We start from the raw sequence: 72,089 nt of genomic DNA on the forward strand, positions 1-72,089 counted from the left end.
TTACCCTGGATGTATGTGTATCCTTTCATGTACAATTTCAATTTTAAGTTTAGAAAATTTTCTTTTAGTATACATCTAAATACTTTTTTGTTTCTTTTGTTGTCCATTATTTACACATTACATCTCCTTTTCCTAATATAGTTATAAAGTTTTCAATCCTTTTAAACTCACAATGTAAATAAATTAAAAACTAATAACAAATATGGAAAACAAAATCATAGTTATCTGAGAATTTTTCAAATCTCCTTAAAATAACTCTTGGGATTAAAAAAGGTCAAAATGTAAAATATTTTGAAGGTATCAATAGCAATAACACTACATAGCAGAACCTTAAATATGTATTAAAAACAAGTCATATTGAAAATAAAAGGAATAAAAACTTAAGTGAAAAAATGAGAAAAGAGAAAAAAATAACTCAAGCAATTATTAAAAACTATATTATTAAAAACAAAATATTAATTAATGAATAAAAACAGAATAGTAGTAAGCTTAAGTTCTACAAATTAATAAGTAAAATCAAGGCTTAGTTCTATTAGAAAAGCAATGATATTATACATACTATTCAATGCCCAACCTAATCAAAAAATTAGAAAAAATTATGGGAAAATAATCAAAGATGCAGTGTAAAGTAAATGAATTATGAGATACTATTTTACAGAATTTTATGAAAAAAATCAAAAATATTAATGAAGTTGAGGATCAAATGAAATATTAATAATCATATTGAAAGTCTAACTGTCTCAACTTGCCAAGGAAAGCATGATGACTTCTATCAAATTTTCATCTGTAAACAATGTTGTCCATTTTATTTGCATTATTCCAGAATATGAAATGGACATAAGTCTTCAAAATTCTTTTTACAAAGGCAGTGTACCATCTATTACAAACAAAAAACAAAAAAACATTGTGAAAGATAACAAGGAAAAAAAAAAACACCTTAAATTATGTTTTATCTGTTAAGGTTCCATCAGGAGAGAAAAACCAGTATGAATCGAAGAGTAAAGAAGTCATAAAGACTTTACTCCATATTGGGAAAGCTGGTGGAAGCAAAGTGAAAGTTGAAAAAGAGAGTTGAAAGATCAGAGGAGTCATCAACCAGTCAAGATGGGTAATCCAGCACATCTAGCTGCTGAAAGGGGGCCATGGATTAGCCCATAGGGAGCTAAGCCCCCAGTGAGCCTGCAGCCACATGTCTGGGGATGGACAGCAGTGAGGAACAAGACCTTGTTGTGGAGCAGAAGAGAGTGAAGAAAAGATGAACCTACCAGGTAGCCCCATGCCTCTCTTTCACCTCATCTAATCATGATGACCTTTAAAAAGTGATGGCCATTGCTTTACTTCTGCCTACCAGTTATCAAAAAAGTTCTTCATCTGAAAAGCTCTCACTAAGAACAGTACAAGAAAGAAAAAGAATTGGTCAACACACACACACACAAACACACATATTCAGAACAAAGTAAGAAATACTCATCTACTACAGTCCTCATTGAAACTGTCCAAATAGTCATAACTGACCTTGACGTCCACTTTCTCCTATCCATACGAAATAACAACAGTAGCCATCATATATCATATATGAGTTTTTTATATGTTTTGGATATTAGCCCCTTATCAGAGGCATTGTTTGCAAATGTCTTTTCTCACTTGGTTGGTTGCCTTTTTGTTCTATTGATGGTTCCTTTTGCAGTGCAGAAGCCTTTTAGTTTGATATAGTTCCACTAATTTAGTTTTGCTTTTAATTCCTTTGCATTTGAGGTCAAAGTCATAAAATCCTTTCTGAACCAAAGGTCCATAAGTTTAGTACCTATGCTTTCTTCTATGTAATTTATTGTTTCAGGTCTTATGTTTAGGTCTTTGATCCACTGTGAGTTAATTTTGGTACATGGTGACAGATAGCAGTCTAGTATCATTCTTTTGCATGTGGCTTTCCAATTTTCCCAGCACCATTTATTGAAGAGGCTTTCTTTTCTCCATTGTATGTTTTTAGCTCCTTTGCTGAAAATTACCTGCCCATATATATGTGGATGTGTTTATGGGTTTCCGAGTCTATTCCGTTGGTCTGTGTTTTAATAATTGATATTGAACTTCTGGACTCCAGATATGTGAGAAAATAAATTTCTGTTGTTTAAGCAACCCAGTATTTTTGTTATGGCAGCCTGAGCAGACTAATAAAATAATCCATTAAAATCAATAAGTACACAGAGTATATATAAAGAGACAAAATAGAAAAGTATTTTTAAAGATGAAGAACAATGTAGGGGGATTTGCCCTACTAGATATGACGACTTATTATAAAGCTAGGTTATAAAATCAGTAGTTATTTATATACACCACTCCTATGAAGTGAAGGCCTCCAAAGAGCAATGATAATCAGAAGAGAATGATAGGAGCATAAAGAATTTTCCAAAAACTATCTTCCTAGGTCTTTAGTATAAATCTCAAAATGGGTTATAAACACCAAAAAAACAAAAACAAAAACAAAGCAGACCTTTGAATCAAGCACTATTTGATACACTTTAGATTTTAGTATTACAAAATTAGAAAAATGTTTTCAGAATTTATATTCATCTCTCTGTGCTTCTGCCTAAATTCCCTTTCATTGAATGGAATCACCTTCTACTGACAGTACATAAACCCTTTGAAGACTTCTGAAACTTATCTTCCCCCCAAAAGTCTTTAGCCAAGGATTTTGTGTTTTATTTCTTCCCTCTCACTATATCAACCAATCCCTTGACACTCTTAATTGTATTTGCTGTTCATTTTTAAATTCCTTCCAGTTTCTCTGAGTTCTGTAACATAGGAAAAGAGGAATAAGAACATGGTCTCAAAGTGACTCTACTTCAGGTATACTTTTATATTTGGTAACATTAAATGGTCACCAAGATGATTTTCAGTTTTTTTCCTGAATTGACACAGTATTTCATTCTCATCTAATTTATTGTTTAGTATCCTCTCCTCTCTTTTCTGTTTGGTTTGAGTGCTTTCCAATTGTCTTCCTTCCACTGAATATCTGGTTCTGATTATTTTTCAATAGACACACTCCCTCACATTAGTGCAAGTTGAATCTCATTTTCTTAATTTTTTTCTACAGATTTCAAACTTATCTATGCTTTGTTTTTCTCATTTTCCATCTCTATGAATGCTCAGCACATCTTTTCACTGAGAAATCGCTGCATATTTTATTAATGCTTCACCATTTCCAGATATCTTATGAAAATATTTAAATAAGATTGAGCATGAAATAGATTACCACATGCACAGTCATCCACAGTCATCATCTTCTCTCATGATCTGTTGTTTGCCAGCAGTTGATCACTCCACAATTTCAAGTCATTCTGAAATAACCTCGTAAAAAAATGAGACTATCAAATTCTCATCCCCCTTCTGTTTAATTTTTAATGTATTCACTTGCCCCCAGTATTTTTTTCTATCTGTGAATCTTGAAGTTTATCCAAATAAACTTTGGTCCAGAATGGTTTGTTTAATAAATATCACTAAGCTACTGATTACATTTCTGAATATTAAGCTTTGTTCCACTGGAGCCTGGGTACATTTAGACCACACTGAAACAAAAAACAAAAAACATTCCATAGATAGTCAAGGTGATCAATGGGAGATGACAAAGCTTTGATACCAGTATTTCTACATCATCTGCCCAACTCTCATCTTGGAAATTAATCTGAGGGTTCTGAGATATTTTTCCCATAGAAATCTGAAAACTATTATTTTTTTTTAATAGAAAACAATGAGTTAGATATATAAAGATTAAGTGAATATATAGACTGTATCACTGGTCTGGACAGAATTTTAAATGATACGTAATCCAGGTCACTGTCTTGAGATAGAACCTTACTTTTTGATTCAAGCATGTGGATATTTTTATACAACTTACCATTGCTAGGCACAGTTTTTCTGGAGAGTTAAAAGCATGAAACAAAACAGAAAACAAGACAAAAGATGCTGTTTTCTAGGAACTCACAGTCCACCCTGAGCAACCACAATATCTCATAGTCCATAGGAAACATAATAAATGAGCACCAAATGTTGCCTGGTTTAGAGATATGGAGGGCAAAACTAAAGAGAAGAGAACAATAAGCTGAGTGCTCATGTGTTCAGTTGTTTGTCACAAAACACTTTTCCGAGTTGAATATGTAAAATGAAAAATGTTCTGCTTTCACAGTGCATGAGGATGTTTTTAATGCTACAATATGGGAAAGGGTAATGCAGTTCAATTCAGTCACTCTTGCTTTTTTTAGCACATTATTAACTCTTACAAGTCTGATGAAATATATAGCTTCTTTCATCAGAAAAATGACCATAACAAATGTACATAATATTGCACACAATTTTAGGAAACCCTTGGTGTAGTTGTCTTCTATCCCTGCCACAAATTACAAGTTTAGTGGCTTATAACCACACTAATTATTATTTTACAGTCCTGGGGACAAGGTGTGGGAAGGGCTATGATCCTGTCTATTCTCCCTCTATGTGGGAGAATCCATTTCTTTGCTCAGTAGGGTATTGGCAGAATTCAGTTCCATGAGATTGCAGGATGGACATCTCTGGTTGGTTGCTGGCTGTCACCCAGGGTACACCCCCATCACCTCTAGTCCTCTTCCTGGTCCTTGCATGCAGCTCCTTTCATTTCAGAACCAGCAAGAGGCCAGCAAATCCTTCTCATGCCCCCATCTCTCTGACCCACTTACTTGCCTTCCTCTTTCACATTTAAGAGCTCATGTGATTGAGTGGACCCACTTGAAAAATCCAAGATAATCTCACCATTGTAAGGTCCCTACCCTTAATCACATCTGCAAAATCCCTTTGCAATGAAATATATTCACAGGTTCCTGGGATTGGGGCATGGACATCTTTTGGGGAAGAAACTAATATTTTTCTTACACTGCCTTGTGATCTAGAACCCAGCTATAAGCATCCAAGGTGTACGAAGAAATCTAGCTTAAAGTCCTTGAATTACTTGATTATATTCTCTCTATCTCCTCCACTTTTTGTTCATATGATATTTCTTTCCAGGGGGATAGCAGATTTCTTAAAAGAAAATTTCTACATTTCACTCATTGATTATAAACTACATAATCAGTTCAATCATGACATTAAAACTACATAAGTCCCTGTTTAAATAAAGATTTTTGTTTGTTTTAATATATGTTACACAACATTTTGATACCACCATACTGGTGCTGGGGACAGTTTGTCCTAGACAACAAATAAACTATATTTTCAGTATTCAAAATTATGTAATGACAGTTGTACAATAATATCTTTGTACAATCCTGGACCGGTACCCTATCTCAAGCTGTTTTGCTCCTTAAGTTTCTCACTGCTTCTTGTTGTGAAGTAACGGAGGCAAGAGATAATACTGTTTCAGTATTAGATCCCACTCCCCAAACTTGGCCCAGACTTCACAGTCTCCCTATTACTGCCCCTGGCTCCATTCCAGAGAAGCATTCTTCCTGACCCATTGTCAAAGGGTCTGTGCCTTAGTAAAATGTAAAAGCACTTAAAATACCAAGCAATATTCACATTCTTTATGTCTTTTCAAAATAGACTTAAGAAATGCAAATAATTTAAATCAGCTTGAAGAGTGACAAACATGCATTGTTATAAACATCTTCTGTTTAGATAAGAGAACAGTCATTTTCTGTGTCTGACAGAACTACTTAGTTCCAGTAGCTCTTCACTGTTTGCAGATGAAATCTGGAGTGAATTATCTAAACATTTAGAAATCCACTATTGGTGTCCACTGGGTAAACTCTGACAGAGAGTCAAAATTCAAATGTAAGTAAGGAAAAGCATGTTAAAGTCTAAAATAGCTGATGATTTAGTGAAAAGTTCAAAGATTCACTAAAAAAATGACATGAAAGTAAAACAATCGTTCAGTGAACAAGAAAAATATTTCACAATTTTTTGAGGGATTAAATTAGAAATAAATAGAGTCTAGCTCTTCTAATAGCATTAATAAGTGATATTTACTTATTTTTTAACAAAGTCTCTCATTAAGACAAAGAGTAGATTTGCAGTAAGTTTATTGATGCCAATTTTGTTCTAGTCAGTTGCAAGAACTACCAACTTGTCATAAATTTTTCAGCTCAACCATAGCAAAGAAAAGGGTGAGGAAGAAGTTTGGATACAGTGAGAGGAATGGAGGACTCAGGGATTTGATAAAGGTAAAGAAGGTTTCCTGTGATATTATTTGAAAATAAAAGGAAGTGTTTTGCGAGTTTATTTGACTCTTGATGTGGCTGATTGGCAATGGTTACATCAAAACAAAAGTGACTCAAAATGTTTTACTTTACTTTAAATCATGACATTTTTCCATCCATTTTTCACTTTTGGGGGTAGAACATGCGAAGTAAAATCCTCATTTGGACATACCCATGAAGGGTGGGCATGGCCTACTTTCTTTCAGCTTTAACTGCAATAGTGTGGTGGCTACTTGCCCTGAACAATACTTGAAGTCATTCATTAAAATTTGGTCTTAATACAGGCAACAAAAGTTACCTCTGAAAATGAAAGTGCTCACATTATGAAATAAACAACAAAATATACTTTACCAACTATGCACATGGCATATATATCTACTCTATATCTATGCCATGTGCACTAAAATTAATTAGATTACATTTTACTAGTCTCTGGGACAATCTTAGTAGTCAAATTACATCTTTATCTCATTTCAGTTTTTCTTTTCATCTTCTGTCCTGCAAACTCTACAACAAAGCACCAGGCTTTTCAGAACATATTCTGGTTATCAGAGTTAATAGATTAAATGCAAACACTTCATAACCTTAGTCTATAAACTATAATTAATATTACAATTCCCAATATTAGGGGCTTTTACATGTAGTTATTTTTAAAGTGTTTTGGCACACCTAGTTAATCATCCCTTACATGCTACTTTAACTTTTAAGTATCATTTTAATTTAAACAGTAAAAGAATATTAATGCATAAATTGTGAAAACTGAAAAATGAGAAGGAAAAAAGAGCTTCTTTTGCCACTACCGAAGTAAGATTTTTGTGTGTTTTTTTCTATGCACTTTCTATGCTTACCATGGCTAATAATGCAACAAAATGAGAGGCGATTTTAACATTACAATGATATATAATCAGTGAAAGTCCTTCAAACGTTTGAAATCTTGAATTTCTTTTTAAAATGTAGTGCCCCAACATATCTGAGTATCTATTCGTTACTAGCATACAATAACAATCTCTGACCTTCATAGGTGATTCATATAAATGTACTGGCATCTCTTATATATAAATCATTTATTTTCTCCCTTTTAGTGGCCACGATGGTTATTTCTGTTTTCTTCACGTTCAAGAAGGTTATTACTTCATATGAGCTTGAGATATAACGGTAACTTTCCAGTGTAATTTATATTACCAGTACTTCAGCTTAGTAAAATAGAATTCTCAAGGACATAACTCACCTTTAATTAAATCTTTCAACATATATCGAAAAACCAAATGGTCAAATAAGATTACACATTTTGGCACCTGTGTAGATGTTTGCAACTAAATATTGTTTAGATTTGGGGTAGGGGTAAAGCCATTTCTATCTTTAATAATTAAACACTAAATTTGAAACTGGAGGTTTGCCTCCTGTTCTTTTCTGCCACTAACTCACCAGATGGTAACTGGAATTCAGATTCTCTCTCTAAAGAATGTGAGGAACAGTGAAGGTCACTGATAATTTTGTGATGGCAAGTCTCCTCTTATTATCATCATGTGTCCCAAGTAACCTAGAAGGATCTGTGAAAATTGTCTTGCAAAGGATAAAAAAAAAAAAAAAAATTCTAATTTTTAAAAAATGAGTGATGATGTAACTCTATCCTACATCTTTTAGTAACTGAAATACTTATTGATTCCAACAGACTATGGATGCTCATTTAAAGATTACCTGTTTGTTATTTCCACTACACATGTGCTCATGTACGCGCGTGCGCACACGCACACACACACACACATACACACACTCTTGAATTTATGTTATTAGTATACAGGGCCTATGTAAATTGGTAGTCAGCCCAATGTATATAGTGATAAGGCTATTTCTAGAACTTTCGAAATTGTAATCTTATAATGGAGTTCTTCTTCCTGTTTTCTCAAGAGTTTTCTGATTTCCCTAGTGTGATAGAATGAATAATGACCTCTCAAAAGATGTCCATATTCTAATCCCTATGACCTGTGAATATGTTACCTTATATGTCAAAGAGAACTTAGAAGATGTGATTAAGAATCTTGAAATGAGAGCTTATCCTGGGTTATCCAGGTGGGCGCAATCTAATTACAAGGGTATTATTATTATAAGAGGCAGATAGGAGAGTTTGAGTCAGAAGTTATATGACGACAGAGGTAAAGGGACAGAAGGATATATGACAATGGAAGATGTTAAAGTGATACAGGGATATGAGTCAAGAAATATGACAGCCTTGAGAAGCTAGAAAGGCAAAAAAAAAAAAAAAAAAAAAAAGGAAAGAGAGAGTGAGAGAGAGTTTTTCCCTAGAGCATTCAGAAGTTGTCCTGTACACAATTTCATTTTAGCCCAATGAAACGCATTTCAGACTTCTGATATCCAGAACTATAATATATTTGCATTATTTTAAGCCATTAATTTTATAGTAATTTGTTACCACAGCAAAGGACACTAATACACACAGCATTTGTATTTTCTAGCTTAACTCTCCAATTTTATCATTTGATGACCCTTATGAGTCATTGTCTTCCTGAAATATATTACTCCATTGAGAATTTTAAACAGATGATCTACAAAGCCTTGTTTTGGAGGCCTTGCTTATTCCAGGAGACTCTACACATTCATTTGCCTTCATAGAGTACATGCAATAAATTAGGTTTCTGTTGGCTTCCAATGGACCAAATTGCCACTTTTTTTTTTAACCTTCACATTAAGTAAAACTGGTGAATACAATCTAAAAGATGGTGGCTTTTGCTAGGTGACATGTGTGTACCACAACAACATTAGGACACTTCAGCAAATAACAAAAAACCTTTGATCACTTTAGCAAATCACATTTTTAAAGACATATACATGCACATATATGTGTTTATAAGGCTTATACATTTTAATGCATATAATGCTTCTGCTTTTCTTTTCTATATTTTAATCTTGATCTTAGATCCATACAGTGTTCAAATTACCACAGAAAATATTTTAACTTGATAAATTACCTTATTAATCCATCTTTTTCTACATAGAAATTAGTGTACTGAACACAGCAGGAAAAACTATAGCAATTGTGGTCCCTGCCTCAAGTGAATAAACAGATGTTAGTAAGTTGAGAGAGCATAGTCTTGAACACCATGAATAAAAATGAGATACAATCATCGTGATGAAATTATTGAAAACTCTCTGGTGAATACAACATTACATTAGTATTACCTGCTCTTTGGTTTCCAGTATGCCAATGAGATGTGTATGCAAATTCACAAAAGGATAAAAATTGGAAAGACTAGTTAAAAAACAAACTTCATGTTTGAATCTTCATTGATTGGACTCAGTATGGATGGATATACTTAACAGAACAATTTTGGAATAACCACTTGCATTCTCCACCCTCTCAAATAGAACATTGAAGAGATTCTACAAGAAGATGCAACAAACTGTGATTCACTCTTTATATGTTACTACCTCTGTGAGGGCAGTGCTTCCAAAAAGACAGACAGCTACCTTTGATCTGAACAAGAAGAGTGTAAAATTGATTCCTCATCCTTGTCACAGAAAGAAAAAATATACATATGTAAACTTCTAAATCCATTTAGAGTTACGTCTCAGTACCTGGCATAAATGGAAATAGAAAGGGATAGGTAGAAACATGGCACCTTTGGATGTATAGTCGGCTACTGAGAAGTGTGATACAAAGCGACAGAACCAGTGAAGTTGTACAGAGAACTCTTTAGATATGATCTTCCAGTTATTTCACCATATAAAACACATAGAATGTCTTCATTAAAGGAGCTACACCTCTTAACTGATGCTCTGTCATTAGTCTAGAAACCTTTTGCAGGTGAATGAATGTTTCGTATCAAAAAAGCTGATCTATCAAAATATTTTGATCTAAAGTTAGAACATATCAGAAAACATTTGAGTGTTGTCCTTTAAAAAAGGTGCAAGGCTACATACATTCTGAAATATAAAAGCTGAGTAGCATGTTTAGATACCATCTTGTAAGGGAGGCAAAGATGTAAGGACAATGTCCAAATAAAAAAAACAATTATAAAAGAATAAAACACAACAACAATCAAAATCCACATTGGGGTGCACTAAAGAGTAAAATTGCCACTACAGTAAACTTAAAAAAACAGATTGTGTCAGGATAAACCACAGAAAAATCATCCAGCATAAAAAAAAATAAAAGGCCAAAAAGAATAAAACACTGAGAAAGATGATGAATTTTCTGGAGTAAAGAGATTGAACGTCAAATCAAAACATTATAGATGATTACAACAGGGGAGCCAGAGCATAAGCAGATGGAATGTTAACAACAAGACATATTTCTAAGGCCTACATTGTTTGTATACCTGCCCCCACTCAAGACCCATGGGAAGCTCTACCATGCATGTCTTTAGCTGTAAATAGAACAATTTTGCACTGGCACAGCCATTTCCTTAGTCAACAGAAAAATGAAATAAACACAATCCTTTTACTCTGAGTCACCATATTTTCTTTTCTCTTATTCTGGCAATTGGTCATATTTTTATGCCTACCACCCACCACATGTTGGAATTGCTTCGAAACTAAGTGTCACTTCCCTTTTCTCTGCCATGGTGTGTGCTGTTTTCTTATCATGTCAAATCTATCCCCCAAAAAGCACTATTTCTAAAGCTGTCAAGTTGTTTCATGACTCTTCAAACATGTGCTACATATTAAACTGAAATCTTCAAGCAGTTGCTTTCTAACCAGTATGTGGTAGGGATGACATTATTACTGGTAAGCTTATTTGTAAATCATTATTTTTCAAAGAAATTTTAAAAAAGGAAGGCAATTATGTGATTAAGGAACTTTTGTGTGTGTCTTAATTACATTTCATCATTGTTCTTATACTTGAGAATAATTGTATTTGAATTTGAATACCAGGAGACGATGATATTCTACTTTATTGTTTCCAGCATTTATATTAATGGACATACTTTTTAAAAAAGAGAGAGAAAAAAATAGCAAAGAGATGCTCTGTTTAAGGTCAATAGATACTACTTCTGTCATTTAGACAATAATATGTTTACACTGCTAAATTGCAGCTAACATTGTCATTACACATTAGTCTGAAGTATGTGTTTCTCCAGTTTCCTGTAGACAAATAAAGTATACTCTACTGCACTGATTAATTTCTTAAATTTCTGAAAATAATTTAACAAATTTCACATTTCACTCTCCCAAATACAAGGCTACCCCTGTCCTATCTTATGCTATTTCTTCTTACTTAAATCCTATGAAAATACATGAAATGATTGAATGAAAACTGAATTATGTATACCCCTTGTAAAATAATGACATTGTTTATCATGTTTCAAATAAGGTTGTTTTAAATATGATTTCTGAGCATAAGTCTCTATAGTTTTTTCATGAGATTCAGAAATAGATTTGATTTCTCTAATACCTAAAGTCAAAGTTTAATGCTTATGTTTCCTACCAGAGAAATAATTGGTTTATTCATTTAATACCCCCAAATTTAGATTAAAATGAACTGCAGCAATGAATAACTAGTTTGGATATTATGTAATCAGAGCTATAATATCTAGGCAAAATCTAGGAATCAAATCTTACACAATATTTTCTCCTTGGCCTTTCTGTTTAACCATATGATTTCCACATATATTCCAAGAATCACCTGAGTAAAGCAATAATGCAGTATTAGTCACTTTCCATCAATATTTCTTTAAAAATATTTCAGTTTTCTTATGACTTTCTGCTTTCTGGGATTCTCTAGTCTTCCTGCAGTAGTGTCAGCATACTTATGGTGAAAATAACAGGAAATTAGACTAGGGATGATAATACAAAGCCAGAGAGAGATACAGTAACCACGGGAAGAATAGTTGGAGTTAATGTGGGAAATGACATCACAGCTTCTTTTCTAGATTCTGACAAATATACAATTAGCTTTTGTCACTAAAGTCTTTCTCATCCCTGGTGGTTAACTGAACACTTCCCATGGCAGGCTGTCCTCTGGAGAGTGTTAAACACACCTCTGAAAGAAACAGCCCTAAATACCTATTTATACCATTGATGCCACTAAAGCCAAGAACAATGACCAGTCTTGACTTTACAACTTGACTAACAAGTGAAAGAACAACTCTAGTATTTCATGAGGTTTCTAGAGTTTCCCAATATGTTTTTCTTACAAGCCTTGCTCTTTTTAAACACAACTTTTGAACTACAGTTCCAAACATAAACTTAAAGCTATTTTGAAAAATGAAATGTGTAGAATCTTTCCTGGAAGCATGTAGCACCAAGTCTGCTTTTTGTATGAAAAAGTACAAACAATGCTTTCATATGGAAATGAAGGAACTGATACCCAGTGTTCAAAATGGCTTTAGCTAGATTCATTTCAGAGTGACTTAGAGCAAGTCTCCAAACTAGATGAGGTTACAGAAAGAGACTGACTTGTCTTTTTGCTTTCAGAGAGATAAACTTCATTCAAAGAGCAGCTCAATTGTTTCTATATTGACAGTCCCCTGTGTGGAGACATTGTCTTCCACCTTTAACTCCTATAGACATCAGCTGGAACTCAGTGAACAAAGTCAAGGACAGCTTCCTGCTCACATTGGCAAACAAAACGATCTGAGAGAAAAGTGCCTGGGTACACATTACAGTGACCCAAAGCATTCTTTTACTATTTCTTTTCTTATGTAAATAGAAGAGAGAAACATCCAGACTATGAATCTCAATTCAATTTGATGGATAACTTCTTTAGACCTCTAATTTCCTTTTTCAGAAGGTCTCATCTTACCTTTTAAAATCTGTATTAACCAAGTATTCTTGGAGTCCTCCTTTTGTGAATTGTCATTTAGATAAGCTTTTTCACTACTGAGTACTCTTTGCAATTTTTATACAATTGAGCATATGTGTTTGTGACTTGATCTCATAATATGATTTTCCTGGGCTTTAAAAATATACTTTTTAAACTATCTTATGCATCCATACTTCAACTATATTGAAGTAGATACAATTTTGTTTCCACGACCATTCATATCGCTCTTCAGAACTTAATACGTGAATGATGTGAATTAACACTGGCTCATGGAGATAATTTTGTTGAATCTTGGCAATGATTTTGTTCTGTACTTTCAAGTATTGGCCTTGCCTGGGCTCCCTTATTATTTCAGTCATTGTAAAAATGACTGAATATTAGCCACAAATAATTTTAAATGATATGCAAAACAAATATAAATTTTTAAGTTATATTAGCAAGGATAAGAGTTGCTAAATTTTTCATATGTCAACAAATCACTGCATTTGATTTTTAGTAAGACATTTCCATAATTTCAGTCTTTTTTTTTTTTTTTTTTTTTAAACATACTGAGAGGTCTCACTCCTATAGGATTGAGTCTAACAAAATCTACCAAAAGAAAATTCGGACAAATTTGTAGGCTATCATTGAAGACAGGTAACAGTATGACAAATCATACAATTAGGTGGGTTTTTTTTTCCCTAAGAAAGAGGTATCTTTGAAGTGCAATTGCTGTACAAACAATAACAATAACCATTATCTACAAATTTGCCTATAAAAATTGTAAGTTTGGCACATAGAAGAACTAATATTGGAGAAGGTGCAGAGCAGAAAAAAGACACAAATAAAATTTAAATTTATACATTTTTCTCAATATACATCAATAATCATTAAAAAACTGACCCAACTGGAAATATTATACATTTTACAATGTGCGGTGGTTACACAAGGATACACGTATGTAAAAATTCATTGAGCAATGCACTTAAAATTCATGTATTTTAGTATGTATGTAATACCTCAAGAGGAAAAAAGTCTTAAAAAAATTCACCCATCACCCAGCATTGCAACATTTAGGAATACATCCTCCGTAAACAACTAAAATTATGCAAACCACTTATGTAAAAAGGATGGTTCTATCAGTGACATGTGTAATGACAAAACAATTTGAAACATCTCAAATGTCTATTATGAAATTAATTAAGTTTTGTTTATCTACATAATGGAATTCTATGCAGCTATAAAATTACCTCATTTTAGAGAATAGATAATAATATTTAAATATTTTCAGTCTATTAATTATTTAAAAAATTACAAAACATGTACACAGTGTACTCCAACTTTTTAAACCAAATTTATAAGTATGTTAGAAAGAAGAAGACAAATTTCCTGGGAGGTATACCCAAACTTTTAATAATGCTAATAACATTGGTGAGATTATAGATGACTATTTTCTTCTTTGGGCTTTTGTATATTTTCCTAATACACTATAATACATAAATGATTCTGATAAAAATATATAAAATGAATGTCATTTAAAATATATGTTAGGAGATATCATTATTGCCCACTCCTCTGTCAGTGAAAGAAAACATTTTGGCCTTGTTCCTCCCATGCATGTGATCAGCTCCTTCCCAGCATATCCATCTGGTCCAACTGTGAATAAAATATGCAGTACTTTCTGGTGAGATACAGGTAACTAGTTTCCAAGTAAATGGGGCAGGGGGAGTGCTTTTTCATAGCAGTATTAAAATGTATTAACATGCTTAACAATGTATTACAAAAGTAATAACAAAAATAGTTCTATATCGTTATTAATGACCGTACTTATATCATTTTATCTATATATGCAAGGAAAAATTTACGCGCGCGCGCGCACGTGTGTGTGTATAACTGGTAGGGAAAAGGTAATACAACCTAAAACACCTGGAAGATTTCATCAAGAAACCCCGGGAGTGACTTACACTGATCTTTTTAAGGGATGTTTGAATGATGTAGCTGCTTTGACCTGGAGGAGGAGACAACTTGGTGTGTCTGGGAGAGGTTAGAATAAGAGAAAGAACTCTTGAAGCTGGGTTCCCCGTGTCTGTGGACAAGCACCCTCCTGCTCACCCCTGTAGTAACTTACACCTACACCACTGGCCCCGGAGTCTTTGGGAGTAAAATCACTGCAAGGCATGAGCGCTGTGCTTGAAAGGAACTGATAAATCAGGTGGGGACTAACTAATTTACATCAGGTTATCATATTCCCCCTCCAGGCCTTCCTTTCTCAGCTTATCACAGAGCAAGTGACTTATTGTCTGTAAGTGTCTCCTTCTAATGCTGCCTCTCCTTCAAAGGAGATCAGAACCCAAGGAGTTGTTTTGTGGAGTCGGGGTTATTGCCTACAGTATCTGGTGCCCGCAGCACAAAACTTGATGCTCCCTCAACAAATCATTTCCTGAGCTCACAAGTAATGACTGGTACAGGTATGGGATGGGTATTTGGTCTTTATCCACATTCCTCTTAGAGTAGCCAATACCTCCCAGAGGAAAGATGAGTTCATAGGCCAACATATCAATACATATGAGGACCACAACATTTTCAAAAGGGAAACATCCCAGTGTATTATAGATCCCATCTGAGCCAGAAATACTGTAAGAGAAGGACCAAGAAAGCAAAATTAGCCTAATAAACATATTAAGAGAGACAGGGGAAAGCATTAATGTGAAACAAGAATAGAAGAATATGGAAGAAAAATAAAGAGTGTAGATATGAAGTAAAAAATAATAATAATTTAAGTAAAGAGCACAATATAAATCGCAGACTGTTTATATACAGCAGAAGAATGAATTAAGGCATCAGCCAACCATTTAGGAAAACTCCCAGAGGAAAGAAGGAAAAGAAAATAAATAGAACATGTAATAGAAAAATTGGTATGTGGAATTATAGTGCAAGCTCTAATATCTAGATATGAGTCCCCAAAGAGAGAGAAATGAAATTTTAGAAAAAGGAATATATTTAAAAAATAATGGAGATAAATTTTCCAGAATTAAAAGGAAAAAAAAACCCAAACAATTCAGATTGGAAGGCTCCAGAGAGTGCCAAAGGGGAGAAGTAAGGAAAAATAAAGCAAAAACCAAACACCTAGTCAAATTATAGTACAATTTAAGAATATAAGATTAGATTAGAAACTAAAAGCATACACAGAGACTATTTATACAGACCAAATATTAGCTGAACAATTTTTCAACAACTCTAAATGCAATATAACTATGGATTAGTATTTTTAGCGTATTAAAGAAAAATGATTTAGAACCTAGAATTTCATATTCAGCTGATATCCATGATGTATCATTATTATTAAATAATTTCATGAAAATTTCTCGGAGGCATTCAAGACCTGAGAAGTTTTGCCACACAAAGTCCAACACTAAATACAGTTTGTATAAAGTAACCTAAATAAGGGTGAAGAAAAATCCAGGAGATGTTTTGATAAAGATTTAAGATGGCAGATTTAGGTCTAAATAAAGCATACTTACGATAAGACTGTATGGACTAAACTTCCTAGTTAAAAGAGATAGATTTTAAGTTTCAAATATAGGTTCTTGTTTAAAAGAAGACACCAAAAGTGTGACAGTAATAAAACATTGAATGTAAATAATGTAAAAAGACGTATCATGAAAATACTAACCAAAAGAAAGTTACCATAGAGTGTTAAAGCCAGATAAAATGAACAAACAACTGAAAGCATGAGAAGTGGGGAGGCTCATTACCTAATGATGATACTTTCTATTCACAAAGAAGATGTAGCAACTTTGAAGATTATGAATCTAAAAAAGCCTAAAAATATATGAAGCAAAAGTTGACAGAACTAAGAGAGGAAATTCCTAAAAGACCATAATTAATAATTTTTTTATTAATTATTACTGACAGGTAAACACACAAAAAATCTGATATCTAAAAAAATACAGTTAAGTGACACACTGGATATATAGAGTTGTGCATTCAATAATTTTTTTAAATATATGTTTTTACTCCTCCAGAACATTTACAAAAATTGATGCAAGGTCATAAAAAGTCTCAAATTTCAATGAATAGATCATTATACAATACGTGATTTTGTAAGTGAGAAGCCAATAATAAACAGAAAAATTGCTCTGTTCTTTCAGCTCTTCAGAACTGAAGGAAAATGTAATGCTGTAATAACCATAAGATTCAGCTGCCTTGTTTTTATTTTCTCTGTATGTTTTGTTGCTGCTTTACTATTATCACATTTTCTCCCAAATGATGAGAATTTTTGTCTATCCTTCTATCATTTGCATATTGCTTTCTTTGTTACTTTACAACCCATTAACCCTCCCAAAATTTCCCTCTTCTATCTCATATCGCTTTGCTTTTTAAGTGGTAGGGTAATTAGTTAGGAGTTTATATTATGAAAATGATCTAGGCTAGGTTTTGTGTTGCTAACCTCTGAGTTTGGCTTTCCTATGTTTCTAACATCAAAACAAAGCCAAACCAAAGAAAAATCAAACAATACAAAGCAAAATCTTGCTGAGTTAAAGCAGTTAAGAGAGCTAAGAAAGTTAAGTAGCAATATAAATAAAGCACCAATAGATATTTATAATTGAAATCAATAATGGGGAAATTGGAAAGTTTACAAAAATATAGATTTAAGATTAATAAAGATGTAATTTTAATCTCAGAATCTTCAGAGGGTGACAAATTAAAGCAAAAAATAATTGTGTGAGTATGATATATGATCTCTATGATAAATGCTAGCATAAATTCTATGACTTAGTCAAAATAGTTTTCTTTCCTTTTACAAGATAGAGTGTTTAAGTGGAACTGAAGAGCAGTGATTAACACTGCTATGCCATACTGGATTTACTCAAAATTACTCTTCTTATCCTTTGTTCCTAATAGTTTTTACTTGTTCATTGCCAGCTGGGAGGTAAATGAAAAGGTACAGAAACTACTCTTAGAAGTAAATGAGAATTCATTGAGGGACACTGAGCTTTTTTGGCTGGCAATTTGCTTGATTAGTTGCATATAGCATATGTGTTCATGTTATTCTTAGATTTCTCTTGTGCATACTTTCAGATCATGTGTCCTTTTTTCCATATGTTTCTTATCCTTATCCTTTCTTCCCCTTGGAAGGAGAAGGTTGCCTACAACAACTGAAGTTATATTTTTAGTTCATTTATATTATTTGTTCGAACACTCTTTTTTCTCCTCCAGAATGAGGTGGAATGTAATCAAAATATATTACTGTATCAGCCAAATGTCATCCTCACTTCTCTCCATTAAAAGTTGTGGTTCACTTTTTTAAAATGCCAGAGTCCAGAGAAAATTTAAGCTAGAGTATCAGTTAAGATAATCTATTTTTTCTCAATCCAAAATCTCAATGAAGATGTTACTTATGGATATATATATATACACACACATATATATACACATATATATGTACATATATATGTATGTACATAAATATGTATAAATATATATATATATCACTTCATACACACGCGCACACACACACACACACACACAGAGCACCTACTTTGGCTTTTCTTTTCCTTATTTCAGTTTTTCTTAATGAGAATAGATATCCACTTGAAATTTAGGGGACATAATTTCACATACATTTTGTTTTGTCCACATTTAATTATATGAATAGTATCCTCCATCAAAATGAAATCGTACGGAGTATTATACTATAACTTAGAAAACGTATATCACCCAGTGTCTCATTAGGTAACATATGTAAGATCTTTGCCTTGCTACTTTTAAGCTATTTTCTCTCAGTTTCAACCCCTGCCTTCTAGCCTCTGCTCTGGGATGCCAAGGTTGGCACTCTGCAAACCACATTGCCCCTTTGCCAGATGGTTCCAGCTGTGCCAGTAGGGTGGATAGAGAGAGAGTGGTAGGCTAGAGAAGAAGAGAAACATTCGTTCCTGTTTGCCTTCTGTCCTGTCAGCCACTCCCCAATGTCCTTTCCCCTGGCAGTGGCAAATTGGCTGTTTTCCAACACTTTGAGAATCAACCCCCACAAGGGACATCAGCAGCAGTTGGCTGGCTCCTCATCCTCTCTGGCCTCAATCCCAGCCCCACGTAGCATCTTCTCTATGCTCCGAAGACACCAGAACCAGCCCAGCAGTGCATCCACTTCAGAGATCTGAGTCTCAGCGCCTCCAGATTTCTAAGTTTCCAAACTCTTCCCTCTCTACTCCCATCCCAGTAATGGCTGCTGGAAATTGCTTTCTGAAGTGACTGCATCTGTGACATCCTAGTGTTCCCTTTTTGCCATTTCTCTTATTCAATGTCTGGTTAGTCATTCTCTAGATTAAACTGTCCCTAGCAAAATAAATGGTGTACTCTCTGTCCCTGACTGAACAATGGCATCATGCATTTTGTTCTCACGTGTGCTCAGAACCTCCACCGTTTATTGAGGAATAAATATTTAACACCTACATAGAAAACTACATATAACCTACAGGACACCTACATATGACATGTAATGGTCAGCAACCATTTTATATATTTTAAGGGAATGAGCTTTTTGACACAGGCTCCAAGACAAATGACTTGGATATTATTTATAGTACACCTCTTAAGAGTATTAGCTAACATTGAAAAGGGTATAGTAGATTTTACTAACCAACTCATCAATTGACTCTATTAGATATATGTGTCATCAGACATAAAAGGCACATGAAAATACACAATTGTAAAACTTACAAATTATTCTGTATATTTTGGTTATAAACGCTAAGAAACCTTAGTCACTTATATAACATGAGTTCTTTTTTTCTATCAGCAACCAAAGCGTATATATAAGTATTTATTAACTTACAATGATAAACAAAAAAATAGCTGAGTGATTTTTGGTGGATGCTGGGCTGGCCCTCTCGCAGTCCCCAGGCCACTGTCAAAGTTCTATCTTTTAACATCCTCTTTCCTTGAGGACTTCAAGAATCTGTTAAAAGATCTTAGCAAAGCAATGTCTCAAGATGGCGCTTTCCAGTTCCAAGAAGTCATTCAACAAGAGCTAGAATTATCTGTAGAAAAGGAACTAGAAAAAAATACTCATCACAGCACCATCACATGAGTTAGAACACACTGAAAAAGACCTTGATGGATTTCGCAAGCTATTTCATAGATTTTTGCAAGAAAAGCAACCTTCTGTGGAATGGCGAAAAATCCAGAGACCTCCAGAAGATTTGATTCAACCCTTTGAAATGATGAATTCCAGGGGCTTACCTGATAATCTATCTCCTGTGCCGAATAAGCTGGTGGCAGTAAAACTCAGTGCTGGTTTGGAAAGAAGCATGTGCTGCAAAGGCCCCGAAGTCTGATGGATGTGAGGAATGAGAATACCATTTTGGATCTGTCCATTCAGCAAATTGAACATTTGAACAAAACCTACAATGCAAATGCTCCTCTTGCTCTAATGAACTAGTTTAACGTGGATGAAGATCATATATATATGTATATATATCAGAAGTGCAGTCATTGTCATGTGAAAATCTACACTTTTAACCAAAGCAGGCACCCGAGCATTAATAAAGAATCTTACTGCCTGTAGCGAAGGATGTGTCATACTCGGGAAAATAAAGAAGCTTGGTACTTTCCAGGTCACGGTGATATTTACTCCAGTTTCTACAATTCTGATTTGCTGGATAGCTTTGTAGGAGAAGGCAAAGAGTATATTTTTGTGTCTAATATAGACAATCTGGGTGCCACAGTGGATCTTTATATTCTTAATCATCTAATGAACCCACCCAGTGGAAAACCCTGTGAATTTGTCATGAAAGTCACAAATAAAACACATGCAAATGTAAAGGGTGGGACACTCACTTGGTGTGAAGGCAAACTGAGACTGGTGGAAATCGTCCCAGTGCCAAAAGCACACATGGATGAGTTCAAGTTTGTATCAAAATTCAAATTATTCAACACAAATAAACTCTGGATCTCGCTTGCAGCAGTTAGGACTGCAGGAACAGAATGCTATTGACATGGAAATCATTGTGAATCCAAAGACCTTAGATGGAGCACTGAATATCCTTCAGTTAGAAACTGCAGTAGGGGCTGCCACTAAAAGTTTTGAGAACTCTCTAGTTATTAATGTTCCTAAGACCAACTTGCTGCCTGTCAAAACCACATTTGATCTCTTGCTTATGATATCAAACCTCTACAGTCTTAATGCAGGATCTTTGACAATGAGTGAAAAGTGGGAATTTCCTTCAGTGCCTTTGGTTAAAGTAGGCAGTTCTTTTACAGAGTTTCAGGATTATCTAAGGAGATTCGAAAGTATACCAGATATGCTTGAACTGCATCACCTAACAGTTTCAGGAGATGTGACGTTTGGCAAGAAACTTTCACTAAAGGGAACAGTTACCATCATCGTCAGTCATGGTAACCGAATTGACATCCCCCTGGGGGCACTATTAGAGAACAAGATTGTATCTGGGAAACTGTGTGCCTTGGACCACTGAAGTGAAACATACTGTGTTTACTTTATACCAATTATAGCCTAAATCGTTGTTCTTACAATGAAATGCTGTCTAAGATCCTAACATAGGCTGGTACTTTACTATGTTACTGTGCTCTGCTGTGTTAATTTTTAAAGTAGAGCTTTCTGCAATATGCTTGTAATCTAAGAAAAACACAAATAGAAGCAATACTTTTCTTCTTTGACGAGGACCCTGAAAGTCAGTTCATCTTAAAGTGCAATACTGTTTAATCTTAGAACTGGGGCAACTCTGCTGGAAAATCTTTTAATACAGGGCTCAATGACGGTGACTATGAACTGCTTGTTATTTCAAATATAAAGCTGTGAAGGAAAAAAAAAAGCTATCTGACATTAGGGTGACTCTATGATCACACTTAAATTTGGCTATTGTTTTTTAAGAGCAGTCTATACTATAAGAAAAAAAAAATCAATTTAAAAAATGTAAATTGCACCATTTTCAGAGACACATTAACCATTGAAAGTTTCAGCCACAACTGAAGAAATGCATTTGCTTCATCCACTATAGTTTCATTTTGCAAGATGTATGCCTGCCTCTCACCATGAACCTGTCTTTGGCCACCCAAATGCCACCGGTGTTGATAATTCCACTATCTAGTCATTGACCACGCCACCAACTTCAGACATCTACTTTGTGCATAGAAACTCAACGTATTTTACATAATCACTTCAGCCAGTGTCAGATTTACAAGATAACATGAAGAGACGCAGGTGGAAAATACAACATGAAACCAGGGCAGGAAAGGGACTCCATGGAAGAGACTGGGAGTTTTCTGCCTTGATAACCATTCCCCTGCCCCCTTCTCCTTCCTAACAGAAAATAAAATGGCAATGTTCTCAGTAATAGGACTATATATTTCCCAGACACATGTGAAGCTAGTTTTAACAATGTAACTAAGTTCAGTTAATGAAGTGTAATCAGAAGTGTTATGTGGTAGTTTCAGGATGTTTAACTGAAAGACAGAGGGTAGAAATTATACTTCTGGGTAGGATAGATTAGATAGCAATAAAACAGCACTTCTGCTGAAAATAAAGGTAAAATTCTGATAATATACAGAAGTAACATATTTAGTGGCAATCAAGAGACAATAAGAACTGGGAAAGAGAGCTGAAGAAAAGCTGTCAGGAGCTCCGCTGAGCTGGGAGAAAGCTGAGCTGCCAGGTTATTATATAGCTGATTACAGCAACAAGCCCAAAATGAAAGAGTTAAGCCTTTAATCACTTTCTGAGATGGTATAAACAGGAGGCTAAAATCAGAGAAAAGCTGACACTCCCCCCACCCCGGATTTCATTTCCCCCATGGAAAGGCTGACCAGTCAAAGATCAAGTAGATCAGCATAGATGTGGGAGTGTTTCCACATTTGAAGGAGCCCTGAACAAAAGGCTCTTGCAATTTTATGGACCATGGGGCCCCGGTGAGGTGAGGGGGAAGGGCTAGGAGTGGAAAAGTACTGGTTACTGAGTCATAGTGGCAAAAGTGTCTCACTCCCTCCCACCCCAACCCCCATAAGGAGACACCTGAAGATGACCTTGGCCCTTGGCCTAAGATAAGGAGACCTAGGAATGAAGGTACTGTGGCTAGGTATTTACATATGAGAAGAGAACAGCAGTTCTTGACATCACTCCCTTCAGAGACTTCAGTGCACTGGCTGTGCAGCAAATTTGGTGGGAGGAGGGTAGCTTTCCCCTTTGAGGTCTGTCAGGGAAAGCTTTGGCCTATGATCAGGACTGAAAAAGCACACAGAGGTGTTTCATCAGGAGCCAGACTCCTCAGAGGTGAAGTCATTTCTGTACTGTGTTTTACTCTGGGGTCAATTGGTAACTCCAGACAGCACCAGAGGGCTCAGAATGTAAGCCTTGAGACCCTGGAGGATGCTGCTGGAGGGTAGAGGAATCCATAGTGTTATGGTGGAACGGGGCAGCACCAAGCAGGAGATTCAGTTTCCCCTGAAAATATTCTCCAAATTCTGGGCTAAATGGGGTGGGAGATTTAAAAGCGGTGGAAAGCCTCTGCAAAGCATAACAGAGCTATCAACAGTCTTATAATAATTATAGTTTCAGACTGAAACTGGGAAAGGTCATGGAGAATGCCAAAAGCTCTTGGTTGAGTCCAAACCGGAAGTACAATAAGTGTTAATGGGGCTGCAGTGCAGCTGTAAATCAGAAGAGTTCTTCTAGTAACACCAATACAGCTTTAGCATAGCGGGAAAGAGATAATAATGTCTGGAGAAATAGATCATCGCCTCAAGCCTCTATATTTTTTTTTACTACAGAACAACTAGTATTTAATAAAAATTGCTAGACCATAAAATTAATAAATAGAAAAATAAAATAAATAGAAACAGGCTCACAGATGACTGAGATACTGGTGCTACCTGACAAGGACATAAAACTAATTATAATCAGTATATTACACTCTAGAAAAATAGATGAAAAGATGGAGATTTCGGCAGAGAATCGGTATCTATAAAAGGAAAGAAAGAGACTTCTAGAACTGAAAATAAATGATCATAGAATGATTATATTGGCAGAATGAAGACAGCAGAAGATTACTGACACTGACATGTTAATATGAGATTAAAAGTGAAGTACAGAGAGAGAAAAGGAACATTAAAAACACGACGGTTATAGGAGATTTGTGAGACAAAGGAAGAGTCTTATATACATGTAACTGGAATGCTAAAAGGAGAGAAAGAAAAAATAAGGCAGAGGTAATATTTTAAGAGATAATGGCAAGAATTCTGCAAAACTGATGCAAAACATCAACCAATAGATCAAAGTTCTGAAACACAGGCAAGATAAATACAAAGAAAACCTCATATTCTAATAAAACCACAGAAAAGCGAGGACAGGGGAAACTACTAAGCAACCTAAGGAAAAGAAACATTACCTTCACAGGAACAACCATGAGACATACAGCTGGCCTCTCAAGAAGAGCTGTGGAAATCATAAGACAATAGAATAGCATAGTTCAAATATTGAAGAAAATAACTGCCAATATAGAATCCATTATTAATTACCAACAGGTTGTTCAAAACTGAAATGAAATACAGATTTTTAAAGAAAAATACTAAGATCTTTAAAAGAAAAACTAAGTGATGTTCCTCAGGTAGAAGGAAATATATCCTACAACAGGGAAAAATAGAAATATAGTAAATACAAAATACATTTTTTAAATATACAGGCAAATATAAATGAATACGGACTGCAAATGAAACAATAATCGTGTCTTGATTAAAATAACAATTTAACATTAAAATGAATGGCAATTTTACCAAAAGTTGGGAGAGGATAAATAGAATTAAAGTGTTCTAAGATTCTAACATAATAAGGGTAAGTAATAAAAGCAGTGATTTTTTATTGTAATATGTCAAAAATGCATGTAAATATTATGACTATTGCTAAAAGTAGTAAAAGTTTAACAATTTAATAGAGCGAAATGAAATAGTAATAAAATGTTTCATTATAAAAAGGGCAAGAAAGAAAAGCAAATATAAAACAGATGGGTTACATTAAAAACAAATAGGAGTAGAGTAGATAAGAAACTAAATATGTCAGTACTTATATTAAAAATAAATTAACTAAATTCTCCAGTTGAAAGACTAAGGTGCCAAGAAGCAGAAAGCCATGTGTATGCTGGGGAACTATGTGGAGGGACATCATTTTTATAGTTCTGGTGGATATCGGGGCCACGTCACAATCTCCCAGGATTCAACTGATGAAGTTTGGGCAGGAAAGAGAGGAGAAAGGATGCAAATGTGACCTGGTGGATGAAACCTTTGGAGCTAGTGCATGTACTGCCGTTGCTTCTACATCTGCAGTTGTTATTCTAGATGGTTGTGCATCTCTGTTCCACATGTGCCAGAGGGATTTTCCTGATGGGGAGGGAAGTCCTGTGAGTAGAGAAGTGCTGGTGAGAAAACCTCCCCTCCACTTTCCATCAGTGGAGGCGGCAGAGGACATGTGAGTGCTTGTCCTCTTAAAATTTCCAATAGATTGACAATATCTTGCTAGTTGGCAAGTCAGAAAACTGTGGCAATGACCCTGACTTTAGTAGCACAGCTTTGCTCACAGAGGTGGCTGATAAACTCCAAAGCAGTTCAGGAGCTTGTTCTGTGAATAAAGTTTCTTGGAACTATGTGGGCGGGTTTGCAATACTCCGTCCCTCTGGAAATCACAGAAAAACATATTTTTGCAGCCTCTACCACCAAAAGGTAAGCCTTAAAACATCAAATTCTTTGAGTATCAGATGCAGTTTGTGCCTCGCTGGGACATTCTAAGTTGGTCATTTATGTGGGAGAATACGAAAATCCTCACCCTAAAAATGGGTTCCAAACCAACAGGCTTGGAAGCTACCCAGCAAGCAGAAGCTCTCCACCTTTGGGTCCCCACAATTTAATAATCCCTTTGAGCTATGAACTTGTGCTTCATGCTTCTGCTGGTTGCAGCCCCTGGCAAAGAGAGGGAGCCTCCAACCAGAAGTTCTCTTTTGACTTTAAAACTTGCAACCTCCCTGACATTGTTACCAGATTGACTCCTTTTGAAAAGGAGTCACTTGGCTCTTGTTAAAATTGAATATCTGATCTATGGAGAGTCTGCAACTCTACAGTCTGACTGTTTAGAATGGGACATTTAGGTTTAAATTCAACCATCATGCTATACATTGTCCACTTATCCCATCTGTTGTTTATTCCTTTTTCTTTTTCTTTCCTCTTTTTTTGTATGAATCAAGTTGTTTTTATTGTTGTTTTGTTTGTTTGTTTTTAATAGTTCCATTATATTTTCTTTGTTGGCTCACTTCCTATAACACTGTACAATGTTTTCATGGTTGGTTAGGGTTTATAGTGTAAACATTTAACTTATTACAGTCTACCTCAAGTAATATTATATTACCTTATGTATACTGTAATAACTTTAAAATAATATACTTCCATTTATTCTCTCCCAACTTTTGTGGTACATTTTACTACTACTAGATGTGCTGTATATCGCATTACGTTGTTATTTTTCAGCTTTAAGTAGTCTTTCATCTCTTAAAGAGATGTATACAATAAAGAAAAAAATCTTTGTATTTACCCATGTTGTTATCATGCTTTTATTGCTTTGTATAAATCCATGTTTCTATCTGGTGTCATACTACTTAAAGGAAAGTCTTCCTTTAACTTTCTTCTAGTGAAGAACTGCAAGTAATGAGTTCTTTAAGCTTCTGTATGTATGAGCATACAAGATGTTGGTGAGATGGAGAGCAACTGACTTTCCCATATAACCACTGGAAAGAATGTAAAAAGTTGCAATCACATCAGAAACCTGACAGTTTCTTAAAAAGTTTAACAAACACCTCCCATGTAATCTACCTATTTCACTCTTAGGAATTTACCCAAGAGAAACCAAACTTTATACTCAAAGACTCATATACAAATGTTCATAGAAGCTTTATTTATAATAGTCCAAATAGAGCGATAACTGAAATATTTATCAATAGGGAATGAATAAAACAAACTGTGGCATATCGACACAGAGGAATACTACTCAGCAATAAAACAAAATGATTATTACTATACACGATAATATGGATACATTTCTAAATCATTATTCTGAGTGAAAGAAGTCAGGCAAAAAGAGTGCATATTGTATGATTCCGTGTATATAAAGTTCTAGAAAATCCAAACTGATATATAGTGACAGAAAGCCTGTCTGTGCTTGTTTGAAATTGAGAAATGAGAGAAGAATGCCTTACAAAGGTGAATAAGGAAACTTTCTAGTATAACTGAAATGTTCAATATCTGCACTGTGATGCTGGTTTTATGGACATATATATGTCAAAAAAGATCAAATTGTGCAACTTAAGTATGCAAAGTTTACTATATTTTATATTTCAATGTCAACGGAGTAGAATTATATCAATTTTCATTTGAATAATCTGTATTCAGTATTGTTCATTGTATATTAAATTTCAAAATTAAAATGTTAAGATGTAATATCAGTTTTCTATACCTATATTTTGATATTTTCTCCTTAAATTACTTAATTTTACTCAAATGTTCATAGATTAAAGTTGCTTACGGGTTGGGCACACTCGATTTTTCCATCTTTTTTTTTCACAGTCAGTTATATGTACAGATTAGTGGTTCCCGACCAAGAGTAGAGTGTGATTTTGCTCCTTTTCCCCTCCAGGAGACATTTAGCAATGTCTGGAGACATTTTTTTTTTTTTTTTCAACTTCCAATATGATTTATTTTTCCTAGAATAAGTATAAAATTAACTGTAGCAAGACAGTGCTCAGTATTACTTAAGCCACATTTTAGGCTCTTTGAACTACCTCAGTATTTGTAAATCTGAGAATTCACATTCAAGTAACTAGAAAAGTAAAATTTGACATACCAACACATTTATTCCATATTGATACAGCTATACAAAATTTTACATACAACATGTGGACATATTACAGAATTTGGCCTTTGTAAACTAGCTTACACATCAACAAAGTTGCTCTTTGCTTATCTGTCCTAACCTTTGAGGTGTTGCACCAGTAGAGCCTCTCCCTAGCTTTTTACTACCGTGTTTCCCCGAGATTAAGACCTAGCCGGACAATCAGCTCTAATACATCTTTTGGAGCAAACATTAATATAAGACCTGGTCTTATTTTACTACAATATAAGACCGGGTCTTATATAATTAATATAATATAATATAATATAATATAATATAATATAATATAATATAATATAATATAATATAATACAATACAATACTGGGTCTTACATTAATTTTTGCTCCAAAAGACGCATTAGAGCTGATTGTTTGGCTAGGTCTTATTTTCAGGGAAACACAGTATGTCAGATGATTCCTCACCTTAAGACAAGGTGAAAAAAACCAAAGTTCCCACCCAGAAAATAATGTTAATCCCAAATTATCAAATTCTAAAGTTTCAGCAGATGTAACACCAGAAATGGGTGATGGGCAACTCTAAGTCTCTTATCCAAGTAATACTATGGGAAGTTCAAGTGTTGACCAAAAGAACACACAGGTTTCTCATTAAGCTTTGTTTTAATGGGTCTCAGAATTCTGTGACAGACTTTTGGTCAATTTGTTTCCACTAAAAATTACTGATTTTAAAAACGAATAACTTAAAAACTGCCACACAAAAATGTTTTGGTTGATACAATTGGGAGGGTGCTACTGGCAACTAATGGGTAGAGGCCAAAATGCTATTAAGTATTCTACAATGCACAGTACAGCCCCCAAAACAAAGAATTATCCAGCTCAAATGTCAGTGGTGCCAAAGTTGAGAAACCGTGATGTAAATTATTAATTATTTCTTATGTGGAATGGTAATAAAACAAATGGAAATAAACTAATACAGGAAAAATATATTTTAAATGCAGAAAAATCCAAATAAGTAATAAGTTACTTTTGTTTCTTAGTAATAAAAAAGTGAAAGTTTGTAACTTAAACTACTTTAGAAAGTCCACACATTTAGGATAGAGTAATATTATGGCATCTTTTTAAAATAAAAAATGTTTTTCATTCTAACAGAATAACTCCTAAAGAGACTTAAATTTCAAAATGTTTATAATTAGCAGTCACATTTTTATAAAGAGAAGGGACTGGATTACATTTTTGTAGTAATTTAAACAGCGATAATGTCCTAAAATATCTAAAACAAAGGAAATCTTAATGTGAAATGATCTCTCTTGTTTCCCCAGCCCTTCCTCTAACACATATTTCTCAAACCTATTGTTTTCACTATTAGTTTCTCAGCAAACTTTTTTCATGGAAACAACCTAGCAAGTCTAAGGAAAATTACAGCATATTCAATAGAATAAGAATTTACAATATATTATGTAATACTGCAATATTTTTCTATTATTTTAAAAACCATCGGTTAGCATTAAAAACAGTATTTTACAGGATCAACTTAGTAAATATATTTGTGAAGATAATGAATTCAGTTATAATGGTTAAATTCACACATATTTCTCATGGTAAATTTTTAAAATTTGTTTTCTTAAGATGATCAGAACTTTCAGCAATGTCCCATATTTAGTCCCATTAGTTTAAAAGTATAAGTTATTTGACTTTTCATTATTTGTTATCATGTTATAACTTTAATTGTGTTAATATATTCTAAACCCACTCTAAAATTTAGACATAAACATAGTAGCACAGACTAACTGAAGATTAGATATGGGGTATCTTTCTAAATGTTGTTTTAGTTTGCTCAGTGGGAAAAAAACTCTTGAAGCTTAACCCTGTTAATTAGCTTTTGGCAAACACAGCTACAATCAGTTGTAAAATCCTGTCTCATGATACTGTATGGAGGTTTAATAAAAAGTGCTGATAGCTGGAGCTTGCCCTTACTGTTCTAATTTTAATCACCCTTCCAACTTATTATTACTCTGGCTTTCATTCTGCAAAGCAGAGGATTAGAGGGAAGGTGGGGCGGGGGCTATTTTTTTTTTTTTAATTTAATTTACAGTGTTTCTTAGAAGGGATAACCATGTCATATTAGCTCTACAACACCCTTAAATCAATGGATGGTTTCAATAACTGAAGTGACCTAATGAAAATAATTTCAGATGCTGACTCCCAGTCATGGCAGCATGAAGGGTCCCGTAGCCCTTACAAGTATAATCAGGAAAGAACATGAATTCACCAGAAACTAGGCAAGCACTACTTAAACTGAACCTAGTTCTTATAAGAGCATGGTAGCTGTGTTTAATCCAGAGAAAGATCTAATAGAAAGACCACAATGAAAGAAATACTATAGGAAGAGACAAGCCTAAGAGTATGTTGTAGTTGTGAAAAGAACTTCAGGGAATGCAATTCCCACCAGCTTTGTCTGTATTCCATAATTATTGTTAGGCAGCAAACAGAAGAGTTTACATTGGGAATTTGGATGAATATTTTTAAATGAAGAGTGTATATGCACGCTGTAAATAAAATCAATTGACCTCTGATACGAGGGTTGATTGCCGTAAAATAAATGGACACTCACCAACATGTTCTGGGCAGGAAATTTTCCATTACAATTTTTCCTTATTCATATTTTTCTATCACTAAAGTATATTAAAAATAACCCTGCACATGAATTTCTGTAACTAACTATATATCTGATGTTTCAATCACCCTCATTTCTCTTCCTATAATTATTATTAATCATGTCCCAACTTATTTTGGTCTTTTTTGGATTCTACTAACATTTGTTGAGAATTTACTACACACTAGGCATTGTGTTAAGAACTTAAAAAACATTATTTTCCTTTGAATTCCAAACAATCTTATGTGAAGGTAATACTACATGCCACGTAGTTGTGAAAAATGAGGTTTACAGGCTTAAATAATTACAGAAGTCCCATCTTATCCACTGGGTATGCATTCCCAAACCCAAGGCAGAGGCCTAAAACCACAGATAGTATGGAACCCTATATATCCTATATTTTCCTATGCATACATACCTATGACGAAGTTTAATTTATAAATTAGGGACAGTAAGGGATTAACAACAACTAATAATAAAATAGAACAATTATAACAATAAACTGTAATAAGTTATGTGAATATGGCTTCTCTCTCTCTCTCTCTCTCTCTCTCTCTCTCTCTCTCTCTCTCTCTCTCTCTCTCCCCCCACCCCCCCACCCACCCAATCTGATTACCTAGACTAAGCTGCTACGTGACTAATGGGCAGGAAGCGTAGACAGCATGGCTATGCTTGACAAAGGGATGATTCACATCCCAGGCAGGACAGAGCAAGACAGTGTGAGATTTCATCATGCTATTCAGAACAGTGCACAATTTAAAACTTATGAATTGTTTATCTCTGGAATTTGCCATTTAATATTTTCAGATGGACATTGACCATCCGCAGGTAACGGAAACCATGGAAGGTGACACTGTGGATAATGTGGGACTCCTGTACTCAGTCATTCAGCTAGTAGTAAGTGGCAGAGTGAGAACTTAGATCTGCCTGTCTCCAGAGTCAAAACCTTGCCTCCCTAACACTTTCTATAGCACTTACCCTTTGTATGCTTCTTCCTTTCCACGTGCCTTTCTTTTGCCCAAATGAAAGCAATGTGGACCAAGTCATAGGGTTCATGTGTGTATTTGTAAGCTTCAACACTGAATTTCGTCTTTGAACCACCCAAATTTCTTTTATATCAAAAGCAATGTAAAAAAAATAAAATAAGTAATTTAATTATGTATAGCTGCATAGCAAAACATGATAAAATAGTACCATTATTTTTATTATAAACATGTTTTAAATTTTTTTGGCATAGCTTAAATTGCCTCAATTATTAAATTTTAAAATTATGATTAATGTTGTTACATCCAGGGGAAGCTGAGATTATTCCAGAGATATTCCTAATTCTTGTCTATTTCATAGAGGCCTCCTCATCCAAGGGAAATGCCACTAGTGGAACAAGTGCAGATACTAGCTGGAAGGGAGGGGTCATCTGGCTCAGCATATTGAACATCTGTTAAATTCAGGGGTAATGCAGCTACTGGGGTCTGTTCTTGCCACCATATTCATTCATGAGGATGCTAGAGAACTAATAATTTAGAAACAGATGTGTGGCGGTCTGGGGAAAATATTTAGTTAAACACACATTTTTCTGAATGACAGATATGCTAGTTGTTCCTGTTCTAGGGAATTTCACCAACTAATGTGATTTAAAAACAAATCGGGATAGTGTGACTCTATGAATATTTATTTATTTTAATTATACATTTTATAATTATGTATGTTCATATATAATGATGTACTGTGATAATATAATATACTCAGCTGTTGATTGCCTCTTGACTTTCTGTAATGTAAAGTCACATAATAACTGCTACATTAACTCTATATTAAAGCTTCTTGTAGAAAAAAATCCTAACTATGCAAGGCACTGGTAATTTTGTTCCAGAGTTTTATCTCTGAACTTTATTAATGGTTAAAATATTTTAAAATTTAGATAACCCAGAAACCTGTGATGTAACCGGGAAATGCTATCTTCCCACATTGTTTGCTAATGTCTGCTGTTAATTCTGTGTTCACAAGAATGTTATGCTGGGTAAATAAATGTTGAAAGATAAATTCTATTACTCACTTCGGTAACCACAAAAGATTTCAATATTGTATAAAGTGGCTGCATGTGACAGTCATATATAACATTAAATAGTGTAAGTGACAGTTAAGTATCTGAAGTAGTTTAGATAAAAAGGAGGAATTGTTTGAACCATAAGATCACTCATGTAATTGAAGACAGGGGAAACTTGCAGCTGAACCTCGGGAACCAAGGGAACAAAGAAACAATTCTCTCATCATCTCTTATATGAATTCATTCTTTCCAGCAACAGAGCAGCTGCCAGCAAGTGACAGGAAACATGGCTTCCACCACCTATTAGCCTCAAGTCCGTGGGGCCACTACCATAGACACCCAAAAGACCCAAAGAAAGACTTAGACTTCACCAGACTAGGCCACGTGCCAATGAGGTAACTGTGTTATGCAAAGATATGCACAGGAAATATCAAATTCTTAGCAGAAATGTGATTTGAGAAGAAATCAATAGCTACAAAAACTCCATATCTGTCAATATGTAGATTTGCGAACTACAAATATATAGTGCCTATAAATGTCAGGAGTCTACTAGGGAATCTAAAGGGCATTTTGCAAGCACTAGTATATTTTTTAGTTTGCTGAAGCATATAAATATATGTTTTTGAAAGATGAGTGATTTGGGTCTGATTTTTTGAAGATGGGTAAATGGGGAGATGAAGAGGATGGAGGAAAAAAGTGTTCTTTCAATAACTTGGAAATAAGCAAAATGGGAATTACTTAAGAAACTCTAAAAGTCAATCTTTAATGGATACATTATAAAATAAATAGAAACAATTGTTGTTGAGGCACAGATGGGCTCAAAGTCCTTTTGGCTATAATGCAACTCGTATTAGCATCTAAGGGAAGTATCATTCTCTTCCATTTTCTTAAACACTGTGGAATATATTGGTAGGCTAATGCTTCTGGTTAAAACAACAAAATCTTTTATGTAAAATATGAAAAACATCTTAATGTGTCTATCTGTTGGCAAGAAAGTAAGGAATATTAGAGGCAGGGCCTGAGTGATAGTGGGGATACTGAGAGGTTTTGAAATTATTTTTTTTCTGAACCAAATGAACTTGAACAAAAGTTGTCACATACTTTGCAGAGTTTTATGATAGAAGTCATCAGACTCCATTACTTCAGTAATTCTCAGACTCTCAAAGGGCCATGGCTGAGGGAGAACTAGGTATAACATCATTCCATTACAGAGGACTTCAAGGAAAATGCCTGTATTGTCATATTTCTCCTGAGCAGAAGGGAAAAAAATATTCCCTTGAGAACATATAATGACAAACCTGTCTTTTCAAATAATGACAGCCTGAATTCATACTACCTGGGTGATAGACAAACAAACTAAAGCTATAAATTCGGCTTAGTGAGCTTAGACTGTACCTACAGAAGCAAATGTCAATGGTTCTGGAAAAAAACATCCCAGGCTTCAAAGTGTTTCCACATATAAAGTTTCAAGGCAAATTAAGCACCTTATAGTAAAAAAAAAAAAAAAAAAAAAAAAAAAAAAAAAAAAAATCACAGAAAACATTTAAAGAAACAAGACACCATAAACAGCACCAGAAGACATTATAAACAGCAAAATCTGACCTGCAAAGACATCATTCATGGCAAATATAGGCATTTTTTTAAAGTAGAGAAATTTAAAATAATCATAAAGAACAAAAAGATTGGGGGAAGAATCAAAAGAATTCCTAGAGATAAAAATATAATATTTAAAATTTAGAAATTTTAAAGTCCAGTTAAAAGCTAAAGAAAATATGCAGAATTCAGTCCTGAGTAATGAAAGAATATTAAGTATGGTAATATGATTAAAGACATAGACGAGTTAATAGACATAAGGGATTCTAAATGGAAAGGAGAGTATGAGGCAGAGTTATTATCTAAAGGTATAATAGCTGAGAACTTGCCAGAATTTGAAAGACAGCAAATCCAGATACAAGAAACACAATGATTTTTAAATAAAAATAAATCCAATATGAAAATGTAACTTAAAAAACACAAATCAATAAATGAAATCTACACTTAAACACATGACAATGAAATGGAAAAACACCAAAGGCAGAGACTAAACATCCAAAGCAGCCAAAGAGATATTTTGGTTATTGACAAAGAAGCAATAATTAAATAGACATCTGACATCTTTAGTGGCCTTGACCCCCTCCCCAAGGAGTCAAAAATTTGTGTATCACATTTGACTCCTCAAAAACTTGCCTATCCCTCAGTAGCAGTGGGGGATTGGTTTCAGGACGCGGGGGATACCAAAATCCACGGATGCTGATTTCCTATACAAAATGGCATAGATCAATGCATACAGTCAGCTCTCCATATCTGTGGACTACTAACGGTGGATAGAAAACAGGACAAGTATTTATTGAAAAAAATCTGCATATAAGTGGATCCTTGCAGTTTGAACCCATATTATTCACGGGTCAACTGTATATCTCTTCCACACTCAGAGTTGCTTCTGTTACCTTTGTTGGTCTCTCCCTAATACTGTGATGATAGCGCCATCCAACTATGATAACAAAAGACAGTCAATATTTAATAATTCCTTAATTCCTCTTGCTCTGATTCTCTGTTCACTGAGTAACGTTCTAACAACAAGACTTTTTTCCCCAAATGGTATCCTTAAGAGGGAAAGTGTACTATCTATGCCTGAAGAAGTATTTAATTCTTTTGAACAATTATATTCTTGAGTTTCTCTAAGCTTTGGAAACAGACCTCAGCTCTAGAAAAGCAAATATGCCATGAGTCCTGACATTTAGATATCTGAACTTGCAGTGTTAAAGACAAGACCCAGGAGAAGGGTAATGACCCAAATTAGGCATTTTAACTGATAGCCACTTGGTTTCTCCCAGTGAGCCAGCAACGAATACCATTTATTCAGATTTCTTTATGTGGATAGTGATCTTATTTTAATAGTGCTACTTTACACAGATATTTTGAGAAAGATAAGTACATTGATTTTCCTAATTTCCTGATATGAATAGAAGCATGGCTCTTGGAGATAAGAAATGCTCTTTCTATCTCTATATAGGCTTTCACAGAAAGACTAAAGAATTTTAAGTCTTAAATGACAAGTCTTCTAATATGTTGGGAAGATCAATTTAAAAAAAGCCTTTATCTTCTTATTAGGCAATCTAAAAATTTCCAACTCTAGCTGTATAAACAGACTGGAAAAGCAATTTCACAATTATAACTGAATTTTGGTAAGACATTTGCAATTCTTAATTACTGTGCAGAACTTGGGTGGCAATGCTTTCTTTTGCTCAATATATTCTCAATATATTATAGTTCACAGCTGCTTACTGGTGGCAGTCAGGAAGAGTCCAAGAAGCAACACCAAAGGAGAGGTTATTAAGGGGAAATCTTCATGAGCTTCTTAAATGACATATTCCTACCTCCATGGCCAAGAATTCTCATCACAAGATTATGTGACACCAACTATTTCCAGTAAAATACTGAGTTAAAAATGTTTGTTTCTGAGTTCAAAACTGTACAAGATTGCTTTTTAGTCACCTTGTGGAATGCCAGTTCCTGTCTTAAAAAAGGATAAGATAATAGAGATCTATGTGGCAGACAAAACGTTCAATTTTTTCAATATTCTTGTTATAGAAAATTGGCTGGAGTATAGACAATGAAAAAAGTGAAAAATTCAAAAGACAGTTTTTGGAAAAGACATGAATTATTTAAAGAGGAAGAAGTTTATGAAGTTATCTAATAATTATTTAAATGATGACATAAATTAGATAAGCAGAGGAGCCATTAATTTAGAAAGCAAGATTTCTATCTCATCTATTTCTTCTGCTATTAAATAATCCAGTCAGGATTGATTTAGGTAAATTTTGAATGAAAAATTAGTTTTGGAAAAGAGAAGAAAGTACAATAATATAAACTCATAGAGAATCAAAGTGTTAGTGCTGTAAGAAGCATTAATGAATTGTTTATTTTATTAACTTCTTCTACATATTAAATTCTTCCACGTATAGTAGACGAAATGCAGGGAGATGAAGTGACGGGTTCAACTATCTAGTGGCAGAGTCTTGTTCCAGCCTGCAGTCTCCTTGCTACTCAAAGTATAAGGGTCAGCAGCACCCAGTTTCACCTGGGGATTTGTTAGAAATGTGGAGACCCATGTTTCACCCCAGATCTACTCAACCTGAATCTGGATTTTACAAGATCTCAAGGTGATTCTAAGCACATTAAAATCTGAGAAACATCACTCGATTCTGTTTCACTTTGCTCTTTAGTTGTTTTCCACAGCTGTCTTGTTACCTGAAATGTAAAATATCCGTAAGGGTAGGAATTTGTTCTCTGCTTGTTTGTGTATCTCCTGGCAAGAGATTATAATAGGAGCAGGACAACATCTTTTATTTTTCTGTCTTTATTTTTAGTGTACAATGGAATATCTAGTAAAAAACATGGGCCTCAACAAATATTAATCAATCCGTGAGAAAGATTGTATTTTTAATTTACTAACCAGAACATTCGACATATGTACCTAGAGAACAAAGCCCTTTGAAAGAAATGGAGCCACCTATAGACTTATGTGATTGTATGGATTCTGTAAAAATCATGATGCATTGTAGGTAGAAAAAGCCATCTTGAGAAAGTCAATTCAAATATATTTTTGAAAACAGGCAGGACATGAATAAATTGTTTAAAAACAAACTTAATAAGCCTGGTAGAAAATATACACTTTTAAAATAACCGTTGAAAGGATAAAATTATCAAATATGTTTTTACTGATGTGTCTATAGCATGAAAATATAAGCTAAAATTTAGGAGAAATGAACTCACTGATAGAATGTTTCTATGACTCTTGATTTTCTTTCCATGCTCTGTCTTTCATGACAAACCGAAGTTTTCTTCAGTTTTCTTAAGAAAGCAAAGCTTGTATGATTAATTTTCTCTCATTTTAGTGTCTTATCTGCAGACTGATGGGTTCATAGATGTTGTTGATTGTCCAGTACACCAAATGCCATGAAGAAAATATGAGTGTAGGATCATGTTTATGCATATATGGACTTAGTGAGAAATATGCTGGTTTCAGGAACCAGAGTAAGAAGCAACTAACCAGCCTTTCCCAGCACACAGATAGGAACACCGCCAACTGTCTCCAGGCTGAGCTTGTTTTTATAGATACTTCTCTATGTGATTCTTTGCTGGGTGTCCTTAAGCTTACAGACCCTTCTTTCTTGAGCCAATTGGGTATAATCTATAATTATTCATACATATTATTGTTTTAATTTTTCATTTTCTCTTATCTAAAGTGTCTCCGGGAGGAGGAACACAGGGAGGGCCAATGTTTCACAACCAAAAGTGATTATTAGGATGTTTTCCTCAACGATCTCCAAAGAGAAAATTATCTGCATTAATTTAAGAAACAGAAATCATGATATATTTCTAAACGTATCCATATAGTAAGGGCCAAGTTTATGCTGGCTATAATGACTACTAGTATTATGTGACAATCAGAAGCATAATACACAGACCCTAAAACAAGGAAATGAAAATATATTTAGCTAAACAAAATGTATGTATGACATTCTATCTCACAACTCTAACAATGATACAGAAAAGATAAGTATGCATAAGTTAATTGGGTAACAGAGGAGAAAAAGTTAATGCAGAATGGATTAGTCGGTGAGGCTGAGAAAGGAAAATTTGAGCTTAGCCTTGAATTTGAGCAGATGAAGTGAGGTATAAGATATTGTAGGTGTAGGCTAATAACATGAAATACAAAAGGGAGGAAGAAATTATCATGGTTCCTTGTGGAACAATTTGCCGTCTGTGGTGTCGTCTGAATGTTTTCAGTCTGTGGTGATGATAGTTTCAATAAAAAGCACAAGACATATAAATGTTATATTCAGACACATTTAGGTGACAGATATGTTTTGATAATTTTAAATATTTCAAATTTCCCTCCTTTAATCCCATTCACTAATTTATAAATTGCATTTAGAATCCCTCACAAAAATATGTCCACCCTAAATTTTTCCTAATTTATTAAGTCTGATTTAGTGCTGCACTATTTCCTATGTTCTACCATTGAGAACATTTTGACAATCTCTCATGCTAAAGCCAAACAGAGTACAGCTTTCAGTCTTAGTATTGACTTATTCTCTTCATTCACTAGTATATTTAATTCTGCGTATATTATTTTAATTGATCTTAGAGTGACATTAGAAAAGGAAAAATAAAGACAAGAAAAGAGAAATATTTTAAAAATGAACATTCACCATAAACTATGAATAAGTTATTAAAATATCACCTGTATGCCTGGTGTACTGTTACTCATTGAAGACTGGACATTCTATTGAAGGAATGACAGAAAACAAACATTATTTTGACTGACACTGAATGCAGTTTATTTTTCAAGGAATTAGAATCAGAGATATTTGTCATAGATATCTATCATAGATATATAGGAGAAAGATCCTAAGATTGAAGAAGATTGTCTCTAAAAAAAAACAAAAAACAAAAAGTGATTTGTCTAATTTTAAATACTTAGCTTACCTACTACAAGAGATTCTGAAGTGGTGCCAGTTTTATATAAAACCTTAAAGCTTGAATGAGAAGAAGGGAAAAAATTCTGACAGTCACCAGTTTGGTATCGTTATCAATAATGAAAATGGAAAAAAAAAAAAGAAAAATACAAAGGCATGCCTATTAACTGGAAAAATACAAAAGACATTTCATAAAATTAATTTAGCATAACATTCCAAACTTGTGATAACTTTTAAATTCATTCCTACTACATTGACACACATATTCAAAGCAAGCACTCAGAAACTCTTAAAGTCAACACTTAAAGTCTATGGGGAATTAGCTAGTAAAAAATGATTTTTGAAGATGTGCCTTTAAAGTGTGACTATGAATAATCACTTTTTACAAATGTTCCAAGATTTCAGAGGAAAGGAAATTTTTACTATTGGAAAATTACGTTTCTTAGAGTAGGTTTTGCTAAGTAATAAACATTATTCAATCCATTTTCTAAGGAATTTTGGCAAAATTATACAGACAAGTTCATGTAATTTAATAGTAGTACTTAGCTGAAATGTTTTTCTTTTATTTCAATGTTTATTGTTATTAATATTCATTATAAATCAAAAGCAATTTATTTTCATGTCAGAAACAAAATTGAGTGTTCAAGCTTTATAGATCCTTGAGTTGTAGCTATCAAACAACAATCAATGAAAAGGTAAGAAAAAAAATCACTAAAATGTGTTTTTTGGAATTTCTTTATCTCTATCAGGTCATATGAAAAGGGTGGATTAATTTTATGCTTTGTTTTCAGTTTCACAAAATTAATTCCTGGTATTTATTTGAGGACATTCAGTAACAAAGCTCCATTGACACGTGGCAATCACATTGTTGCCAGTTTGAAGGTCCTTCATACAGAGGGGACGTACTCTGTTGTGACTTATTGTGCAGAGAATGAGTAAGTTGGGACACAGGGATGAATAGCAAAACTCTTGGAAATGAGGCTATTGAAGCTGCAATGCCATCAGATCAACTTTTCCATCTGGTCCAATTTAGCAATCATGTGAGTGTCTCTGTTTTGCCAAAATATGACTAAAAATTAAACATGAAAATTTCTGGAGCTAAATCTTAGACAGACCAAATTGATATTTGAAGGGGGAGGACACAATGTATTTCTAATTAATATAAACTTACTATTGGTTAAGATTTTGTTTTCAAAGCTTTACAGAAACAATTTACTTATACAGCTGTTGTTAAGGGATTCATAAATCCAACAGTATCTACAATTACAAGCAAATATCTTTGTTTATAATAATATAATGTAAAACAATAGATTTTCCCCATGTGGTCATACTGTTGGCACATTGAGAAGATGACTTTATTAATTACTTCAAATAATGATACATATAGGGAAAAAGTTTGTTAGCCTGAAACCATACTTGTAATCCACAGGCTGAAATAAAATCTTTTCAACTTTGTTATTCTAAACAATATATTAAAATCCATTGATTCTCAATTCCTAACTAAATTATCATTTAATATTCCTTTTCCTTGATTGATTTATATCTAGTTATGTAAAGAGTGATGATATTGGGGGGCTTTGGTGGTCTTATGAGTACAATAGCCATACATTCTGTATAAACCCAGTATAAATTTCAGGAATTTTAATATCTGTAAAAGTTAAAACTTCTTTGTCTACACTTCCATATGATAGCCAAACAGATTAAATATAGACCTACAGATATAGTGACCTAAATGACTAGCCGAGACTTTCTTTCTTGCTTAAATACCCATTCATTAGTATAAACTTCCTTAGCACATGAGTTAACTAGCCCTCAATAAACCAAGTAACAATGATGTCTAAAAAATAAATATTAAACCCATTTAAAATAAACAGGAAGGAAATGAGAAGGGAATCAAAGCATGTCACTACCAAAAGTCATGTAGTGTAAATGAAATGTAAATGTAAACACAAAATACCAAAACTATGGATTCAGTGAAAGCTGTGGTAAAGGGGAAGTTTATAGTTATAAAGTGCATACATTAAAAAAGAAAGTCACAAATCAGCAACCTAACTTTACATCTCAAGAATCTAGAAGAAAGAACAAATTAAACTCCAAGTTAGCAGAAGAAAGGAAATAATAAAAACTAGAGCAAAGATAAGTGAAATAAAATATAGGAAAAGAAAAAATCAACAAAACGAAGAGTTGGTTTTATTAAAAGATAAACAAAAATGACAGACTTAGCTAGACTAAGTAAAAAAGAGAAAAGATGCAAATAATTAAAATCAGAAATGAAAGATGAGACATTACAATTGATGCCACAGAAATAAAAATGATTATAAGAGATTACTGTGAAGAATTACACTCCAACAAATTGAATAAACTGGAAGAAATGGTCTAATTCCTAGAAGCACACAATCTACCAAAATTGAATCATGAAGAAATAGAAATTTGAACAGACTAAGGAGAAGGAGATTGAATCAGTAATTAAAAACCTCCCAACAAAGAGAAGTCCTGGATAAGATGGGGTCACTGGAGATTTCTACCAAACATTTTAAGAATTAACACCAATCCTGAAACTCTTTCAAAAAGTTGAAAAGGAATAGCAACATCAGACAAAATGCTACAAGAATACTAAACTACAAATCAATATCTCTGATAAATATTAATGCTAAAGCCTCAACAAAATACTAGCAAACAAAATTAAACATCATGTTAAAGGAATTATACACCACTACCAAATGGAATTTATTCTTGGAATGCAAGGATGGTTCAACATATGAAAATCAATCAATGTGATAAACCACACTAAGAGAATGAAGGACAAAAATCACATGATCATCTTAATTGACAGAGAAAGAGCATTTGACAAGATTCTACACCCTTTCATGATAAAAACTCAAACTAAGAACAAAAGAAAACTACCTCAATATATTAAGACCATTCATGAAAAGCCCTCAGCTTACATCATATTTAGTGGTGAAAGACTGAAAATCTTTTCTCAAAAATCATGGAAAGTATGTCCACTCTTTCCACTTCTATTCAATATAATATTGGAAGTCCTAGCCAGAGTAATTAGGCAAGAAAAAGAAATAAAAGGCATACAAATTGGAAAGGAAGAAGTGAAATTATCTCTGTTCTCAGATGACAGGATCTCATGTGTAGAAAACCCTAAAGATTTCACATACTACAAAAACTGTTAGAACTAATTAACAAATTCAGCAAAGTTTTAGGATACAAAATCAGCATACAAAAATCACTGTGTTTTTATACACTAGCAACAAATTATCACATAAGCAAATTAAAAAAACAAAAACAATTCCATTTACAATAACAAAAATAAGAACAAAATACTTAGGAATAAAGTTAACCAAGAAGGTGGAATACCTAATGCATTGAAAACCACAAACATTGCTGAAATAGATTTAAAAAGGCATAATAAATGGAAAGATCTCCCATGTTCATGGATTAAGAGAATTAGTATTGTAAAAAAGTCTTTACTACTCAAAGCAATCAATGCAATCAATCCCTATCAAAATCTCAGTGGCATTTATTTCTTCAGAAGTAGAAAAATTGATCCTAAAATTTATATGGAAAAATCAAGGGCTCCCAAAAATAGGCCAAAAAACTTTGAAAAAGAGAAACAAAGTTGGAGGACTTACGCTTCCTGATTTCAACACGTATAACAAAGTTAGAATAATCAAAACTGTGTTGTACTGACATAGAGACAAATAGACCAATGGAATAGAATAGTGAGCCCAGAAATAATCCTTGTGTATGTGGTCAAATGATCTTCAACATTAGTGCAAGACCACTTAATGGGAAAAAGACAGTCTATTCAACAAATTGCGTTGGGAAAATTTGGATATCTATATGCAAAAGAATGAAGTTGGATCCTTATCTTATATCATAAACAAAAATTAACTCAAAATGGATTAAAGACCAAATGTAAGACCTAAAACTCCAAACTTCCTACAAGAAAACATCGGGGAAAACCTTTATGACATTGAGTTTGGCAATGATTTATTGGATATGACATCAAAACTACAAGCAACAAAAGCAAAAATAGAGGAATGGGACTACATCAAACTTAAGAACTTTTTGTGTCAAAGGATACAATCAGTAGAGTGAAAGTCAGCCTATGGCATGGGAGAAAATATTTGACAATCATATATCTGATAAGGAATTAATATCCAAAATATATGAAGAAGTCCTACAGTTCGACAACAGAAAAATCAATAAACCAATTAAAAATAGGCAACAAATTTCAATAGACATTCCTCTGAAGATGACACATGAATGGCCAACAAGCATAAGATACTCAACATCACTGAACGTCAGAAAGATACAAAGCAAAACCACATGACATATCATCTCACACTGATTAGGATGGCCATCATAAAACAAAACAAACAAAAACCCCAGAAAATAGCAAGTGTTGGTGAGGATATAGAGAAACTGGAATCCTTGTGCACTGTTGGTGGGATTTTAAAATGGTGTAACTGCAATGGATAACTATATATAAGTTGCTTAAAAAATTAAAAATAGAACTATCATATGATCCAGCAATCTCACTTCTGTGTATATATATGTAAAAAACTGAAATAGGAAAAAAAAGAAGTATTTGCATACCTGTGTTCATAGTAGCACTATTCGCAATATTCAGGAGGTGGAAGCAACTCAAATATCCATTGATGGATGAATGAATAAACAAAATGTGGTATATATATATATACGATGGAGTATTATTCAGACTTAAGAAGGAAGGAAATCCTGTCACACGCTGCAACATGGGTGAATCTTGAGCACATTATGCTAAGTAAAATAAATCAGTCACAAAATCATAAGTGTGTGATTCCTCTTATATAAGGTATCTAAAGAAGTCAAAGGCATGGAAATATAAAGTAGAATGCTGATTACCTAGGAGTGTGGTGGTTAAGATGATAAATTTTATGTTGTGTTTTGTATCACAACTTTTTAAAAAAAGTAATTTTAAAAACTGGGAATATGGAAATAGAGTGTAAGGAAAACGAAGATAAAGTATTTATTATGTGTCCAAAAATCTGTGCTATTTTTCAGTTTTACACAATTTCTTTTAGTGCTTTAACAATATTTTCATTTGAGTGTTTTTATTGGTTTATGATTACATGGCTCATAGGTGTGACAAAAGGGTTTTAGAGCCAGGTCCACCTGCCTCCAGGTCTGTGTTTTCTTTCCTATGCTATATGCTGCTGGAAAATGACTTCAGAAAATATTTACCAAGACTTCAGATAGATTTTTGGTATATTATTTTATCAAAGGGAATAAACTTGCTGCATCTTTATATCACCATTCATCTTAAATACAAATTCAGTTAATTTTTATTCCTTAAACACATTCATTGCGATTATGGTTTCAAACAGCCAGCTTGTTGATATTTTATATTTTTTCAAATGGTCAGATCCAAAATAATTGATACTGTAGAAAGCAAACATTTGGGAAACAAAATCTGAGGCCCAGCATTTTAGCAAAATGGCCATTAAAGAGAGAGTAAGCAATTTGAGTCATGTTAATAAGCTTTAATTTATAAATACTCAAAAAAAAATACTTCAACCTATGGATATTTTCTGTCAAATCATTTATGTTAAAAATACAATAAAATGGAGACCAGATTTGAAAATTCCCTATGCAGATATAACCAGTTAAGCCACATAAACAAAACTTATTCTAGTTTTTATTTCATGAACGTAAGTGAAACTTAAGTTATTTCTTGTAAATGTCTCTGATAATCGTAAACGAAACAAGTTGTCTTCCTAAAATGGTATAATTACTTTTAACCAATCCCCTGCTTTCCGCAAACTCTCATTGTAATAACCACCAATCATTGTGCACCCCCCCCCCATTCTTACTTTATAAGCCCTGCTTTAACTTCATGTCACTGAGCGTAGTACGACTTCGACTTTTGGGTTTTCAGTCTCCCTGTCTGAGAACAGTATGTTTCTCGCTCAATAAAATATTCCTACCAATAAAGCTCTCTGAATTTTCTTTTTAACTTAGATAGTAGTTAAAAAACAATATTTGTATTATATTGGCTCTTTCTCTTTTGCAGCTCTTTTGGAAAGCTTTTTAAAATAAAATTAAATTATGCTATAAGATAAATACAAAACAACTAAACAATAAAGATAGGAAAGTGAAATAGTAAAAGTTTGAATGAGGAAACATAACACAATTATCAAAAACATGCAATGCTTTGTGAATGTGTATACCTTAGAACACTGAGGAAAAATTAATGTTATTTGTTTTACTACTTAGAGAAGGGCATGGAACAACAAATAAAGCTCTCTTAGTGTGCAATACCTCAATTATAAGGTCATGCTGCACCTCCAGAAAGGGAAAGTATCTTTTGATCACTGCTCCTTTATACTCTGTTGTTTGTTTCCTAATTTTCTAACTTATAATAATTGCTTTCAAGCATATACTACTTTATTCTTTTCATTATAATATCTGAAAGTTGTCCTACATTCTTTGGACAAAGTCAAATAGATTTTATTTTTAAGTTATTTCAATTAAAAAAAAAAAAAAGAAAGCCATTCCCCTGCTCTCTTGCCCTTTCTCTCTCTCACCTTTTCAAAGACTTTACTACTTAGCTTTGTGCTTCTCTTTTGGCATTAGTTGCTCCCTAGCTATTTTCTCACCTCATTCAAACTTATCCCATCTTAAAACAACAAAAAGAATCTTCCTTTCTTCTCACATACCAGCTGCCTCTCAATTTCTTGCTCTGAAAGATAGGAAATTTATTTTATAAATAAATTTATCAAAAGCATTGTGAACAAATGATGTTTTTACTCGCACCTCTCCCAGTCATTCTTCAAATTACTTTAGTATGGTTCGATGAAAATATGCAACAGAAACTAATGTCAAAATCACCAGCAAAATACTTGTATATTCTCATCAGGTTCAAATTCCCTGCAATTCTTGACCAATTCCAAGATTCTTCTAACATTTCTCTTTGAGCATTCTTCTTTTGGGCTTTGAAGTTTCCTTTCTCCTAGGTTCCTTCTACGTCACTGGTTATGCCTTCTCATTCTCAATTGCTGGTGTCACCTTTTCTCCATGATCAAGGGATCAGACCTCAGGCTTCTCTCTAATTGTGTCCATTTCCTAGGTAATTGCAATCAGTCATGAGGCTTTAAATACCATAGAAGTAACAAAGAAACAATTTTTTTTTTTAAATTAAAGTTTATTGGGGTGACAATGGTTATAAGAAGCTGAAATAAACTTTTTTTTTTCTTTAAAATATGTAAATTAGTACAAATTTCAGATCCAGAGCCTGAAAAATATTTCTAAATATGTCCCTCAAAATGTTAGGTTGTCAGCCAGGTCGTTATTTAAAATAAAAGGGGAAATTCAAAACAAACAAACAAACAAACAAACAAATAAATAATAACATACCATGGATGAGGTGAAGAATAACAAAGTTATGCATATAGTCCTTATCTCCCCTGAAATTCATAATTATTTAACTACTTGATATTTCCACCTGGGTATCTCACAATCAGCTGAAACTCACATTGTGCTTTTACCCCTTTTCTATCCAAACCTATTCTATTTCCTCTTTTCCCTTATAAGTGTTATTTTCATTGAACCACTTGTTTTGGCTGGAATCATCTAGTCAAATGGAATTATCCTGGATTTGTCTTCCTTTTTCTTACATCCTTTTCTTAAACATCATGTCTTCAACAAATCCTACGATTCTCACTCTAAAATACATGTCGATACAATCTATTTATGTCTTCACTGTCTTCACAACCACTCCCTTAGCTGAAACCATCATTGTCTCTTGCCTGAAATACTACAAGAGCCTCTGGATGCAGGTTCCTTGGTGCGGAGACATGGGACAATCAAGCTTAGTAATTGAAGAAGGTTTTATAAAAAAAATATTTGTAAACCCAGTGAAAGGTTTATACAAAGACAACAAGGTATCGTATAGTACCCCAAGAATAGTAACAAGGTGGAAAATCTCAAAAGAGCATTCTCAGAACCTGGACAGAGAGCTGGGTGATGAGGGGCCATACAGCAGAACTTTGGGCTCCATAAGAAACACAGTCAGGTGTGACAACCTAGCAGAGACTAAGCCAAGGGAATAAATGCCTTCATCTTCTTCTTCTCTCTCTCTCATTTCCTGCCCATGATCCTCATTGGCCAAGTAGCTGGAAGCCATTAGGAAGGGGGTATTGCTGGGTGCTGCAGTCTACATAGTCAGCCTCCCAGGACCCCACAAAGTATAAAGAATGGTGAAGCATGTGTGTGGGGGTCAATAAGAATATGTTCACTGCAGTCTCCTATCTGACTTCTGATTTCTACTCTCTGTCCTCATCCTTTTAGCATCTAGAATGATCTACTTAAAGGACAAGATGGATTTTACCAGTTCTCTGCTGAGAAAAAGCCATCACCATCTTCTTCATGAACTTAAAGTCCAAACTCTCCCCTTGCCTACTAGACCCAAGATAATTTGGCTCCTGCTTCTCTCTCCAAGCTTATTTCAATGCACTTCCTTTGATGCTCACCCCATGGAAGTCACCTTGTCCTCCTTTTAGTTTCTCTAACACAGTTAGTTCTTTTCTACCTGCCTGTCACCCTACACCCTGCAACAGTTATCGTGCACTGCCCATAGCTGAGCCTTCCTCATCCTTTGCATTTCAACTTAAATGTAGACTCCCAGAAAAGACTTCTCTGATTTTCTATCTTTCATAGTTCCAGGTATCCCTCTTTATTATCCTCTACCTTATCATGTTGTTTGTCTATTAAATTACTTCTAGCCCAGTTGATCGTTATTTTGTTTGCTCATTTATTTCTATCTTCCCCAGTATAAGCTCCATGTAGTTGAGAATCAAGATCACCTTGATCACTATTATATCATTATAGTCTCATATTACGCCTAGCATATAGTCGGAAACCACAAATATATTTAAATTAATAAGTAAGTGAGTAAATTAATCATTGCACATTTTTACTAAGCTTCTGGCAATAAAGTAATCTGCTGGCAAATAACGGGCTCAGGTAGAATCTAAATTTGAAACCTGGACCTCATTAACACCACCTACCAATTTATCAATTGAGATTCATGGCTTGGAGTTCCTACAAAAGAAATACTCTGATAGTTTAGCTACAAAAACTCCTTTCTCCTCCTGTGATAAGAGTACAAGGAGAGTGGTGAAGGATCAGGCTCCTCAGAGCTGGAGAAGACGCAATAATAAAAGTCTTCTGTGTTGCTGGTTCATTTAACTCCTCAGATCCTCAAGATGAAAAAAAAAAAAAGAAAGACAGAAAAGAATTTGAAGTCTTTATAGCTGGCAAGCCTTCTCCTCTTCCTTCAAACTATCTGCTCTAGAAAGCACTAATTTCCTTCTAGATTTATGGCTTATAATCTCCATCCTCTTCAGGCTGTGGACGAATGGGCTAAATATAAGATTCTAGAAAATTTAAAGCCAATTCAATATTTTATTCAATATTTGAACAGTTCTGCATGACCTAGGGTCTCCAAGGGATTACCAAAGATACAAAAGACAACTACAATTTAATGGCAAGCTTCCTAAGGGGTAACAGCTTATTCTGTGACTGACAAAGAGAATGCTGATGGTACAAGTATAATATATCTGCAATGATAAGGTCACAAGATCCCATCTTTCAAGGGACACAATCAATTTTCTCCAGCAAGTACAGAAAGCACCTGTAATAATGACCAAGTGCCTGCTAAAGGATAAAAGCCTCCTATCATCATTGCAGAAGGTGATTCCACTTGCCTTTCAAAACAGTGTTATTTCTTTTCTCTCTGTCTCTCTCTCTCTCTCTCTCTCTCTCTCTGTGTCTCTATCTTCGTCTCTCTCTCTGTGTCACTCTGTCTCCGCAACTCTTTTTCTTTCAGATTAGTATCTTCTAAAACAAACAAACAGAAAACCAAAGACAGTATGACTTTACAGTCTCTGGAATATATCATATAACCTACACTGAACTATTAAGATGTTTTTCAACTTAGTTGAAAAGCTGAAAATGTTTTCGTGTTTTCTTGTCCCTAAAAACTCCCCAGATCATTATATTTTAGAGATGCCAGAGGTCTCAGTAATGAACAATTCAGAAGACAAAACAAAGCAAACCAAGACAAACGACTCAGTCACTTATCGAACATTCTGGTATGGATTGCAGAGCAGTCAGTTCAAACACTTCTCCATCTTTCTGGCAGTGCTAATTGGTTCCAGAGAAAGACAGCCTGTACTCAATACACAATCAGCTGACCAGGCTCTAACAGACTCAATTCAGTGAGCACGTACAAAGCGACTATGTCTACAGAACCATCAACTCTACTCTAACCTATTTCTGACAGTAGGATTTTTAAATTTACATGTAAAATAAAAGTGTTTACATTCACACAGATCAGTTTACGGCTGAACTGATTGAACGGAACCATTCAATAGAAGAAAGTGCTTGAAGTCAGTTTGTATCCTGTTTGTTCTCACTTTCATTAATACTGAAAGAACTTTTCTACAGTAAATACCAAAGAAAATTAATAGTATGCAAGGAATTTGATAGAGCACTTAGTAAGGAAAATTAATGAGAATATTTTGTTTCTATATTTAACCAAAAAGGTAAGTTCTGAAAAGTATTTCTTTACCCACCCCAAATTTTGGCAACTATAAATAAATGAGCAGAACATTCCTTCATTATTATTCTTTTTGTTGATAAAGGTTTGGAGATGCGGTTGAAGCTAAATTCCCCAGCTGACTTAAGAAGACAATATTTTGCTAAGGTTTTGAAAGCATTCATTGTAAATTTTTAGATAAGTCATACATCTAGAAGTTGGTGCAGAAAAGTAATTTCGTTACATATTTTATATGAATCAATGAGTAAAAATACATTTGTTATGTTATAACAAAATTCTCTGCTTTATCAACTAGGAAACAGAATATGCCAAGAATCAATTGTGTTTATAAGTTAATCAATCAGTGTCAAGAACTTTGAAGGATATGAGATTTTAAACTAATTGCAGTTAACCAGTGATTCTGTTACAGTTCCATTGATGCTTGCAGAAGACATGAGATGCCTGGATGAGCATACCATATTTGTATTAGCTCCCCAAGTTACATGGGGGTGATGCAAGTGGGTCTATGTGGATGCCACACATACAGTCGGTTTGCATCACAGCTGAGAACACATAGAACGTGATTTTTTTAAAATGGGCAAAAGCACACTTCTCCTTTGTTCTGGAGCAAGGCATTACACTGAACACTAAGAAAAATCTAACCTTTGCTCTAAAGGGAGACACTATATTTTTCAAATCTATTCACTGTATACACATCTTTGAAAAAATAGCCTGGGACAAAAGGGCAGTTAGTGTCGTGTATGTAAAATGTGCAGAGACAAGGGGCTAATAGAAAATTTTCTCCCAAGAATCAGAAGCAAGCTAATCCTGGAGAGTTATTTAGGTAACTTGTAGTTGTGTTAAATGTAACTTATTAGACTTTACTGAGACATTTTACCCTCTTTTAAATCATATCTTCAGTAAATGATAGAGAAGCAAACTCATTCTATAACTATGCCATAGGAAAAACAATTGCACATTTTTATGAATTCATAATAATTTATGTTTAATTTTTATTTGATTCTAGATATTAAAGAAATATATTGGGCCAGTGAGTAAATAAATAGTTGCTCTGATTATTCTGGTGTTTAATACTGGGACAATCTCCAGTATAAAATTTCTTGATAGTCCTCTAATTAGAAAATCTTTGACGCCTGCGTGTTGAGCTAAACGACTAATTTATAGCCTCCTAGAATAATTTTTCAAGAGGCCCTTCTCTATAATCTCTCTATTTTAAAGTCAGCTGATTTGGAACCTTAATTACACCTGTAGAATTCCATCACAGCAATAGCTAAATTGCTGCATAAATAATTGAAAGAGATGGTGCAAGGGACTGGCAATGTGGGGACCAACTTATAATTCTGCCTACCACACCAGCCTTCCCAGGCTTTCTGAGAGTGCTCTTTCCCTACCATGCCCTTTCTATTTATATACTCATCATTATATATTCCCTTTCTTGTCTACTCTTGAATTGTTTCCTATTGTAGGAAGGGAAATGGCTTTTCCTCGCCCCAGAGATAATAGAGCCTGCAACTGTTGTGGGATCCACCTCCTGTACCCAGGGACATCAGCCTTAGAAAGTCAGCTACATCCCAGTTACCTTATCAAATCTGTGACACTGCTAATAATGTGTATTCACAGACATGTAATGCTGCCATTTGAACCTTATGAACAGCATTTGGAGTGAGAATCCTAGGGACTATCCAATCCTAGGAATTATGCCAATAGACCAATAGGCAAAGACAAGTGGGTTTCTTGTAATGAATCACTGTTAGAGGAATACACCTACTAGACACTGTAAACATGGAACCTCACAAAGCTCCTCACCACCACTACTGTCTGACACTTGGAGTCAGTCAGGTCAGGGTCCCCTGGAGTTGACAACTAAAGGACAGACAAAGGTTTTCTGAGAAAAAAACATGTGACCAGTTGTAATTGACCTAAACCAATTGTTTACATATTGTGGTGGTAGTGGGAGCAACCACAAATTTGGTATAGGTCAGCAACTCCCCACGGATTTGATAAAGGGTTATAGCACAAGCAAGTCGCAGATGGAGTCTGTCACACATACACATACATATTAATTTTTTATCGATCAGACATGAAAAAATTCATACAATCTGTTCTGTTATCTTTGATGAAGTGCCAGCTCTCTATCCTTTTAAGTGACTCAATTTCATCTTGCACAAAACGTCACTGAGGCAGACTCCAATATTCTGCAGGCTCCCGTTGCCCTATGGTCGGAATTCTCCAAATCTGGCTTGACAGGAACCTGTTTTTTAGCCTGTATTACTGCTGTACCTTACACATTCTCTTCAGTACAGAAGCTACCAGTTTCCTATAATTAGTTGTTAGCTTATCTATTGCCCAGCTAAATGGTTTTCATTTTTCTATTCATAACTTCTGTTCAGTATACACTGGAGATGTTTGTTGAAGTAATAATTGCTCAACTAATGGAAAGGGTCCATGACTAGATGTCAGGATGAGCGCATAGGTGGGTCAACATTCCCTTTGGGGACAGAAGGAGAAACATCTTGTTTCTAAAATTGGTAATGAGAAAGTAAGACTGTAAAGCAGATAGAAATATGATTACAGGTGTGGAAATGGAAAGTTAAAGGGATTCGTTCCTGTTGGACTCTGTTTTTTATTACAAAATAAGAGGCACAGTGGATGGAGGAGTGTGTCAGCAATGGGTAGAAACCTTTAGAAGTGTAGTGATAGGTTTTTAAAGAGTTGTGTGCCATGAACAAAAGGCATAGCTAGAAACACAGAAAATAATTTCTCAGTGACATTGAGAACCTAACCACACCTGGAAAACATTACTTTTAAAAATAACAGTGAAGCAATACTCAAGCCACTTGGGGCAAACATAAAGGTACTCACCACTCAGTAAAATGAGCACTGCCCCAAGTAGATTAAAGGCCACAACTGACACTCTCTCAAATATGTGCATCAAATGATAATTTCTGACATTGTCTATTCAGAGTTCACAGAGAGTGTACAAGAGAATGTAAGCAATTAATCCTTCAGAGTTTCTCCACTAACAAACGTCTGGCACCCAGTCAGCTGCCATAATTTTTGGAAAGTATATAAGGAGAGGAAATTAGTGAGAGGCAGTTCTAATAGTGAAACAGGCACAGTCTATAGTGACAAGGAGGGGCCAGCTCTCAGAGAAAGGATCTTCCAAAGGAAGGTATATAAAATTGTGTTTGGTCTAAAAGCATAACGCAAGTTAAAATTTTTTTATCAAATACCAGATTTGGGTCTTGATTTATTCCACTGCCAAAATAATATGTGTGGTAGGAGAGTGCTAAATAGTTATCACTTTCATGTTTCATAAAATTGGATAAATATAATAATATTTTGCATAAATTTGGAATAATATTTTACTTTAGAAATGTGAAATTTTTATCAAGAAAGAAATGTTTCTTACATCTCTTCATGCTTGAAAAATGTGATCGATAAGAATTACTAAATACTTTTGTTTATCTTTTTACTGAAGGGATGGTAACTAAGGAGATTCCTTTTTGGAACTGCAAACAGCTGAACGATCAACATCAACTTCCTAACTCCCGTGAGGGTTGCAAACTGAAAATCAAATCTTGTTGTCTTATTTGTGCATCCCTAAAAGAGATCCTGGAAGTGATTTATACTTTCATCACTAGACATTTATGAAACTTGGTCACGTTCTACTGGGAACTTACAAAAATATTTTCAATTTCCAAAGAAAAACAAGATATTTCTTCCTTTGCTATATTCCAAGAAATTTTAAAATATCCTACAATCCACACATTTTTTTCTGGAACATTCCTAATTGAAGAGGAAATCATTCAATGAATTAAAATTACTTTCCACGACCTGTCCTCTATTTTCTTTACTCTTAGCCTCATATTATTTTCTACTGAGCTACATTTACGATATATACACTAGAGGCTCTTGCATTCTCGTAAATGCATAATTTCTTTTAGTTTACTAAGAAAGATGTTATGAGGAAAAACCATTAAGTCTCCTTTGTTATTCATTATAAATGTGTTTCTCTATTCACAATGTTTTACCATGGCCAAGGACTTAGAAGGTGAAGTCCAAAACCATGTTTCTGTTTATTGTAGAAAGTGATTTCCTGGACTCTTAGCTTAACTGGAACAAGATGAAAAAGTCTCCATCATATACTTAATGCTATGACTTATGGATGGATACATTTTTATCCACAGGGAAATTTCTAATCCATTTGTACAATATGGAAAAATTATATGAAGGAAATATGAGAAATTACTTCAATCAAATCCTAATAAAAGAAGAATGGTACTCACCTAACCAGCCCAGTAGAAATATCCTTCCAAATTGGACAGCATTTCAATGTAGAATTAACAGAAAGTGGCTCATTTCCAGACACCAGCAGTAGAGTTCCTCGACTATCCACACTCAAGCTGTCACACTTGCACATAAAAATCATCTTTTTCCTTCCCAAATGTTACCTACGGAAAGACTACCCTTTCCCCATATCTTTTCTCCACCTTCCCCAGCCTGTGACAAAATAATGCCATTTCTCAGAGTAAGTGGTTAGGGCCTCAAAACAGATGGTAAGACCAGATAGCTCTTCTCATCATACCCATGATTAGTTGTCTGATTCCAAGACTCTAAACTTGAGAGTGTGTCTCCTTACACCCCAAAGAGGAGGACTGTTTGAGGGTTCAGCCTGCCGACTTGCACAATTAGGAGACAATACAGACCAGCAGAAAACAAATATATTCTTAATCAATGCCACAGAACTTAAAATGTGTGGTAGCATCTTTTCCCCCCACTAATGGCAGTCTGTCCAGTTTACCAGTGTAAATACATCTACATAACAAGTGAATTTTGGTATTTCTGCACACCTCAATGAATAGCAAGTTGGTAACCTGTCAGGCCAGAAGACCACACTCAAAGGCAATGGGTTCTTTATCTCAAAGGGAATGACTGCTGAAGAGAAATTACAGTTTATTCCCAAGGAACCGTATATATTTGTAATCAAAGAGCACAATAGTTGTAGGGAGATAATCTGAACAGGGCTATGGTGATAATTACAATAATTGCCAACAATTATCAGTGATTTCCATGTACGAGGTAAGGTGCTAGACATTTTCTGTTCATAACTCCCAATTAATAACTCAACAAAGGTTATTAGTTCAGTAAGTAACGAAAGCTACTTGTCTGGTAAGAAACCTGAACCAAGGTATCAAACGATGTCTCTATGATTCCAAAACCTATGTGCTCATTCTACTCAATAGTAGTCTTTTCAGTTTTAGGTGCCTGTTACACTTTTTTACATTATTGATAATCCCAAAGAGTTTATGTTTATGGGGGATCACAGCTATCAGTAATTTTTATATCAGGAATTAAAAATTAGAAGCTTAAAAATGTTTTGTTTGTTAAATCATTTTCAGGTAAAAATATTAAACCCACTGCATGGTAACACAAATAAAATACTTTATGAAGAAAATTTATATTTAAAAAAAAATAGAATAATGCCAGTTTTTCACATTTTTGCAAATGTCTGGCTTAAGAGGAGACAGATATACTCAGATGTGCCTCTGTGTTCATTCTGTTGCAATGTTTTTTTTAGTTCAGGTATATAAAGAAAATATACCCTCACAGGGATAGGCTATATACGGTAGTAGGAAAAGGGAAGAGTATTTTAACATTTTCAGATAATTCTAAATATTCTTCTGGGATACTATATCAAATTCTACAAATGATACATTCTTGTACTTGCACTGTGCTGTCAAATTACTTCAATAAACTTTATGTACTCTATTACATCAAAAACCATTGGTATCTCTTTCACTTTGATGAATCTTTTACCCATAGTGCTTTTTAAAATCTCATTCATTGGTCATTGGGAAAATAATAGATCAATGACTTATTCAGATAGATCTTCCATATGTTGGTGCAGTTTTTTATAATATTTTAAAATATTATTATCAATGACATCAAGAAAGTCTTTGAATGTTAGGAAGGTATCAAGCTCACGATACCTTAGAAATTTTCTAAAACTCTGATTATCAATTGAGAGATCAATTTTCCCTATTAACATATGCTATCTGTAGTTTTCCATCACTGGCATTTTTCAAGAAAATATGCGTCCAATACCCAGTTGTAAAAAGCACTGTCCTCAGTCATTTTTTTCCAAGTAAAAGTGATATTCCATGAAAATTCCAAATAGTTCAATACACAAGTCTAATCATACAAGGGCTTTTCTAGAGACAAATATCATACTTCAACATGCAGGAAAAGTCCTTTGTATGTAATTCCATTTTGTCACATAGAATATTCAAAAGACATATAACATTGTAGGGTGTCAGATGGGCACTTGTCTTATTAGGGAGACTACTTCATGGACAGTGTAGATGCCTGACCACTGAAGTGTACACCTGAAGCTGAATAATACTGAATGTCAACTATAACTTAACATATATACACACACACACACACACACATATATATGTCAACTATAATTTTATATATATATATATATATATATATATATATATATATATATATTCACAGGATGTGGAGTACAGCATAGGGAATAGACTCAATGGAATTGAAACAGCTATATATGATGTCAGAGGAGTAGTCGATTGGGGGAGGGGGATTACTATTTTGTGAGGAGTGTAAATGTCTAACTATTACATTGTTTTGTACACCTGAAACTAATAAAAAAAGACATATATAAGAGTTAAGATTAATAAAAACAACAATTTTTATTGCTTTATAAAAATGGACATCCTTATATGAAACTGGCTTTTTTTCTTTCCTTTTGATGTGTTTGGTAGTGAAGAATACAATGATCACTAGCACACGTTAGTGATCAAAATAAAGCCACTGCCTTTATTTTGTACTAAGGCACCAGCAGTTCTCCCTACCATTTCTTTTGCATCATTTAGTGCAAATGTCAACACAACAAGAAAGCTTTTTTCCTTCTTCTTCTCCTTCTCCTTCTTTTCTCCCCCATCCTCCTCCTCCTCCTCCTCCTCCTCCTCCTCATCCTCCTCATCCTCCTCATCCTCCTCATCCTCCTTCTCTTCATTCTTCTTCTGATGATGATTATTTTAAAAGCTTTGACTTTGCTGACTGGCTCTGAAAGAATCTCAGGCACTCGTAGGGGTCTGTAGACCACACTTTGAGAATCATTGCAAAACACCATATTGATGTATTTTAGAACTTCTTTTTTTTTCTCCTTTCCTCCCTCCCTTCCTTGCTCCCTCTTTCTGTCTGTCTGTCTTCTCCAAATTCTTTTCATTTGAGTAAGACATGGAAAAATATTTGAATTTCTGGTGGTGCAGGTGACAGCTCTCAGCTATTTGTTAGCTGTATGGTCTCAGCTGGTGTAATCAAAGTGGTAAGAACTAGTAACGAATTAGGGCTCTATTTTCTGATGCCTCAGGATACACTGGTCTTCCTATTCCCAGGTGTACACGGAGGCTCCACTTTTAGATCTACAACATGGTAGTTGTCCAACATGGTAGTCAGTAGGCACACTTGAAACGAGCATTGGAGCACTTGAAACATGGCTAGTCAGAACTGAGATGTGGTGGAAGTGTAAAATACCCACCATATTTTTAAGACACACATTTAAAAAAAATATTTTTAATATCTTATTAGGAATTTTACATTGACCATATGGTGAAAGGATCATAGCTTTCTTAAAATATATATTTGTTATATATTTGGTATATTATCAAATTAATTTTATCTAGTTAAAAAAGTTTTAATGTGGCCACTAGAATTTAACTTTCATATGTGGTTTGCCTTATGTTTCTGTTGGATATTGTTGCTAAAGCCGTCGGCAAGAATGAGACTAAATCAACCTCATATAAACTAGGGATCATAATTAATTCCATCATTTTTATTTACTCAGAATAAAGCTCTGTCTGTTAATATTCTATGGGAAACTATTGTCATTTTATCCCAGTTTTATATTCTGTAATTAAAATACTATCAATATCCACTGGTAGATTTAGATAAATACCAAACTGGCTACATTTCTCTGCTTAATATGATTTACTTTTCTTAAGAAATACATAAGCACACATGCCTTTCTAATAAGTTATAGCAGAGATAGAGAAAGAGAAAAAGGAACACTGGTCACATAATATGAGGACCAACGTCAGAAATTTCTAATGAATGTTATTTCCTTCTTTAGTCAACTAATTCCTACTGGTCACAGAACATTGATTTTATTTTACTAAGAGATTTAATTCTAACCTGAGTTTATTTTATAGCACAGATCAGTAGAAATGAGATATTTAGAAAATATCTTTTTCTTTATGATATATTTTTCATTTTAAAATAAGCTGACTGAATCAGAGACATATTCAACATGTTTACTGTTTCTACATCCTGAAAGTTAAAAATATACCAGAAAAAATATATGCATATATATTGTGTTCTTTGTGATAAACAGTCCCTTTTAATTTTCTCAGCTCAGAGTTCACGATTCCTATTCTCTGATGTGAATTATCTCTTAATAGTGGGTTACAAGAACCATGAATATTTGTGAAATTAACTTTTCAGAGGGAGCATGAAAATGAAAGACAATCTAGGAAATTTGTTTTATTATGTTTTCTAATCGCTAGAAAATGTTTGGATGGCTGCAAAAGGCATGATAAACTTTCAATCATTTTAATTGTTTTAAATAAACATACATCAAGTCTTAGAATTTTGTTAATTTTAAACAGAATGTAATGAAGTCAGCCACATTAGCAAATGACCATACACTCAAGGCTTCAAAGGAATCAGACAGGAGCCAAAAAACCCCAGGCAGAGTAAGGATAAAGGAAATCAGAGATTGAAAGTCTCAGAGAAATTTGAAAGCTTCTGTACCTTATTTACATTGTGAATTTGTGAGGTCTGGTGAGACACACTGACTTTCCTACATAGTTAAGAATTTAGTCCAGGCAGATGCATGTGTTCAGAGAAACACCCGAGGTTGAGATCATCTTGAACAGATTAGGACTGGCATCAGAAAATTTGGGCAGGATCAACACAAAGATATATTTGGTGAAAGTGTTTATGGGAATTAAAAACACTCTTGTTAATTGTTTGGGAGTGCATTAGATAATGTGGCACTTGAAATGTTGCTGTATTTGGTGCATTTTAATTTTCTCAGAACATAAATATTTCACATGTTCATATTAGAATGATAATGTGTGTTTGTATTCCAAATTACACATATTCCCAGCTTCTGTACTAATCCTACTTAGTGTTCAAAATAGTGTCAACCTGACATAACTAGACATATTACTCTTTTCCCAAACCCTATACCATAAATATTCGCATTCTTATCTGCTCAGTGCTATGGGAATTTCCAATGAGGACTCTGTGAAGTTTCTCAAAGCATTCCGCTGATGAGAAACTGTCCATGTCAGTAGTAGAAGCATATATTTCAATCTAATTAATATTTACCAAATGCTCACAGGATGCCTTCCTTTGTATGAAAACATATTGCAAATACCTCTGCTCTGCTGTGTATCAAGCACCTTTAACAAGCTTTAGGCTCCATGTTCTAGATTGACCGTGTTAGAGATGTTTCTTTATCAATGAGGAAGAGACAGTTAAGGCTCTTTTGAGCTCTGTAGTCGCCTGTGACTTCATTCTAAAGTGGCATGCATTAAATTGAGAATTATTTTTTCCATACAATAAACTCAAATTGGCTTTAGAGTATTTTCAGATACCCCTTTATGTGCTCTAAATTATATTAGTTTATTATTCTAGCGAACGTTTTCATTTCTAAAATAATTTTTGTTATCATTTAATTTCAAGCATAACACAGTAAACAGAGAACTGTAATGATCTCTGGCACCTAAAACATAATGAGTAACTTTTCCAGGACAATTCAATTATTCTTTCAAATGTGTATCAGCTGCATTTTTGGTGTGTCTTCATCTCATTAATACCCTGGAAATATTTTCATGTTAGTTAGGTCAGAAAAGAAATACTTTCTTTTATCTAACTTCATTAGGAATGCCATGACTTTTGAGCTGGTATTTACAATAAAACATTTCCTTGTAAGTATCCCTTGCAGAGAAGTTTGGGAGTTTATTCAGTAATGAATTTCACTTGACCTATAGAGGTCTGTTTCAGATATGTCCAGCTTTACTTTGACCATTGAACAATCGCCCTTCCCAGACATTGCTCTTCTAACTGAACTTTCTTAACAAGAGTTGAAGCAAACAGCAGTTGATCCCTAGTAACTCCCTCGATTTTTTCCCTCCATCAACACGTATACTCAGAGAAAATAACCTGTCAGTTATTTGGAAGGAGGGGTAGAATGTATTTCATACCTTACAGCCTCGCTGTGGAGTTCTTTTTATGGCTTTAGATATGTTATGTTAATATTTAGGAAAGTTTTTGTTTGAACCGTTAGCTTATGATCATTAATCAGAGGGATCATTACGTAATTAAAAAGATTTCAACCAGCTGTTTTGGTTATATTCTGCGTGGCAAACTATCTCTAAATTTGGCAACTTAAATTAGCTTCTCAGCAGGAGCTGAAGGATGTGCTTCTGAGGTAGCTCTGCCACCAGCTAGCAAGTGGTGCTGGTGCTAACACTGGCTGGGTCCTCAGCCAGGGCTATCTGCAAGGCGTCATTTCCTTCCCACAAGGATCCTCTGCTATCTTTCTCACAGTATGGTGGATGGGTTTCAGAAAGGACTGCACTAAGAGGCCTGGGTAGGAGCCACAGGTCTTTTTATGACCCAGCTGCACCTGTACTGCATTCTATTGGTCAACCCAGACAGCCTGGATCCCAGGGGAAAGGGATTAGACTTTCCCTCTTAATGAAATGAGTAGTGAGGAATTCTAGTCATATATATTCTACTCATCAATTCTGGTTATTTACGCTGACCTCACATCTGAACTCAAAGACAATTCTGGCTAGAGTAATACTTGGATTCTGTGATATTTTCTACTGTTTCCAGGTTGCTTCCTCTGTCTCTAACGGCTCTCTGACTTTTCAAGTGCAGAGTTCAGCTCCTGGAAGATCTGAAGAGTAATAAAGGAGTAATACACAGTAATGGAATTTTATTTAAACCAATTGTAATCTGTGTTGTTGTGTCCCACCACTCCTATACTCAGTAAGTAAAAGGGGGGTATTATCCCAAAGAGTCCATACGAAGATATTTTCATGAGGAAAACCTAGGAATAAGATGGCAAAGGCTGGCAAGGGAGGGTCAACAGCCACCAATCTCTTGGGTTCTATGATGCTCTCAAACTGGTCTGAAAAGAAAAAGGATCCAACAATGAGAGTATTCATCACATAGCAAAGGTAAACACTTTGGAACCAAGCTTCCCCCAAATCCTCACTGAGAGGCAGCCTATATTATGGGGTGGGGTTGTAGTCAGATGTTAGAGACTATGCAGACATATTCGAGGCCACAGGGCCTTGGCATTTCATCATGGACAGATGTTCCTATAAGCATTGTCCTTATCATCTCAATCAGTTGACTCTGTGTACCTCTTTCCTTTAACAAGGAGACCTTTCAAATTATGTCAGTCATGGGAATATCCCCATTATATCCAACATTCAGGTTTTGTCACAGTAAAAAAAAAAAAAAAAAAAATATATATATATATATATATATATATATATATATATGTATATATATATATATATATATATATATATATATATATATATGTATATGTATATGTATATGTATATGTATATATATAAAAACTTGTTTTACATAGCTATTACCAAAAACTGTCCTGATCAATGGTGGAGCTCTCCATCCTACAAACAGATATAAGACAATTCTAAGGCTCTCATGGGATTTTCCCCATAAGCTACATCAAAACATATTGCTTCTTCCTCCATTCAGTCCCCTTACAATCAGAAGTTCTCAAGATTCTGGCTTCAGCCTTCTTTTCTCACACTATATGCTTTCACTAAATGGACCCATTTATTCTAATAATTTCAACTGTCACCTCTACATTGATGGCTTGAAAATTTGTATATCAGACTCCATTTTCTCTCTCATATCTTCCAGGGCCATAATTTTCATTTGAATTCCCCTTATATAATGTCTGCTAGCATCTCAAAATCAACTGGTCCAAAACTGAACTCATTCTTCCTTATTCCCTTCTCATGAAAAACTATTTTTGCTGTTTTAATATTTTGAACAAGATTATTGGCATACCTACGTCCACTTGGAATTCCAAATGAAAGAGATAGTATTCTGGGACTTCTTCTCTAAGCACTTGCAGTTTATTGTTACCTAAGTCTAGCAATTTATCTCAGAAATTATGTCAGGCTCCAAAGTCCTGATTTTCCTGTAATTAGTACTTAGTTCCAGTATTTGTCTCTCATGCGTGGCCCACTATAATAGTTCTTGACTGCTTCTACTCCCTCCTGACCTTTCTAATCCACTCTCAACACTGAAAACATTATCTAAGTACACATCTGATTATATCAATTCCCTTTCTTAAAATTCTTTCTCTATCAGATAAGTTAAATTACCTTAGCATATTTATAAGTTCAGCAATGATCTGGCCCCAGTACACCTTCTAGTTTCATTATCATCTTCTTGTTCTTCCCTCCTCCTGAACTCTGACCAAAACAGATAACTTACATTTCCCTTAAAGATGCCATAAACATTCACAATTTGGACTTCACACACTTTATCTACTCTTTCATGAAATTCCTTTCCCCATGCCAACTTTCATCCCCATGAAAAACCCCCTTTCATCCCTAAAGACCAAACTCAAAATATCATAGGCTTTATGAACCATGACCTGCCAGACAGAATTAATCACCCTCTGTTCTTATTCCCATGGTGCTGAATAACTCCACTATGGCGCTAAGTAATAGTTTCCATATAAGCTTTCCCTACTAGATTAGACAACGACAGTGTTTTATTAATTTTTGTATTCTTACTTTATTGTGCAAGACCTGACATATAGGGTGAGTTAAATGTTCACTAAATGTTAATTGAATTAATTAAAAGAATCTGGATGAAATGATGGCAAAAAATAAATGTATTTCACATATTTCCGAAAGGGCTGTGAGTTGACAGACCCTTTTAAGAAATCAAGAGACTTTACTATGTTTATACTCATTTTTCTCACATTTGAAAATTCATCCTAAGGGAATAATCCTAAATATGGAAAAGGCCTTACGACAAGAAAAGTCAGTAAACTTGAAACCAGTTTTTGTTCCTTATTGATCATTGTATACACAGGACTTAGCACAATGTTTGACGTAGGTTATTTATTAAATCTATCGACCAATTAATATTAACCCAAATCATTTATTATAACTTAACCTAAATGTACACATCTTTAGGGAAATGGTTAATTTTCGTCTCATACAGTCATTAAGAAAAAATTGCTCACTGTACTTGGGTCTTTAAAGAATTCTGGGTTCCCCATGAATCATTCTCCCGTGGAAAGCTTACAAGGATTAAAACCCAAATATCATGTTTACCTAGACTAACGTGCAACTTACCTTCTCATCATTCTTGTCCTCATCTCTTTATTGTGCTTTCCCTTGGATCTTTATGTTGCTCCCCATGTATATTTAAATCACACTTCTTTTAATGCCCACTTTTCTAATTAACTGAAAATATTCTATTACTGGTACCAACACCGCTAACCACAATACATCATGAGCACTGTGTGCTTTCTACATGTCAGATCTTATGTAGGTACTTTCAATTACCTGGATTTGTAACGGAAATTTTATGAAGGGTATTTAATCAGCATTGAGGTCAACACACTATTTAAGGTGTGGAAGACTGTAGTCATGCCTTTCTTGACAAATATTTATCTGTCTTCCATTGTTCTCCAGAGTTAGGGGCTCTTAAAACTCTTCTTTATCTTCTAATTTATACCACTCTATGATAACTCTCAGCCCTTCTTTCTGAAGTTTACTTTGATTATTTGCTTTGTTATTCGATAGGTAGGGTTTATGTAATTTTGATATTTCCAGGTTTTATTATGCTGGACATGAGAAGGACCCAACTCAACGTGCCAGGGAGGTAAGAGTCATTATATGCTAGATCCATGAACTAGTAGGGTTCACCAGAAGATTGCTCTTGTGTGTTATAATATACCAAGAACTCAGCAAAAGAAGATAATGTCACTGCATAAAAGCAATTTGCAGATAGAGCAACGGTTGCACTGTTTATTTTTATTTACTTCCTGACACTCCGCTCACTGCTTGTGTCAAAATTTGTCACAGGATTAACGTTGGGAAATGGGTAAAACTGTGAAATACTGTGAAATGTTGCAGAGGATATTCGTTTTTTGGTTTTTTAAATATTCATCTTTCATTTGTATTTTTGCTTTCATTTGTATTTCTTTTCTTTTTTTTTAAATATCTGTCCTTTATTTCTTATTTATATTTCTACTTAATTTAAGTGTTTGCTGCCCATTCCCTCATATAGCACTGATCTCAGGACGAGGAGGTGAGCTGAGAAACAGGTGTGCTTAGCATTCTCTCTCCCCAGCGCAATTTTTTGACCATTATCAATCTTTTTTTACAGATTAAGGACAGGCATATTGAAAACTTCCCATCCTACTTACTCCCCCCCTCAAAATCTGCTTTTCTAAAATCCTTCTGCCTATAACATGTTTTCTGTCATCTTATTATTTCTGCTCACTAACTACAGGGGAAACTATATCCTTAGGGTCAGCCAGGTGCCAAGACTGGATGGCGTGTGTGCTCTGCTATGAGAGGGAGGATGTTAGGGAGTTTGTTTACTGTTGGATTCCTTGGGGTTCTAGTGGACAAAGGGGCAAAGTCTTGGATAGAAGGGAGTGGAAAGGACCTGTGTCAAGGGAAAGCACATTGCAATACAGACACAAAAATAAAGGTTATCTCAGGCATTTACACTGTTGGTATAAAAAAAGATATCTTGAATACTTTGCCATTTTAAATGTCATGGTGTAATAACCTGCCTTCAGGGTTTCTTTTACTCAAAATGCATGGTTTTAATGGATTGTTTTCAAGAGTAATCATGGATGAGATATAACAGCAGCCCCTAGTGGATAAGGGGAAGTGGTGAGAAAGGAAGACAACAGAATCTGAATGTTACACTTCTAAGACAGCTGTTAAATAGTAGAGAAGGGATCCAAACCCATCTCAACTGAAAGTCATGTTATTTCTTTTATGTGTCTCTGCATTGTCTTTTTTAAATTTTGAAGATAAGAAATGTATATACCACCTGCCCTTCCTTAGTACAGGAGAGAAAATAAACTTGGTTAAACGCCATAGGAAACTGGAGACATCCTGATAATAGCAATCATGGAAAGTTCTGGCAACAGGGGTCAACAACCCAATTATGAGAAACTGAGGCACAGAAGGAGAAAAACCTAACTCACATGGATGTCCTTTGGAGGAAATCCTGGGTTCCAGAGATCAGAAAATAAACATCATTATTTTGACTTAAGCTCTGGCCTTGAATTTAGAGAGAGGTTGGAGCAGGGAACCAGATATGCTTTTAGTTATGGTGGAAACAATATTTTACTTGGTGGCTAAAATTAGGGGTTCAACTTCCAGCTCTTCTTGCCACTAGTTATGTGATTCTGGGTGAGTGACCCTATCTTTTTCAAGTTTCTCTGAGCTACAGTCCCCTTAGGTATAGATAAAGGTAATATCTCTTGCACAAATGCATTATGAGGAATACATTTTCTCATTGCAAATGTCAAATTTGAAAACTCATAGGCTCTGCTATACAATGATGTTCTCATCATCCTGTACAGTTACCAGGTTAATCTCTTAGTTAGAACATACTCCTTTCCTGATTCATCCCATCCAGACTGAAGTCTTTTTAGCCTGACTTTCAAGGATTCTCGAGCCTGGTTAGAACCTATGTTTGTAGCATAAGTTCCTTCTCTTTGTCAAAATAAGTAGTCTGTTCCAGCTAAGTTGGTTTATTTGCTATTAATTAAGCATGCCTTATTTTTTTTGTCTCTTAATTATTGTTCTTACATGATTATTTTGTAGCAGGTACAGAGCTCAGTCCACAAACTTAACTTTCAGGAACTTTAACTTGATTACACCCAGATTTAATTTTGTTAAGAGAGTTTATTCAGGCAGAGTTAGAAACTTAATCTTAATCAAATTGTCCATCTCTCTCCTCCCAAAACATATAAAATTGTTTCTCCTTCCCCTCCTCCTAGAAGAAAAAAAAAAAAAAAAAAAAGAAAGAAAAAGCTTTTTTTCCTTTCTTCCTTTCTTCTATTTTTTTTTTTTTTTTTAATCCATAGTTCTATTTACTTTCCAAGAGAATTTATCTGGTTTGGCTAATTATCTATGCAAGCCATCATTTGACCTCTCAGTTCTCTATATGCCGTGGTTCTGGGCCTGTATGGTTCTGTATTTCATGCCACTTTGGGAGCATAAGAATTCCAGTCCCCCTGGGGCACTGGGAATTCTATGCAGCTCTCTCCAGTTCATCAGCCTAAACATTCCAAACCCTTTCTACCCTGGGATTCTATTATTTTCCCAGGAAATTCCTGTGAATATCAGCACAATTTGTCTGATTTCAGATACCTAAACTAGGAAAGATTAGTGAAAGGGACACTTCCCTCTCCAAAATGTCCACTCACTTTTTGATTCTCACCTACATTCTTTATTTCCCCCAATTTAGAAGAGCTGAATCAGGGGTAAAGGTGGACAATAGGGATATGTTCAATTACTTGTCTCTGTCCTCTCACACATCTATTCTCTTGGATACAAGCTCTACATATCCCTTTTTGGGATAGGATTTTGAAACACCCTCTTTTGTGTTATCTCTTCACTGAGAAAAATCTCTGTAAAATGGCTAAGTGTGAGGTTAAAAGTGTGGCATTAATATTGGAGTGGGCTATTCCATGTAACAAGGACTTGCTTTGCTTGAAGATGTTAAGTGGGAGGGAGTAGGACTCTAGGCCTTCTTGTGTTGTAGAGAATAAGCATTGGTAAAAAGTGGTCCATAGGATGTCAGGGCTAGGATCACAGGCTTTGCTGAAGCGTTATGATAACTGATAGGGAAAACTCAGAATTTTGGAGTATTGGCTAGTTCTCGTGACACCCAATAAAAAGACTGAAGAAAAGAAAGAGGATAATCTAAAACAGGTCAGTCTAAAGTCACAAAGGGAGAAAAGTACAGAGCCATTCTAAAACAAGTGTACTCTGCTTGCAAAAAATGATCTGTAGTGCCTAGAACATTTGAAATATCATAGAACTGTAAAAGCCAAATACTTTACCCTTAAGCTAGAGTCCATGTGAGGAGGGCCAGAGGGGTGGGGTTCCTACAAAAGAGAAAACATTGAGATGAAAGACAAGCTTTCATCTCAATGTGTCTTTGAGAGAGCTTTTAATCAGCATTCTTCAAATGATAAAATTGGAACTCAATCTCACCCTGAAGAGGTGGCTGGGATATAGCATGGGGACAAGTGGAAAGTTCCCAGCACCTCCCCACAAGAGGCAATTTTTCCATATGTGATGACGCAAATGTCAGAGTGTAGTTCAAATCTATTGAATGGACAGCCAGGGGAACTGGGTTGTGCACAGGTGCCTGCTACTACAGGACATCTCTACACAGGACAGAAATTCACAGGCTCACAATCTGGGGCTAAACTCAATCTCTGCCTCTGTATGCTGGACCTTGGAATTTACCATAAGCAAATAGACTGAAGTTGACTGCATTTTGAAGTGAGTTGGATTGCCAAAGAAACCTCAAACTAGTCAGTGATTTCTTTATTTCCCTAACCAGTGTCCCAACCTGACATCATTCCACTAGACTGCTAAGGTGGTACATTACCTGGCAAGGGAATTGTCCCTTGATGTGGCCATGTAGGACAATGGATGTTTCTAGAAAGCAGCCTCCCGAGCAACCATTGTATCTGATCAAAGGACTGACACCATTTTATAGAAAGGGGAATCTAGTAGCTTATGTTTTGTGCTGTGGAATATTGACAAATACATGTTATTTCCCATTTTCTCCTTTTTCAAATGAGAATTTTCATTGACATTACCACACGACTTTCCCCACAATTAAATATTTGGAAAACTGGGGATGTACAAAATATTTTTTAGCCATAGATCACTGAGCCATATAGAGTTTCAGCCAATTCAATGAAGAGGACAGCATGTCACCAAGAGATCTTGCATATGGACTTGAATGCAGTAAATAGAACTTGTATCCTTTGGGAGAGGTGGAGTGTTTTCTTATAGTTATAGAGGTTTCTGAAAAGTGGGGTGGGGGGAGAGAGAGAGAGAGAGAGAGAGAGAGAGAGAGAGAGAGAGAACTGGATAAATAAAAAGGGAAGACATTTTGGTTATTGATTATTGCCTGTGTATCTCTTCCATTGAATAGCCCCATGTTGTTAAGGGATGGAGTGAGCCACAGCCTGCTCCTAGCTCTAGGCTGATTTCAATACTCTGCCACTGAGATAAATTCAGGAAATCCACAACCAAATCAATCAGTACATGATATCACTCTGGGCAAAATTATTGTTTCAGAAATATACTTGAGTTAATTGAGGCCAATAGTATATGAGGGTTTTCTGGACTAGAACATTCCTCATTTTTCCGGGAAAGCCAGTTGAAACCATTGCCTTTTCTCTTTTTTGGATGGTGTGCTATAAAAATGAGATATCTAGCAGTGCTGCAGCCCTATAACCATCATGAGAAGACGACCCTAAGATGAAACTGACATCATGGAAGGTGCAACACAAAGAAGGAAAGAGACGGTATCTTTTATTCTATTATTAAGTCATTGTAACACTGAAGCCTGCAACCATCCAGTTACATGTTGCAGTCAATTAGTTTTATTGTTTAAATTGAGTTAGTTGTGTTATTTGTAATAGGCAAATTCATAATTGTTATAGTTGCTTATAGCATTATTAAACATACAGTTATTTAGCATTTCATGTGGTTCTTTTTCATCCAACTAAAGTGTTGAGAGCAGAAGCTATGTCCTATATTTCTACTTGCAGTATAGTACCCAACACATCATAATAGCATATGAATATTTGTTAATGGGATCAACAAAGGGTTTGCCATGATTACATGAGTTTGGCCACCAATATAGCCTGTTATATAAATGTTTTAGATGTTTTAACTTCTTCTAAAACCAATAAATTTGAAAAACAACCCTTTATAATTCAGTCAATGAATTGTTTATACTTAACTCTGTAACTGGTAGTTTACAAACTACATGGATTCCTGGCCAGTTCTTTAAGGTGATCCATCTCTCTCTAGACACTGTCCTTAGAGTTTCCTTGAGGGCTTGACTCACTACCTTGCTGAATATCTATGTTACTAGAACTCAGTGTATTTACTTATTGACAGTGAATACACTATAAAATTTTGTGCAATAAAGGTCAGTCATAAAGATAAAGATTGTTTTTAATCTGATATGTTTCTTTAAAAGTTTCTGGGTATTCATACACTTTCCTTTGAGAATTGCAGAACATTAAAAAAAATGCATTGTGCGGTCAAATTAACCATTGCAAAAATCCCCAAATATTTAGGAAATTTGCCCTATGTGTAAATATTGATCTCAAACTTGTTTTGCTTCCTCCAGTGAAGCAAGAGTATATAGGGTTATGACCCAATTAGAGACCATTTGATTTCCTCAGCTCAACCTCACAACTACTCACCAGAGATCCCTAAAGTAAAAGTTGTCATTATTTTCTCAAAGTTGCTTGAAAAGTAAATGTTAAATGAAACAGTTTCATCATATCATGCAGCTTGTATATTTTTTCTTTCCCCCAAATACAAATACTATATCATATATCCAGCCAAATAGTCCATGTAAAGATAAAGTTTTAAAATAATGTATTCAGTGAGATAACCAAATCTTTTATAAATAAACTCACTGAGGTGTGAGTGATTTTTTTTTTAATTATAGAGTCTGAAGATTGCCAGTTTTTCTTAAACTCTTCCAAGATTATTTTCTTTCCTATTTTTAGTCTACAATTTCATGGGGAGTTAGCATCTGTTATAATTCAATGCTGAATCATTAAAGAGGTTTTTCATGTCACCTGTTTTCTGCTGTTTTTCATGAATCCCTTGTTAATTTTCAGACAGTTGAACTGTCAGTCTAGAAGTTCTTGTCTTATCACCTGTGTATCTGAAGAGCGCAAAAAGGATGAGAATGAGTGAGCTCTGGTTTTTAGTTTTTCTGCTTCTTTTGTGTTTGTTTATTTTTAGTTTCTGTATATTACTGAGTTTTGTACAAATGTTAACAAACAGCCACAATTTATTGACATCATAATAAAAACAGTCTTAAAACAAAGTATAGTTAGAAATTCCTCTATGGAACTCCTGATCCAGGGATTTTAAACCATAGTAAGTATGTTTGTTTACTATAGGATTTATTTTTTAATTTAAGGGACTTTTTCCCATAGCCTTCTGCTACCATAAAGGCATGATCAATAATTAAATATTGATTTTCCAAAGACATGATCTCTCTAAGCATATAGTTCTATTATTTTCTTCTCTTTTTACCTTTGTCCTTTCTTCCCCACTAATAGAAACTAATAGAAACAAATGAAAATCCTTTCTTCCCCAGTAATAGAAACAAATGAAAATCTATTCCAGAAGTCTGTGGTAAAAATAAAATGGCATAATATTGTATCATTCAGTTTGAAAGGTTGACAACAGCTGACTTGAGAAAGGAATCAAGGAAGGCAGAGTGACACAGTGAATGGAACTCGGCTGGGAGTCCAGAAAACTAGATTATCCATTGTCCTATAATGGTGGTGATGATTAAACAAGTATGTGATAACCATCCGTTGTTTCTAATTTTACTAAATCTTGTAATTAATAGCTCTGCACTAAGTACTGTGACTACATAGAAGACAGAATAGACAGACAGATGCTGTCTGTGGTCACATGGGTTACATTCTTGTGGGGGACCCACCAGGACACAGACAGTTACATGTGGTTGGTGCTCTGGACAGCAGACCAAGGACCTTTCAGAAAGTACGGTAAGGGCAACTGATCTCATCTTAGGGGTCAAAGAAGGTTATTTTAAAGGAGAGACATCCTACTTGGAAATTGAATAATAAGGAGGAATTTTGCAAGGTAAACATAAGCAGAGAAAGCACAGTAATCTCCCTTTATCTATCATTTTGCTTTCTACAGTTCAGTTACCTGTGATCAACCACAATCCAAAAGTATTACATGGGAAATTTCAGAAGTAAACTATTCATGAGTTTCAAATTATGCATCATTCTGAGTAGTGCGATGAAATCTCTCACTATCCCACCCCATCCCACCCTGTACTGCCCAGGACATGAATTATCCCTTTGTCAAAATATCTAAGCTGTATATGCCTGTTAGTCACTTAGTAGCCATCTTAGTTATCAGGTCAACTGTCACGGTATGCAGTGCTTGTGTTCATGTAACCCTTATTTTACTTAATAATGGCCCCAAATAGCAACAGTAGTGATGCTGGTAATTCATTTATAAAAAAAAGCCACAAAATGGATGTATGTATAGGAAAAACACAGTATATATACGTCTTGGTACTATCCTTGGTTTCAAGCATCCACTTTCTTAGAACACATTTCCTGTGGATAAGGAGAGAACACTATATTCTGAAAGCAAGAGGGCAGAGAGCTGGGTGTATCACAGAGCAAGTGTTTAGCACGAGTTCAAGGGAGCAAGGGGGAACAATATGGTATAAACTGGTTGACTAAGGACAGGCAGATTATTCATGGCTGATAGAAAGAAGGGGTGAGAAAAACTGACTAGGGAAACACAGAAGGATTTCTGGTCAATGCTGATGGAACAGTTAGGCCAGAAAACGTGAATGGGCAACTTTCTTGATAATTTGGATCAAGTAAAAGGATCACATCAAGAAAACACATGACACTCTTCCTGTTCTCTGTAACAATTTGAAAGAGTCAGAAAAAAATTAAAAACCACCACCAACAACAACAACAAAAGAGCAAATACTGTGTAACTAATAACTCAATTTTTACAGTTTTGTCCTTGAATTTTGGTACTAAACTTTTACCACCTATAGAAATGATGAGGTTTGTGAAAACTATAATTTAGTGGTTCTCAGGATTGTAGAATTAAAAAGACCGCAAAGTCTTTGAAACCAACTTTTTGGTCAAAAAGATTTTGAGCAAAAAGTTGAAAACAGGCATTTTTAGGTACCTATATTAAAACAGTCATATTAATATGTTAATTCATTTTGGTAATAATAGAAAAGTGAGAGAAAGAAAAAACATTCATCCTCTTCCACGATCACTTTGGAGTATCCTTCCGGAATATGTCTTTAATAAAATAGATATGTGTGTGCCTTCTATTCAAGCTTCTAAATTTATTTCTCTTAATGTTATGTCATAGTTTTCCTGGTATTACAAATCCTTTATAATATCTTAATGACTGTATAATATA

At 34.5% G+C, this 72,089-nt stretch overlaps 1 pseudogene; it reads left to right on the forward strand.

Moving 5' to 3' along the window:
* Nucleotides 1–19,966: 19,966 nt before the first annotated feature.
* Nucleotides 19,967–21,461, forward strand: LOC109456909 (UTP--glucose-1-phosphate uridylyltransferase pseudogene; annotated as a pseudogene).
* The last annotated feature ends 50,628 nt before the right edge of the window (nucleotides 21,462–72,089 follow it).

This window comes from Rhinolophus sinicus, chromosome 16, assembly GCF_057876585.1.
Source record: "Rhinolophus sinicus isolate RSI-liver-muscle chromosome 16, RSI-T2T, whole genome shotgun sequence".
Taxonomy (NCBI): domain Eukaryota; kingdom Metazoa; phylum Chordata; class Mammalia; order Chiroptera; family Rhinolophidae; genus Rhinolophus; species Rhinolophus sinicus.